At 38.5% G+C, this 72,089-nt stretch overlaps 1 protein-coding gene and 3 long non-coding RNA genes across 5 annotated transcripts; 2 read left to right on the forward strand and 2 right to left on the reverse strand.

The window, feature by feature from the left end:
- The first annotated feature begins 8,447 nt into the window (after positions 1-8,447).
- On the forward strand, positions 8,448-31,720 carry LOC109088062. The gene is made up of 7 exons (XM_042721448.1): positions 8,448-8,664; positions 9,763-9,876; positions 9,945-10,058; positions 10,861-10,873; positions 29,593-29,848; positions 30,335-30,544; positions 30,932-31,720. Exons 1-7 carry the CDS (start codon positions 8,448-8,450, stop codon positions 31,286-31,288), a joined length of 1,281 nt encoding a protein of 426 aa, XP_042577382.1. The 3' UTR covers positions 31,289-31,720.
- A 9,219-nt stretch (positions 31,721-40,939) lies between these two features.
- Positions 40,940-42,912, reverse strand: LOC109088058. Its single transcript, XR_002017484.2, has 3 exons — positions 42,706-42,912; positions 41,719-41,746; positions 40,940-41,493 (listed from the first exon to the last, which is right to left on the reverse strand). It is a non-coding gene; the product is annotated as an uncharacterized LOC109088058 (long non-coding RNA).
- A 3,153-nt stretch (positions 42,913-46,065) lies between these two features.
- On the reverse strand, positions 46,066-47,214 carry LOC109088059. Its single transcript, XR_006154401.1, has 3 exons — positions 46,530-47,214; positions 46,358-46,411; positions 46,066-46,282 (listed from the first exon to the last, which is right to left on the reverse strand). It is a non-coding gene; the product is annotated as an uncharacterized LOC109088059 (long non-coding RNA).
- An 8,150-nt stretch (positions 47,215-55,364) lies between these two features.
- LOC109088063 lies at positions 55,365-60,839 on the forward strand. 2 transcript variants are annotated; one of them, XR_006154305.1, is made up of 5 exons: positions 55,365-56,248; positions 56,367-56,456; positions 57,500-57,633; positions 58,386-58,475; positions 60,073-60,839. It is a non-coding gene; the product is annotated as an uncharacterized LOC109088063 (long non-coding RNA). The 2 variants fall into 2 exon arrangements; XR_002017486.2 differs by having other exon boundaries at positions 55,865-56,456.
- The last annotated feature ends 11,250 nt before the right edge of the window (positions 60,840-72,089 follow it).

Genomic DNA, 72,089 nt, shown 5'->3' on the forward strand with positions numbered 1-72,089 from the left:
GTTCAAAATTTGATCAGATGATCTTCAGACCGAGCCGGACAGAAATGACTGAACAGATTTTTGATTTACACTCCCGTTCCCGACATGTACCTCTCTGAAGTTGACTGTGCCTGTGCTAGTTGATTTGTGCTAGTTAGCTTAGCATACTAATTAGCTAACATGCTAACTAGCTAACATGCTACGTTTCTATTCATTCTAATGGGTGTCTTGAGCTATCTGGTTAACCTAGAGCAACGTTAGCAATTTTTAGCTTAGCATGCTAATCTGACTCAAATGCTAATTCAGGGTTTTGAGAGATCATTCTCGCACCTTAACCTCGCTTCTGCGGCTTGTCAAATGTGCGTCAACTAATGTGGCTCACTCTGCTAAGGCACTGGCTCCGAACCTGTGAGGTTGTGGGTTCGAATCCAGGGTGGTTCATGTTGCTTCTGTTCCAGTTGTTGGATTTTCTGTGTATGTTCGCATTAAATTAAAAACGTGCTTTTGGTCATTCTCATCTGAAATTCTGTTCGATTTCAAACTTCTCTACTTCTGAGCCGATCCGTTGTCCTGACGTGCCGTTTTTCTTCCTCCCGCTCCGCCCACGGCTACAGCCCTTCAGGGCTTGGCCCCGGTATCGCTGCTTGCAGCTATATTTGTTGTTTTCATTTTTGTGCCAAACGTTCACATTCATGCTGCTTCTTTTGGCCCAGAGACATTGCATTAGGTACACGACTTCAAACACAGCACATGGAGTAAATGTGTCAACTGCATCAGAATGTTATGATTGGCCCAGAGCTGTTGAATTTTGAATTTCAGTGGCTCTGGATTGTAATTGATGTCTTATGTCACCATGTTCTGAACTCGTACGTGCTTATACTGGTAATTTTCCTTCTGCGTTCACACACAGCAGAATTCCATCAATTTACTGGTAATGCTACAACTTCTCATACTTCTCATTAAATTGCCGGAACGAATTTACCGGTATTTTCGAAAAGGTCCTGTTCACACATGATCTGTTTGTGGCAATTTACTGGTAAATTTGTGGAAAAGACTGTATTTGTGAAAGGGAAATATCAGCTAGGGTCATATGGGTAACCAAAATGTTCACTTTGTTTAGTTTTTGAAGTGTCATCTTTGAACATCCCGTACACTTGCATTTAGAGTATGACCAAAACTCTATTTCATGGTATGAGCAGTTTTATTTCACTGTAGTGATATCAGGAAAATTGTCAAGAAGGCCTTATAATAAATAAACAAATATTTCTCAACCGTAAAGGACTTCACCTTATTTGATTACGTTTTTACTTGGAACTTGATAAATATAGCCCATGAAACATGAACTTACATTAACCTTAGCATAACAACAAATTTCACACTGGAGAAAAGTGTCACGTGTGCCATCGTGGAAAAAGTTTCAACTGAAAAGGAAACCTTAACAAGCACATGTGAATTCACACAAGAAAAACTTTATACATGCCTTCAGTGTGAAAAGAGTTTTGATCTACATTGACTGTTTCTAGCCCACATGAGAGTTCACAATGGAGAGAGTCCCTTCACCTTCCAACAGTGTGGAAAAAGTTTTACTAAAAAAACAAGCCGTAACTTTCACATGAAAAGATTACACAGCATATTTTCAAACTGATCTTGCTCAACACATGAGGATTCAACACATGTCATCAGTGTTGAAGAAGTTTCACAGGCAGGAATTGTGATGTGTAGGAAGCACAGAAGTGAAGACCAGGAGTCTGGTGTATATTCAGCAGGATTTTATTTTGAGAAGGTGCTGTTTGGCAATGTTAGAGTTGAGGTTAATCGATCTTTGACTCAATTATTAACAACATATTAGACATTGGTCTCAGGAATTTTACATAGTATGGACGAGTCCACATCATGTGTAACATTAAAGAGATAGTTGACCCAAAAATGAAAATTCTGTCATTAGTTACTCACCCTCATGTCATTCCAAATCCCTGAGACCTATGTTAGTCTTCAGACCACAATTGCGATATTTTTGATGAAATCCGAGAGCTTTCTGATTCTCTGTAGACAGCAATGCAACTGAAATATTGCCAGGCCCAGAAATGAAGTGAGGGCATCAGTAAAACAGTCCATGTGGCATCAGTGGTTCAACCTGTAAAGGAAACAGGTCAATTTAGCTCAAAGGGAATCATTTAAGATTTTAAAGGGAATTTGAACAGAATCACTGTTTTACGGCTGATCACTGAAACGGCCAGCGATTCACTGAACGAGCCGTATAACATCAAATCTGCAATGGATATTAATATCCAAAGTATAGTGAAAACATTATTAATGAGCACAGTAACAAAATCAGCAGTTTAAGACATTAACAAAACACAAGAGACTTCTCTTTTCAATATGAATAAGGCTTTATTAGATAAATCTTAGACATATAAACTAATCTAACACATAAGCACACGTACTCACACATTCACACAAGTTGCAGGAGGATAGAAAGTTAGGGAAGAATGAGTTTAAGAGAATGAAAAATGTGAAATCCCAAGTTTACAGCAATAAGTGAAATTGCATAGACATGAACAACCATCAATCACTTAATTAACCCTCGCATTGAGTTCCTCAATGAGGTTCAAATTATATTAGATACACCAGTACAGATGAGAGTCTGGAGGTAAAGTTACTTGCTTTGCCTGTGTAATGGGGGTTCCCTTTGTTGAATGGCTGGAAAGTAGCTAAAAGCAGTGACGTTGGCTGAAAGCTTTGAAACGGGCACAAGGTCAAAGCTAAAAAACTTAATCAGAAAATTTGATGGTAAAGTCCTGAACAGAAGTAAAGTTTAAACTAGGCCTTTTCTTCTCATCGTGCCACAGTAGCAAAGTGTTGCAGGCCGAAGCTTGACCAATTGAGACTAATTGTCTGTACAAGCAAAGGCTAAAAGCATGACTAAAAGCTTGTACTACTACCCATTCATAAAAGCATATGTGTATCTTATCAATCACGTGGTCCCGAATTTGCCTACCCCATCTAAATCAGGGTATAATTTCACGTGGTCCATTTTTCCTTGCAGGGGTATGATTTTGGACATTTGACAAATAACTGATGGTCAAAAACATTTCAAGCAAGAAGATTCGAACACACACATACTAAACATGAATATGAATACTTAAGCTATTCAATAGTTATTAAAAAGACATACACAATAAGTGATTAGAAACATGATAGTCTAACGTGTGGGTTTCATAAATGATATGGAGTTAAGCAACGGACTAATATTCCTTTAGAAGTCTTTTTGTGTTCATCTTGGTGCAAACTACATCTATAAACGACAGTTCCTGTGCCATTCTCTGACATAAGGATGTTCTGTGTGGAGACCAGAGGTTAAAAGGTCCCCTTAGGAATTTCAGTCTGGTTCTGCTAGGTGGGGGGGAAGTCAATCCAATGATCTTGTTAACTCTCATGGGTTTACATGTGATGGTCAGGCTGTGCATCTCTTTGACCATCAATCTTGATTACTTGCCCCAAATTTAAAAATCTCTTTTCAGAATTGAAATTGTCAATAATTGTTCTAATGGTGTTAATGTTGAAAGCTGTTTCTGTGAAAGAGTTGGTTGGTTAGTGGACTTGCTTCTGACTTGTTGCACTAGGAATTGATTTACAACATCCTGTTGCCTTTCTGAGGAATTCGGCTCCTCATGTTTCAACCATGGTCCTGGTCGAATCTTTAATTTGTCTGGTTCGGGTCTGATACGCTACAAACCATAATTTTACAAACCTACGAGAATACTTTGTGCGCCAAGAAAACAAAAAAATTATGACTTTATTCATAACTTTTCCTCTAAATCACATCATCTGTCATTATGGAGAGTTCCTAGGGTGGCACCACTACTCCAAAAGTGGTGGGGCAAAATTTCATACTATAAAATTTATATTGATATAGCTCAAATTGTATTAAATTTTAAACTTAATATTATGTGCCACAACATATGCAATGATAACATAAAATTAATTTCAAGAATATTTGCTTGATTTATTAAGCAGTAAAGAATCTCACTCCGGTTTCACAGACAAGACTTAAGCTAGTCCCAGACTAAAAAACTAACAACATAATATATAAAAGTTGCTTAAATATCTCAGTCACCTACAAAATATTTCAGTGTCATTGTTCTGTGTCGAGATGCACACCTGTAATGTTTTCTTCTAAGGCATTTTTGTAAAAGTTGCTTAAATATCTTAATTTAACTAAGGCCTAGTCCAGGCTTAAGCTAAGCCACGTTTGTGAAATTGGGCCTCAGTGTCTCAATGTTTGCTTTGTGCAGTACCAGGGGGGTAATCTAGAAAGCAGATTCTATGACATATCTGGGTATGTTTAAGGGTAAGTAAGTGGATAACCTCAACTTTAAGATACAAAAACAGAGGTAACTTTCAGGGTAATAACAAATAACAACTTGCTTTCTGAAGATAACCTGCTCCGGAGTAAGTTCTGTTTCAGGGTTAGCTTACTTCAGAGCTATCAGTGCATGTGTGCGTGACTTGTTAACAAGATCTTTTCTATAATGTATTTCTATAATAAAAATATATATCTGATATGACTTATTATATAACTAGCATCAAACAAACATTTTGGCTGCCGCTCCGTTCACCGATTTTTTATTTTGCATCTATTAATTATTTTATTTAATTTGCATCGAACAACATATTTTCCCCATATGCTGTTTTAACTTTTTTGCATCTCACGTTGCAATGAGGTGGAATTTGTTTATGTTCACTGGATTTTCTCTGTTACTGGTGTCGGCCTGGAGGCTTTCCCCATGTGCTGAGGATTTATGTTTTGCTGGGGTTTCTTCCACAGCAGACATGGCTTCGCTGAACATGCTTTTACGTTACACTGTGTATCAGCTTTTATCCCTAAAACGGAACTATCCTCTGTCTTGTAGTTGCCCTGGGTGGAGTGGAATTCCAGTGCGATGCTGCCTACTAACTTTTTAAATGCTGCATTATTTAATGCGTGATCTGTGAACAATGAAGCCCTGCTTCTGACAGGCATTATCTCAAACAATAAACTGAACTTATTGTTTCTTACTAAAACCTGGCACAAGAAGGATGATAGTCTTCTTTTTAATCTGCTAGCTCACTGGCAGAGGTGGGGGTATTATGGTACTTTACAATCTGCTACTCAAGGTATGCCCTGTGCCTGTTCCTCGCTTTACTACATTTGAATGTCTGGCTTTAAGTATATCTACTCTTCACGTATCTGTCATTGTTACAGTGTACAGATCTCCAAGACCTAACAGAATTTTTGTCTGAATTTGCTGATCTGCTGACAACATTGTGTTTTAAATACAGCAGAGTTTTAATCCTGGGGGATTTTAACATTCATGTTGATCAGGAAGCACATGTTATTGTCACAGCCACACCATCTACACTCCCTGAATCGGACACTTACGCCACGCCCACTCGTTCCCAATCACCAGAATTCTGAACACCTGTGCATCATCACCAGTGCCACACATATAAGCCCTCAGTCACCATCACTCATTGTCTGGTCTTGCACCGATCTCCCAACTTACCTGAACGCCCTTCGTAGTTGTGTTACCACTGTGTTGTCTACGTGTCAAGATTCACCTGTGTCTGTTCCCATCGTCTTCGTCGGAATCACCATCTGTATCACCATCACCTCAAAGGAAAGTTGTATTACCACTGTGTTGTCTACGTGTCAAGATTCACCTGTGTCTGAAACCTCTGAATATCATTAAACACTATTGCACTGAATCCTCTGTGTCCTCGTCTGTGTCTGACAGAAGACCAGACCTCATGCAGAGCTCTTCAGACACAGGCGAGGACCGCACCGCGGATCCCTTCACTGAACTGGTTCACGCTGTACGGTCCTCACTCATGCACCTTCCCTCACCGGCTGTCAACTGCTCATCGCCATCAAACACCGCTACAACTCCGGTCACTTCTTCAGTTGCCCCTGCGAGTCCCATGGCCACAACAAGCGACATACAGCGGCGCGGCGGAGGATTGCAGCGGGTTTCTGCTACAGTGTTCACTCTACCTGGAAATCCAACGCTCACTTATTCACCACCGAACGCAGCCGAGTTGCTTTTATCATCAATCTGCTCACAGGTAAAGCTCTCCAATGGGCTCAATCTCTCTGGGAAATCGAATTCCTCTGCTACTGGATCTGTTACTGATTTCTGTTCCCAGTTAAAATCCGTCTTCGGTCAGCAAGCGTCTGAATTATCTGTCCATGATCAACTGTTTACAATTCGCCAACAGAGAAATGAGTCCGTGAGTGATTATGCTGTTCGCTTCCGTACCCTCACTTACATCAGCGGTTGGAATGAAACGGCCTTAATTACCGCATATCGCCACGGTCTATGTGAAAAAATACAAAGTTTGATTGTTGTATATGAAGATTCACTGGGACTGGAGTGTCTAATCCAGAAATCCATCAGAGTCGCCCAGAGACTCACTGCATGTCAACAACTCACTCCCGCTGTACGTCCTCCGCCGGCCCGCTCTACCATCTGTCGCTCCTCCAGCACCTGAACCCATGCAAGTAGATTCACACCACCTATCTACATCAGAACGTCAGCGGAGGATTAACACCGGGCTGTGTCTCTACTTTGGGGGAGAGGGACACCTATTACCATCATGTCCCGTACGACCTCCACGCCCAGCGATGAGTACCATCCATCTACCACCTCAAACTGCTCAATTGACTCAAACCTGGGTTACTCTAAGACATCTCCACTCTTCTATTTCAGTACAAGCCCTCATCGACTCCGGTTCAGCAGGGAACTTCATCAACCAGCAAACATTAAACCGTCTAAGTGTCAAGCGTCATCGAAGCCCCGTCGAACTCAGAATAACAACCATACAAGAAAAGCCGCTGGGCCGAGGTCATGTCCGCTATTTCTCCCCCACAGTCATCCTCCGCGTGGGTCCCCTGCATGAGGAAGACATCACGTTCATGGTGCTGGAGGAATCAACCGCAGATATCATCCTGGGACGCCCATGGCTTAACCAACATCAACCACACATCCATTGGCCCACAGGTAAGATCCTGAAATGGGGAAAATCCTGTCATACTACCTGCATCACTCCACCCGTTAAAGTTCCCAAGGTCATTCCATCCATCAAGAAGTCATCCCTACCGGTCCAGTCCACATCAGTGGAAAGCCCCGAAACTAAGGTGGAACATACCATCCCTCCAGAATATCGGGCGTTCCAGGATGTGTTCAGCAAGCGGTTGGCAACGAAACTTCCACCTCATCGGCCATGGGACTGCGCTATCGACCTCCTGCCTGGAGCAACCCTCCCCAAGGGACGAGTCTATCCTCTGTCCATCCCGGAGCAGAAGGCCATGGAGGAGTACTTACAGGAAGCCCTCGCTCAAGGATTCATCCGACCATCTACTTCCCCTGCCGCTTCCAGCTTTTTATTCGTGGCCAAGAAGGACGGAGGCTTGAGGCCGTGTATAGATTATCGCCATCTCAACTCTCAAACCGTCAAATTCAGTTATCCTCTTCCCCTGGTCCCGGCTGCATTAGAACAACTACGCGGAGCAAAAATCTTTACAAAACTGGACTTGAGGAGCGCCTACAACTTGATCCGCATCCGGAAGGGGGACGAGTGGAAGACAGCTTTCATCACTCCTTCCGGGCACTATGAATACAGGGTCATGCCGTATGGGTTATCCAACAGTCCTTCCGTCTTTCAGAACTACATGAACGAAATCTTCCGAGAATACCTTAACCAGTTCGTAATTGTCTACATCGATGATATCCTCATTTACTCCACCTCCAAGGAAGAACACATCCAACACATCATACTTGTACTCCGAAAACTCCGGGAACACCATCTGTACCTCAAGTTAGAAAAATGCGAGTTCCACACGCCCTCAGTCCAGTTCCTGGGATACATCATCGGCCCACGTGGCGTGAAGATGGACCAGGGGAAGGTGGAAGCCATCACACACTGGCCCTAGCCTGGTTCCATTAAAGAACTCCAACGCTTCCTGGGCTTTGCCAAATTTTATAGGAGATTCATCAAGAACTACAGTTTCCTCAGCTCACCTCTAACCTCACTCCTCCGGAACCGGCCCAAGTCTCTGTCCTGGAACCCCATGGCCACTGAAGCTTTCCACCATCTCAAACAAGCCTTCAAGACCGCTCCGATCCTAGCTCATCCTGATCCCAACCGACAGTTCATAGTGGAAGTGGATGCCCCATCGACCGGGGTCGGAGCGGTACTTTCCCAGCGGCAGGGGGATCCTCCACGACTCCATCCATGTGCCTTCTTCTCGAAGAAGCTATCCCCGGCGGAGCAAAATTACGACATAGGTAACCGTGAACTACTGGCTATCAAGCTGGCTCTGGAAGTCATTGGCTGGAGGGATCCAAGGTCCCTTTCGAGGTAATCACTGACCACCGGAACCTGGAATACCTCCGTGAAGCTAAGAGACTGAATCATCGCCAAGCTAGATGGGCCTTATTCTTCACGAGATTGACTTTAAAGTCACGTATCGCCCTGGCTCCCAGAACAATAGAGCTGATGCCCTCTCCCGCCTTCATCAGGCAGACCCAGAACCAGAATCTCCCGAACCAATCCTCCCTCGAGCCATGATTTTAAGTCCCATTCAATGGGATCTTAATCGTCTGATTGAACAAGAAAACCTTCAACACCCTGCTCCGCCGGGAGGTCCAGAAGGGAAACTCTTCGTCCCTCCTCAACATCGGATTACCCTTCTGCACTTAGCTCATACCTCTCCGGGATCTGGACATCCAGGCAGGAGGCGGACCCTCTCGCTCCTGCAACAACGTTACTGGTGGCCCTCGATGAGTCAGGATACTTCCCGTTACCTCAAAGGATGCTCAGTCTGCGCCATAGCGAACACCCCTAGGAGGCTCCCGGAAGGTAAACTGGTGCCTCTGCCCATTCCTGAACGTCCATGGACCCATATAGGTGTGGATTTTATGACTGACCTCCCCCTTTCTCAAGGCAATACTTGTGTGCTGGTAGTAGTCGACAGGTTTTCGAAATCATGCAAACTCATACCTCTCAAAGGACTTCCCACAGCGTTTGAAGCGGCAGAGGCACTATTCCACAACGTGTTCCGTCACTTTGGCATCCCAGAAGACATCATCTCCGACAGGGGTCCCCAATTCATCTCCAGGGTCTGGTCAGCTTTCTTCCGCCTCCTAGGAGTATCCGTCAGCCTCTCTTCAGGATACCATCCACAGACCAACGGCCAGACTGAGCGAAAGATACAAGAGATCGGGAGGTTCCTGAGGGTCTACTGCCACCGTAATCAGGACTGTTGGAGCCAGTACCTACCCTGGGCAGAATATGCACAGAACTCCCTCCAGCAATCTACCACCGGGCTCACCCCCTTCCAATGTGTCCTCGGATACCAGCCTCCACTCTTCCCATGGTCGGGTGAGCCCTCGGAGGTCCCAACGGTAGATCACTGGTTCCGACAGAGCGAGAGGGTCTGGGACTCGGCTCACGTGCATCTCCAGCGGGCAGTTCGGAGGCATAAGGAGCAAGCGGACGCTCGTCGAAGACCTACGCCACAATACCAACCTGGACAGCTGGTCTGGCTCTCGACGAGGGACATCCGCCTCCGGCTGCCCTGCCGTAAGCTGAGTCCCCGATACATCGGACCATTCAAGATCGAACGGCAACTGAACGAAGTGACCTATAGACTCCAGCTGCCAGCACAGTACCGTATCTCACCTTAATTCCATGTTTCACTCCTCAAACCATTCACTGAACCTTTGTCTCCTCCATCCACAGAGCCTGGTGATGATGCCGTACCTCCTCCTCCCGCCATCGAAGAAGACAACAGCATCTTCCGGGTGAGAGCTATCCTCGACTCTCGACGACGGGGGCCCTCAACTGGAGTACCTTGTAGACTGGGAGAACTACGGCCCGGAGGAGCGTTGCTGGGTTAATCGTAACGACATCCTGGACCCCAGCCTTCTCACCGACTTTCACCGAGACCATCCAGACCGCCCCGCTCCCCCGTGGCCGTGGTAGACCCCGTCGTCGCTCAAGATCCCAGCCGTCAGGAGCCGCCCGTGGGGGAGGGGGTACTGTCACAGCCACACCATCCCACTCATTCCCAATCACCAGAATTCTGAACACCTGTGCATCATCACCAGTGCCACACATAAAGCCCTCAGTCACCATCACTCATTTTCTGGTCTTGCACCGATCTCCCAACTTACCTGAACGCCCTTCGTCGAACCTACCTGACCTGTTGAACCCTCTTCATCCTCTTCTGCCTACCTGTTCCCATTGTCTTCGTCGGAGTCACCATCTGTATCACCATCACCTCAAAGGAAAGTTGTATTACCACCGTGTTGTCTACGTGTCAAGATTCACCTGTGTCTGAAACCTCTGAATATCATTAAACACTATTGCACTGAATCCTCTGTGTCCTCGTCTGTGTCTGACAGTTATGGCAAAGGACTTTTTAATCTCTGCTGGACTGCTATAATTTGGCTCAGTTTGTTCACTTTCCTACTCACTCCAAAAGTCATACTCTGGACTTAGACATTGCAAATAATGACATTGTATCAAACATTTACATTGATGATGTTGGTCATTCAGACCATTCTACTGGCTTTTTTAAATTAGAAGGTATATGTTAGGGCTGGACGATTATGGCCTAAAATCAAAACCTCGATTAATTGAACATTAACTCGATTATGATTAATGAACGATTATTTTGTTTCTGTTTTTTTTGCCCTCATAGTTCACTGACAAGGTTTGTACTGTAAATATGATTGACTATTAAAGGTGGGATATTTTTTCCTGTTGAAAGAGCGATCTGACATCATAGCTCACTATCAGCAGTTATTTTATCTATGTTCGTAACATTTCTTACAGATTATTCCTCGGTGTAAGAGATAAATAAAGATCAGATAAAGATAAATTAGCACAGTACCAGTACGAGTGATTGTGTTTGTGAATTAGTCATACCGTCTCTATATTAATTGTGAAGCTGTGGGTTGTAAATAGCAGGGCTCTAGACTAACTTTTTTTCTTAGGTTTTTCTTAGGTCAAATTTTAGACCACATCGCATTTAACACTTCATTATTACAAGTTCACTTTTTTTTTTTTAATCGCTGTCCATATAGGCAATATTGACTTGTAGCCTAAATGATTAACTAACAATCTGGTCAACATAAAGTTCTTTATTTGAAGCACAATTCTACAAAAAAGGTAACTTACTGAAAAAGTGTTGGTGCTTAAAGTGCTTCACTGAGCTGAAATGTAAACTTAAAACATCTCAAGATAAATGAAATAAAAAGAAAAATCTAAATTAAGTGTTTTAAGGGCTTCAAACTGAACATCTCATGACTCAATGTCTTATGAACTATCCTCCATTGCAGTCACATGCCCCTCGGATGGCCAACTCCTGTAGTTTGGCCTTCCTGATCCTTGGCCTTGGCTAAACCAGCTGGCCACACTCTCTCTAGCATCAAAATCTTCCAGACTTGGCCCCTCTGCACTGATTCTGATCAGATCTTCCACTGTGTCTGAATGAAGGGATGCTCTAGTATACTACTGTCTCAGCTATTAAAATAGTTCAGTTTTGTATGTAATAATAAAAAAACGAAATAAAATATAATCACTTTGCTAAGTTAATTTAGAAAAATGTTAGGAAGAAATTTTTGTTTGTTAAATATAAGTTTTAGGTTTTTTTTTTTAAGTAACGACTAAGCGGCCAGCGTTAGACAGTGAGCCTGTGTTTAAACAAAATTTAGCCTTCTCAAACCATCACGACCTGCCTAAAATAAAATCTATAGATATCAAACAGTTTAAGCATATAACAATGTCATGTGCGCTATATCCAATAGTTTGTGCGGACATGGAGACGCCAGTGTGATCACTTGCATTTTTTCAGTGGATACGCCTTCATTTTTGCTCATAAAGGTAAGAGTAATGCATCATTCGTAACTGCAAAGGGTCTACTTTTATTTGTGTGCACTCACAATATCAACAAAACGTTGTGCTTTCTGTCGTGTCGTCTTTAACAGAAGTACAAAAAAACCCAACACTGGCTAAATGATAAATATATCTATATGCTAAATATATCTATAGAAAGCTTTAAATGACTACTTAACGAAATAAAACAATTCAAAAACAAAAACTCTTTCATTATAATCATAATCCGTAAAGATGCACTTCTCTCTAATGCTCGTCTGAGGAGATGGCGAGTCAGGCTCAGCAACTTCATCCTTGCGACACAGACTCAGAAAACACTAGTTTATAAGTAAATAATTCAAATATCTCCTTAGTATTTCCCTGTCACATTTATGTTAATTACTTTTGCCAGTGCTTTGTGGCAAGCTTAAGCTTATTGCGTGTATTTGAATGCAGAACTGTTCAGCTGAGCTGACAGCACACACCATACCGTTGCTGCAGGACACTAAACACCGTCCAGCCGCTCTTGACAGTCGCGGAAGCACGGTCTCGTGTTGTTTCCACCAGCGCAACAAACAGGTGCGAGGCCCAGCCCGCGTCTAAACTATGACGTGAAAATTGGCCCGAAGCCCGGCTCGAGGGCCGTAAAAAAGTCGGGGTCCGTCGGGGTCAGGCGGAAATGTAGAGCTCTAGTGTGTGTTGCCAATCGTCTAATCGCTTGAATGTCCAAACCATAAAACAAATACAACTGACAAAGTTTAGTGAAGACGCAAGGCTCACCGCTCGCGCGCCATCACTGTGTAGAACCGGTGTTCACCTCCGTGTTTTGCTTTTATGTCACTGACTGAACGGGGCAGAGTCATGTGGCTACACACGCAGTAGTATGCTTTTAAGGGGGAAGTATTAAAAGGATTAAAAAACCAAAATAACCGACATGGGAAAATTACGTCGGTTAGAGGTTCTTAATTTCAGTTTCGATTACTTTGATTAATTGTCCAGCCCTAGTATATGTTCTGGGAAGTCGTGGCCTAATGGTTAGAGAGTCGGACTCCCAATCGAAGGGTTGTGAGTTCGAGTCTCGGGCCGGCAGGAATTGTGGGTGGGGGGAGTGAATGTACAGCGCTCTCTCCACCCTCAATACCACGACTTAGGTGCCCTTGAGCAAGGCACTGAACCCCAACTGCTCCCCGGGCGCCGCAGCATAAATGGCTGCCACTGCTCCGGGTGTGTGTTCACAGTGTGTGTGTGTTCACTGCTCTGTGTGTGTGCACTTCGGATGGGTTAAATGCAGAGCACAAATTCTGAGTATGGGTCAAAATAATTCCATTAAGCTGAAATCACTCACTCTATTTTTTTTTATTTCTAGTATATGTTCTATTAGGCAGGAACCATGCACTGTCTCTTTCCATAAATGGAAATCAATTGACTATGCTGTTTTTGCTGAATCTATTACCTTTTCTTTTAGAAGGGTTATCTACAGCTCCCCTTGAGGATAACATTTTAATTTCAAATAAAACCCTCACTTCCAATTTGGACACTTTTGCTCCTCTAAAAACACGCACACATTTTTGGGTGTTGTTGCTTCTCAATTACACAATCATTTGACTGTTAACAACCATTTTGAGCCATACCAGTCTGGGTTTTGGAAACTGCACAGTACTGAGACAACCTTGGTCAAAGTTACTAATGACTTGATATTAGCATCTGACACTGGATCTGTGTCAATCCTTATCCTTCTGGATCTAAGTGCAGCTTTTGATACCACTGATCATAGGGTATTACTTAGTCGACTTGAATTGGTCTTTGGGGTAATGGAGATTGCTCTGGATTGGTTCAGATCCTATTTAACTGATCGTCATTTTGTATTTATGGATGGTCACAGGTCAGAGGTGACCAAAATACAGCCATCTCCATTCATGTCACCTATCCGCATTTGCACAAGTTCCCGTGATCGCAAATGCCTGGCTGGTCAGGTTTGGTGAGGCTTTCTCCAAACTGGACAAATAAAAAAAGAGACCATGATTAATGAAAGATGTTAACAAGAAATATGGCAATGATTCCTATTTCAAAGAGAGCCCCTGTGTTAATTTGAAAAAAGTAATTGTCTTCGTTAACGCGCTAATTTTGACACCACTAATATATTTATTCTAATATTTTATATATATGTAATTTATAAAATGTTATAAAAAATATATATATATATATATATATATATATATATATATATATATATATATATATATATATATATATACAAAATCTGCCACCGTCATAGCCCTAGTTCACACTGTCTTTATGAGAGGTAAAAATCTGCCACCGTCATAGCCCTATTTCACACTGTCTTTATGAGATTAAGTTGTGGATGTCTGAAAATGTATTGTGTTTGAGCAACCTCCTGCTCTTTCTCTTGAAGCCTACACGGAAGTGACTAAAACTGCAATTCATCGACTGGCCGCTAGAGGCCAGCTCCAAAAGGGACTCAGTCCCATAGACTCCTCATGTTAAAGAGCAGGTCATATGGGTTTTTGAAAAATCTCTCTTTTGCAGTTTATAACGTAGCTATCCTTAAATGAAAACAATCTGCAAAGTTGTTAATCAAAAAAGTGCATGATAAATAAAGATATTGTCTCTCAAAAGAGAGAGTCGGTTCTGAATCGCCGTAACGAGTCGTTATATTTTCGACTCTTTTGCCTGTTACCAGTGTACGTCACTGGGTAACACATTTGCATAATCCCCGCCTGCCCGCGAAATACGAACAGTCTGATCTGCCCACAAACACTTTTCCTATTAGTTCGTTTACATCATGTTGAGAAGACGCGGTGTTCAAGGACACCACAGAAATACAATTCGAGCCTTTTGTTGTGTGCTTGTCATTTTATCAAGAACTGCTTCTCTAATCTGGGCTTTTATCTTCGTTGGCTTCTAATCTTCTTAATTTGGACTAACAAGCTCTCTGAACCCACGACCTGTAAGTAGTACGATTGATACGTTAGGTGTACATTTTCAATTGAGTGCTCAAAATATAATTTTTTGTGCCAATATGTGATGTATACCTAGTGCAGCTTTAGGTTTCCAGGTAAAGCACAATATTACTGTCTTAATGAAGTAGTTCTAAAAATTTGCAGTGAACCTAAGAATATGCCGATTATTGTAGACTGACGTTGTTCTAATTACTTTGTTTAATAATAAAGAATGTAGTGTAGCACACAGACTTTATAATAATTGTGAAACTGCTGTTTATTGTGCTGCACTGGCAGTTACAGGGTTAATGCAGGAGAGATGAGTGATTTCGGCTGGTGCTCCTGTGATACAACTGTTCTGCGTTCTGATTAAAAGTTAAGACCAAGCGTCTTTTGTCTGACATTCTTCAAACATTACAGTAGACATATTTTAGTTTACAAACTGTATTGTTTAATCAGTTAGTCACGTTAGCACTCGGCTAACGTATCCACCTAGTGTTCACAGTTTAGCAGCTAAACTTTAGCTGTGGGCACGATTCGCTTGCATAAGTGTTTTTGTATTTTATGTCATTTATAAGAACGGATTGACTATATTATTGTTTTATGTAAAGGTGCTTTGTCAATGGTAGCACTGGCTAACTGGCTCAAGGACTCATCTCTGTGCCAATCACAACAGGTTTGGCCAGCTGACCAATCAGAGCAGAGTAAGCTTGAGGAAGGGAGGGGCTTGCTCCGAACTTGCTTGAAACGAATCATTTCCTAATCATTGGCAAATGACTCTAATATTAAATGTATATTCTGAGAAAATTACAATGTTTTCTGACCTTAGATGCATTCAAACCTGATGTAGGGGACACCAAATACCATATGACCTGCTCTTTAAAATGCCCAACTTTACAGCAGAATTTTTTTTTTGACAGTCTGGTACAAAAAGTGGTTTTGGTCTATATAGCTAATTTTGCCCTTCATGACAACTGTGAGGGGGTGAATTTTTTTAGAACCCATCAGTTTAAATTATATTAAGCCTTAAAGTTTTTTATAATTAAGGGTGTGGCAACTTGAGTGACAGGTGGATTACAGCTTCTGTCACCGTGGTCTAGCTAGGTGGGTGTGGTTTCAGCAACCAGCTCCCGCCTTTTTGCCCATTTTCGATTACCATGGAGTGACGCGCTGCCAAGATGGCGATGGCCCGCTCCGCCCAATTTGAGCTTTAAAAAAGCTCTTCAGGATTCTACGGGTGACATCACGGACACTATGTCCATGTTTTTATACAGTCTACGGTTTGAATAGTTCCAAAACGGAAGTTGTGCTTCTCGGCTCTCCCCATAAATTGCGTACTGCTTGATCTTTAACTTTGTTACTCCAGAGCAACACCATCAACAGACAAAGTAAATAAAAAATCTGGGCGTTATTTTTTATACCAGCTTGTCATTTGAGCCTTTCGTGAACACTGTTAAGACCTCGTACTTTCATCTCAGAAATATTGCACGGCTACGATCTTTGCCGTCTTTCTCTGTTGCTGAAAGGTTAATTAATTTGTTTGTTCTTTCTCGCCTCGACTATTGTAATGCCCTTCTTATTGGAGTCTCAAAATCGTGTATTAACAAACTTCAACATTTACAAAATTCAGCAGCCAGAATTCGTTCAGGGGCCAGGGTTGTTGATTATATACTGTATATTTGTCGCTTTCCACATGTCTCCCATTGAAAATGAACTAGACACTCGCAACTGCTGCATCCCGTGTGAAAGGGCCTTATGGGTGCTTTCACACTTGGTTCGCTTGCCAGGTCTGAACCTGACAGCGTTCACACAAACAAAACAAACCCAAATCTTAATCTAACCCAACCTTGCACCAAACCAAATATTCTAAAATCAAACCACCCTACAACGCAAAACTAAATAAAATAACATAACTCCTTAAAAATTTTTAAAATGTCCGTTTCTCTAGCACGGTATAAGGAGCATATGGAGTGATGTGGTGGGAGCACACACAGAACACCATTAAACACCATGATGGAAAATATTTACTACACCCGTGGTGTATAACACAGTGGGAGGATGAAATGAAGAAGTGACCTGCCATAACTTATGAGGACATTTTGAATTATTTCGTTTTGAGAGAAGAGTATTACTCCAGTTAGGACCCTAATGCTGTGTTCACACCAAACGCGAATAGAGCGTCTGGCATGAATGATTTCAATGTTAAGTCAATGTAAAGACGCGTTTACGCATGTCTGGAGGTTTCGCGGCGCAAATGAGGCGTTAAGCGCGGTGCGGAAGACGCGCATTCGCCTCATTTGCGCGAATGACGCGAATTGAGCATCTGGCGCGATACGCGTGAATGGTGCTTTTGTGCATTTATGTGTTTGAAGCGAATTCGCGTCTGCAGCCCGAGTTGAAAAATTTGAACTTTGGCGTCAATTCGCGCCGCGTTAACCAATCAGGAGCCTGCTCAGGAGTCACTCATTCAACATGGAGGAACAACTGATATTGTCAGTGAGCAGTCAACCGGAGCTATATGACACAAGTTCATATTTCTATAGAGACAGGAATAAAAAGGACCTCGCTTGGAAATGTGTGTTGTAAATACACATTTAACTTTTGAGTCACATACATGTTTATCGACCCGCGGCCTTCCCGCCGTTTTTTACAACTATTTTCCCCCTAATATAACTACTTTTCGCTAACAAGATAATGTGTTTATTCAGAGGACGTGTGCAGGAAAAAGTGAAGTCTCTAATCCAATAAAAAACATCAACCATCAAAAAAAAAAACAGCCTACCACCACCCCCCCCCACAACAAGAAGCGGATGATTTCGCCTCGGACGCGCATCAATTTCGCTTCAAACTCTTTCACTCTACGAACTTCAATCTCTATCCATACTCGCTAATAAATTCAAAAAATTCACGCGGCAAACTAGACGCGGTAGACGTGAATTTGACGCTCTATTCGCGTTTGGTGTGAACGCAGCATAAAGGTTCCAATCTGGGTTGTGCACTGTTCTCAGCAAATTCTTGATTTTAATTGCTATTAATATGAAAGCACTTTAAATAATTAAACTTGAAATTATTTTGATTGACAGCCCTATGAACAAATATTAAAAACATACTCTTTCTTTTTGCTGTGGTTCCATAACATGCTCAGACTCATAGATGGAGTGTTTGGAACAGACATGAAAAGCAGAAAGTTTCTCACATGAGAAAATTTCTGTTAGCTGTTATGCCTCTGGTTCTTTTTCTCGTTGGCAATGTAGCTAAACCACATTTTAAGAACTCCCTCTAAAAAAAACTATGAGAATAGCAAGGTAAGTTAACCCTTTTAAAATGGCTGTGGATGTGCTCCAGTTGAATTGTTAACAGTGGCGTCATGTATATTGCTTATCAATTTGAGCCTGAATGAGACTGAGAATATTATTGAAGCGGATTGGGCAGAACCTGTGCCAGCACGGCTCTTAATAGTATGTTGTTTATTGTCTCATACTTTTAGATACACTGTTTATTGGCAAGGTTTATCTGGGTTTGTAATGTAACGGACCTGAGAAGAAACTCGTTGTAGTCCCTTAACAGAAGTTTTTGTAGGCATTAAACTTCCAGAACTTTAAAAGACAGAATCTCCATTTGCATTAAACTTTCAGCGCTGCAACTTTGCAGATATTGATTTTGCTCAAACAGCAACATTACACACTAATGGTAAAAAAGTGAAAATGCTCTATAACAAAGGAATTGCTGATCTCTGGTGATTTGTTGATGATAAGGTGATGAGTAATAGCCATATCTAAACCACCCCCCACATGATTTTTTTTTTGTCAAAGAGACAGGTGTGGCTTGCGAGCCATAGCTTTCCGACCCCTGCCATACACTGTTGAGGTTTCTTTTTCCAGTTTCCTTGAAACCACCTGCTGGGTTTTTTTTTGCAGGTGTCCTCCTGCTCCACAAAATGTTTAAGCTGGTTCTTTAATGACTTAATTTTGTGTTTTTGTTTTATTACTTGCCATTTTAAAAGGATTGTTCACCCAAAAGTGAAAATTTGATGTTTATCTGCTTACTCCCAGGGCTTCCAAGATGTAGGTGACTTTGTTTATTCAGTAGAAAACAAATGAAGAATTTTAACTCAAACCGTTGCAGTCTGTCAGTCATATAATGCAGTCAATGGGCACTTATTTGACCTTTTCTGAGAGAGAGAAAAAAAAAAACCCTGCAGAGACAAATCCAAATTAAACCCTGCGGCTCATGTCAATACATTGATGTCCTAAAACATGAAATGATTGGCCTCACTCTATGTATAATCTCAATTAGTAGTGTCAATGGTCAGTTTGAGAGATAGGTGGTAATGCGCTTCTAAGTCTGCGATACACCTCAAAACAAGTAGAAGACGACGGCGCCTGCTGACAGAAGCTGTGTCCCAAACTGAAGTGTGTGGACTCTGGAGTGCGCATTTGAAGTGCGATTGCGTCCCAAAGTCAGAATGCTCCCTCCGAAGACCATCAAGTAATCATGCTTTAAGTATAATTTTATTCTGTTAATGCCCATTTGGATCGCACTTAGTTTGGAACCTCACCCGTAAGCGCATCAAATTGGAATAAAAAGCTCCAGAATGACTTTCTCTTGGGATTACTGGAATACACAAGCCTTTCCACCACGGCAAGGTGGCGATCCTTGGAAAGGACATTCACGCTCCTCTTATTCTTTATCTAACACACACATACATACCATCCCTATTTAACACATGCACACAAGAAATAGAAAATGTGAAGCTTTAATATATACAATGAATTTATTCGCATTTGTATTAGCATTATTTCTTAAAATCATGACATTATTTTACAGAACAGGCTAAATGAGATCTATGTAACTTTTGTGATGTATCTACTCTAAAACATTTTCTTACTTTGAAAATGCTAACAGAATTGTTTTTACATACTGGGGCAATGCAAAATATTCCATCATCATAAGACAACAGCTGCTGACCAAGATCTGGGGGCTGAAGACATGTATCCAAAGCAAGGCCTCTTGATTGCTCTTCTGCAGTATTCTCAGGGTCCTTACTTGAATTATTGTGTTGATTCTCATTGCTCTGTTCTTCAGTGTTCTCATTTTGGCTGCTGCTCTCAACATCCATTTCCTCATCAGAAGCACTGATGTCATTTGCGGACTGTTCATGCTCATTGAACGTTTCTTCTTCTGAGAGTGCTGTATTAATGATGATATCTTTATATTCTGAATGGATTACTTTTAGTTTTCTTAAAGCAGACAATACCTTACGCATGTTCAAAGTCTGGAACTGATAGTGACCTTAGTAGCACAGACGTCTTTTCAGTTTCACTGTAAGCAGCTGTGATTCACTTCTTGGTCTGGGTAAACTATTTACTGTTGTTTCTATGTCAGATGCAACAGAAATTACAGCACCTTTTATAGCTCTCTGTTGGCCTTTAGGAAGTGTTAAAATGTTCGCAAAGGGAATGTACTGTGCAATAACATGTCTTTCTAGAATATTCAAATCACACAGTTCTGGAGGAATGGGAGTGAAATGCAGCATGTTAACTACAGCAATATCTGGCATTAGACCTCTCAAAAGTGTTGTATAGCAGCTGTGACAGATCCATTCTGCTTTCATGTCCTCCAAGGCATATCGATCAGGGCAGTCAGAGCAGATGTGAACATAGTTTCCAGTCAAGCAAAGTGCAGCAACTGTTGGATTTTTGTTTATATTTATGTAGTCTCGTGTAGCCAGACCTTCAGACTGAAGGTCTGGAATTCATGGCAGGTTTCATTGGCCAAGGCCCACCCATGAGGCGTTTGACCGACATGTCAAACAACCAATCACAGTTCGTTTTGTTTATCGTCACGTTTCGAGGTGTGGAAAAGTCGCTACAATAACAGATCAGTGTGTAAAACTCTCGGACATATTTTAAAGGTTCTATGCCGCGAACTTTAAATATTTCACATACTTTTGAAAATCCAGCATTTAGTTGATCCTGATAAGCACTCGTTGTCACAGTTGTAAACACTAGGCTTTCTTGTTACGTGTGAGGGTTTGGCGCCACGGTATCTTTGTTTCCAGGTGGAACGTCAAAGAACCTGACACACATGTCTCGCGGAAATCCTGTAGAATTCAACCGATGAGGACTTCAACACTCCTGAAGTGTTTCCACTTTTTTGTGCCATATGCATCAGACGTTTAGCCAACGGTCCGTGGGCATGACGTCTGAGGCCGGGTTCACACCACAAGCTGCAGCAGAGCGGAAGCAGCACATTAGCAGCAGGTAGGCAGAGCAGAAGCAGCGCGCGGCTATTTTGCTTTCACACCGGCAGCGGAGGCAGCGCGCAACTGAACAGCGGATTTTGGACTGTCAATTGGTTCCAATTGAATCAATTTAGTTTTTTCTTGAAAAGAACAATAATTCTACAATTTCACATATTGGTTTTTTTGTAGCCAACACATGTTTTCTGCTGAACATTCCAATGTATTAGAGGAAAGTGGCAGGCTTTTGAGGTTATGGTGAACCTAGAACTGTAAGTACTAACATATTTTAACAAAAAAGACGCAGATCATAGATGTCTGTAGCTATGTGTGCTAGGCCTATATTAATATGTCTATGCTAATTGCCTATCTATATTGAGTTGTTTGCTTGTGTGCCAGCGAAAGCGTCAAAAACGCTATAAAATTACTTACCATCTGCACTAAGAGCCCATGCTTTTTCCTTCGCGTGCAAGTCTTTGTAAAGTACATTGTGTGGATCATAAAGAACTTGATATTTCTCAACTTCCACGATTAGACGAGTGTCGTCTATTATTGTCTTTCCAGGTGCACTCTGAAGACCACCGCCTGTGACACCACGTGCTGTTGTTTATGATTGTCAGCATGATGTCAGCACGACATCCATTCTTCTGCCAATATATAGGACTAGTTATAAGAATACGACTACTACTAATAATAATAAATAAATCTCTAAGGCTAAACTAAAAGTATAAATTATTTAAAGTTGTTTTTGTATTTCGGCCAAAAAATTTATTTTTGGATAGAACTGTAAGTACTTTGACAGATTTTGTAAAAAATAATAATAATAATAATAATAAATAGAAAAATATGTTAAATTAAATATCATACATTTTTAATGTCATTTGCTAAAAACACAGTAGATATAATTAATGCAAATTTTGGGGAAAATTACTTTTTCGTGTCAGTACATATGTATTTTGCCCATGATCATTGTCACTTTATCTTCTATACATATTTTTTTATATAAATTTTCTTTCCTGACATACTCCAGTTCTTGTTAAAACACCCTAGATGTGCTTATTTTGTGCATTTAGAGCACTTTTTGTGTGAAATCCTATTTATTTTGTCCATCAAAGGTGTACTTTCACTTTAACTGAGCGTCAGCAGTGCAGCAAAAATAGACCCAGCGCCGAAACGATCACGGCACTGCTGCTTCTGCTCTGCTCCTGCAACGCTCTGCCGCGCAGCCTCTGCGTGCGGTGTGAACGCTCTCATCTGTTAACATAGGCACCGAAAAAAATATGCGCTGCTTCTGCTCTGCTGCAGCTTGCGGTGTGAACCCGGCCTGAGGCTGAGACTAATATTTATGCGCTTGATTTTAAGAAAAGCGCTCTGGCACAGCATGTGCAGACATAAGTTGGCCCGTTTTATAACATCTTTGAAAATATTTAAGGCTATCTTCTACTATGTTCATCTTCTTGTTATGTTTCTCTCTGCCGGCGCATCAAATACATATTTTTTTTTTTTGTCTGTATCTCTTGTGCTACTTTGTAAGTACCCTTAAGAGAATATCTTTCTGACGAGCCCTAAAATGAGCATCACAGTGATAATGTGAGAAAAGTTCTTTTTTTCATAGAAGTTAGGATCACTTTTACATCGGTTTGTATAATGGTCCTTATTCCTTTGTCTATAAATTGGATCTTATAAAAATTTGTCAACAAGATTTTGCTTATGCTGTTTCTTATATGTAAGATTGTTCCAGTAATTTCGAATTGTCATTTTTTTTGTCTTTCCCTGAATTCTTCATAATTCCTGTAATTCTAAATGATATAATTATTTTGTCTGTCCCTGTATTGTTCATGATTCTTGTAAGTTTAAGTTTATTTTACTCTTTTTATTCCATCTGTACTGTTCATTATTTCTGTACTTGTGAATTGCATAATCCTTTTTTTCTCTCTCTATAGTCATTAATATTTTTATAGTTGTTTTTCATTGCTTGTGTTTATCTCTATAAGTCATATTATTCCAATAGTTGTTCTTCATGGCTTGGTTAAGTCTTTGTCTGTATTCAATACTTGTTTTATAATCATAGACATCAGGTACAGCCTGTTTTTTGTCATAAACACCTTGGCTCTGAACCATTTCTTTGTGCCAATTTATCTAGTAGGACTTTCGCTTTTGAGTCTTGTTCAGTTTTTCTGTCTGCTTGCCTGTGAATTGTGAATTCTGGTGATTTGGAGCTGACAGTGCAAATTGATCCTGTGACAGTATGTTATGAGAAAGTTCACTCAATGGTACATTTTCATATTTTTCTTGATTTTGAGCGACAGTAGTTTGAACTATCATTTTATTTTGATAAATCAAGTGGGCTTGTTCATCAGTTGATGTGGCTCTGTTAACAGCAGTCTCAGATAGTTGTTGAACTGGATCTTGGACTTGAACATACTGTTGTAGGACATCAGCAGATGTGGATTTTTCATTGTTTGACAGAGCTTTGTTCTCAAACGAGACGTTTGGTTGCACATCATGTGCAAGGTCACAGCAGTTGAGGGAGACTTCAGTACATACACAGCTTTCAGTCATCATGTTAATAAATGATACAGGCAGCAGCTCAAACTCTTCCTGGTCTCTCATATCAGAACATCTTTGAAACAATAAAAGCCTGTCCATAAGATCTGGTAATTGAAGAAATGTCAGGAATACCGCTGTACCTGTGCCTTCATCAACAGGTATTCCATATATTGATCTCCAGTGAGAGTCAAAATAACCAAATCTCCCTGATCTATCTCTGAATACAGTGGTACATGAGCCTCCACACAACAGCAAAGCATCACTCACATCAGCTCTGAGACACTGCAGAGTATTCTCAAGATTCTCATAGTTGCCTAGTGCAGGTGTATCTCTCAGAAATCCAAACCTCTGGTGGTGTTTCAGGATGTTGAAGCAGCGAGAGTTTGTCTCAATAGTGTTTGGTAGCTCGTCACGTCAATAAAAAATTACCCACAAATGTTCCTTTGGCAGACCTCGTTTGACACTAGTGTAAACTCGTCAAAATTAAAAAAAAATCATTACCCACATTAAGGAATTACACTGACGGCCTCTGGAGTACATACTACATGGCGATATTTCAGTACTGGAAATCAAGCATGCAGTTTGGACACTATATGGTGTCAATACTTGAAATAGGTCACAGATAATGCTTTTATGTAGAGAAAATAATATTTGCCAAGACAAATCAAAACTAAATGATTGTGTACTTTAAAAAAGTTGATCATCCTGCGTTTTGGCTAAGATTGCATTTGGGTCACCAGCAAGCAAAGCAGCAAGCAGTGCAGCAGTGTTTGGGGGTATTTTGCGTTTTGGCTAAGATTGCATTTGGGTCACCAGCAAGCGAAGCAGCAAGCAGTGCAGCAGTGTTTGGGGGTTTAGCAGCCAGCAGGTTGTTTTTTGGTTTGGAAGAGAAAGAATAGAATGGGCGAGAGGTAGAGATTTAAGCAAGATAAAAGTTTGAGTGAATAAATGGATATAAAGCTATGGATAGGACAGGACAGTAAAGGACACACACACACACACACACACACTGTTATGTCCAGAGCCGTAAGGTTTTGTTTGTGTGTGTTAAAGCTGTGCTGTTTCTCTCTCCATCCTTGTCTCTCTTCATAGGAGATATGGTTTCCACCTGGTTCAGCTAACTATGCCCTGCTGTGATTGATGGTGTTTGCAGCTTAAATACTCCCAGCATCCAGAGCCGTGTTGGTGGTGGCTTGACTGTGTGCGCAGAAGCTTTGAGGTCCCATCTTCAACCCCAGACATGATACTTTGTTGAAGCCAGTAGTTAACTGTGTATCTCTACCTCGTATTGTGTGTGCTACTTATTGAAGTAGTTTTCTCTTTTTAGTCTCTTTCTATTACACTTTATGATTGAGATTCAAAAGGCAGAAGTGAGTGTTATCTTTAATGGTATTTAATTTATTCATCTGTTTTTCTCTTGGTTTATTTGAAGTTTGTTAGTTAAACAGTTATTTCTTTATTTGTGGGGTTAGTAGGGAGGTGCATGCCATTTATTTTGAATTCAACCTTTTCTCCTGTTTATGTTGGTAAGGGAGTTAGCTTATTTTGCTGTACTTTTCTTTTCTTTTCTTTTAGTTTAAGTAGTTTGATTAATAAGGAGTAAGACTGATTGTGTTTGCTGTTTTGGCAATACCCCCTTCTGATTTTGATACCCCTCTTTTTCTTTTTTGCCTAATTTGTAAATAAAAACTACTTTCTTTAATGAGATAACTATGTGGTTATTGTGAAACGACTCTGGGTCTGGAGACGGTGGCTTCATGCTGTTGCACATTCATTTCACCACCATCCATTTTTGCGGTTTCATTCCTCCCCTAGACCAGTCAGGAAAGCTTAACAACTAGTGGTGGGCCGTTATCGGCGTTAACGTGAGACTCTTATCGTGCGATTAAATAAAATATCCCCGTTAATCTATTCTCAAATTTGGGTTGGGAGCTGGGTCTATACTACGCAAGCTATGATGACTTTCACCGTGATAGTTTAGCGCGGATGTATACCTAGACGAATTGCACTGTAGGGGGCGAGAACGAGTCTTCGAACCTGTGTGTATGCCTACTGTGAAATTACCAAGCTTCCCAAAAAAACCTTGACAAGACTCACGCCTGTTTCACACATACTCCGTCTGCAGTGCGTATGCAGTCTGTGCGCGTTACTTATGTGGTGCAGAAGCAGCACGGACTCATTGTGCTTTCACACAGGACGCGTTTGCATTCCGCTACTGATCCGCGGCTGTTTAGTCCACAAACACAACATTTGTTCATTATTCTAGATTTCAAACCATGTTAAAAAATAAATAAAATTGTGACTCATCACAGAACAGTAACAGTCTTTCATAATCATAGACATTAGTTTAAACTTAATAAATATAAACAACATATTCATGCATTTGACTTCTAGGTTTGTATAATAAGCTGTTCAAGCAAGCGGCAAAACATTTAAACACAACAATTAGCCTACTTTTCTTGTTGGGATATCGCAAATATTTAAAATTAAAGCACCGCTGACAGAAAACAGTGGACTCTCGTGCCTTTTGCATTTAAATCTTTATTACAAGCAATCGCACGGTTCATGAACTTTATTCTGCTTCCATAAAAGTGCATAGGCCTATATCATGTTGCCTCATTTATCTAAAGGTGCTCTTTTTCTTGTTTTAAACCTAGCCAAAACCCATGTGTTGCGTGTGAAAAACAGTAGGCTTTAATTAGTATACATTTATTGTGAAATTACTGCATTTCCATGTCAATCCATGTTAATTTTTACCGAGAACAATGCGCTGTCATTTTAATTCAGCGCATACAGCACAGCAAAAATAGACTCGGTACGTAAACGATCGCTGCACTGCTGCAGACGCACCGCTCCTGGAACCCACTGACGGACCGCAACCGCATGAACGCTGGAATCCGTTAACATGGGTGCGAAAAAAAAAAAAAAAATGCAACGCATACGCACTGCAGACGGAGTATGTTTGAAACAGGCGTAAGGTTGTTTGCACCTTGTGCAATGCGGAATTAGTTTACTGTAGGAGTTTGTCCAGTCTCAAGTACCACCTAAACGCAAAGCATCCCTTAGCTAATGCAGAAGATGCCGGGCCAAGCAATGTAGCGCAGGGGAAGAGTCGTCGTCAAGCTACTATGTTTGAGTGCAGCACAGCTCTATCAGTACTAACAAGTACATCTTATTGAACATAATTTGAATGCCTTCGGCAGAATTCAAATGAGCCATTTTAATCTAGATTAATTCCAAGTTTACAGTGAGATTAATCTAGATTAAAAAAAGTAATCTATGCCCACCACTAGAAACAACACAGAGACACACACACACAGAAAATAACAAGTTAATAACATTCTTTAAACAGGAATACAAAATTGCACTTTAAAAAAATGTCTAAGCAGTTAAATAAATTGTAATAATGAAACAATTCTAATATAATAATTTCTAAAATGGTTACATACTGTACCGAGGGGGACAATGTAATAACAAATAAATACAAAATGCATATGGCTGAATTAGATTTGTATGAAATTAACTGCATTTTTGGTTGATGATGCTATCCCAATAAATTCAAAAATAGTTCTTACATTGATGGAAATAAAGATGTCCAATCTACTGCAGGAAAAAAAGACAGCTTAAATGAACAGCTTGATTTGTGTGAGATGTGAACAAAACTGCTATGAAACCTTGTTTTTATTCAACACATTTACATGAACTTTCAAATGCCTCTCAAAATAAACTTGATAATTTTGACTAATAGCTAAATGTGTCATATCTCATATTAAATACATTAAAGGCTAAGAAAGCTATGTCTATGTAAAAGCTACAGAACATGTAGAATTGTGCATTTTAAAGTAAAGATATGTTTGATTAACATGTTGCACGAATGTTACTTGCATAGACAGCCAACGCAGCCTCAACCCTATAAATAAATGAAAAGAAATAAATAGCTACTAGGGCTGAGTATTGTTCAAAAAATTTCAATATCGATACCGGTTCCTGAACGATACTTTTTCCGATACCAATTTTATGAAATCAATTTTTACAATTCATATATCTTTTTGAAGGTCTTGTAATTTTTTTGAAAATTTGCTCATTGTGACTCATTTTGCCAGTACTAGTTTATATATATATATGTACCAGCTGTTTATTGATTCCAAATTATATATATATATATATATAGCTATATATATATATATATATATATAATGAGCTGTTTATTGATTCCAAATTTCATAACTTAATATGTCAATATCTGTATTTTATGCAGCTACAGTGATATGTGGGATTCATGACACCCGTAAGGTGGTCGCACAACGGACAAGAACTGGCGTGTCACGTCTTTTAAAATAATACGCATAACATAATTTCTATTATTGTACCCACACCGGCAGCGCCCAGCTACGTTGTGTTTTTCTTGTTGTATGCATAGTTATGGTTATATGGACGCGGAGTGGGGGTTCAATCTTCAACTGGCGCAGCCAGTGGAAGCGACAATCAGCAGCCAGTTGGGATCACGGCTATTTGGGCACTTTATTTGTAATAAGCCTCCATAAAAGGTCGACAAATTAAAAGACTAGACCCTTGAGAATATTTTAATAATCATAAAATAATATATTTTCTTGTAGAGAGAGTGGAAGAGAAGGCGTTAAACTCGGAGCGCTCTCGCGGCTGACTGAGTGGCCAGTGGAAGCGACAATCAGCTGCCAGTTGAGATCACGGCCATGTGGGCACTTTATTTGGGTTAAACCTCCCTAAAATATCAATCATGTAAAAGAACAGACCCATTACTGGCATACTGCCTGAAGGCACACTGCCAGTATGCCTTCAGCCGTTCCATAGTTTAATGTGAAGTAGAGGTGAATATTTAAGTCAAGTTCACGTAAAGTCTTCTCCCTGATGCTCTCATTCTTCATTCAGCAATCAAACTGCGTGTCGCGTTCGGTTACTACAGTCAAAACAATGGAACTCTCTTCAAGAGCGCACAATATCTGAGATTTAAAAACGTTAAAAGAAAAGGCTCAATAAAATATTGCACAGATATAATACACTACGCATGATATCTCTTCACTTTTTTATGCAGAGCGCTTCTGACTCCGTGTTGCTTCAAGCGCATCATTCTGCGCACGGGATGCGCATAAACGCTTTGCGCCACTCTGTATTGGAGCCATACCCTTTGGTATTATACTTTTGCGCAATGAAAGATTCTTTTTTGTTCTGTTCTATCATATGTTGCTGCCTTCATTACTATGGTATGCATTTAAAAGAAATGTATTTTAATTTTATAGTATACAAAAGTATGTATGTATGTATATATATATATAGGCTACTTGTTTTACATGAATGTATTTTACAACAATACAAAGAGCAATGTGTAACATTTTACCAGATTTAGTCCTACACTTTACTTCAATATTTTTAAAAAAAAAATAATCTTGATTCACCAATAATATACAATTACTGCTTAATCATGAACTAACCAAAATAAATTATTAATTGTACTAACCTAGTTTATAATATATATTTTTCGAAACAGAATAATATCATACATACTTTTCATTTGTTATTTTTCATTAAAATTAAGTTGTCTATATTTAGTAGTTTGTTTAACACACAGAAATAAAAATGAGTTGGCATTGGTTCTGAAAAAAAAAGTATGGTTGCATCCCTACTGACAGGTCACATGACCTACCACTGGCAGCTGCCAGAATCAGAGGGGGAGAGTTTACTGTCTTGATCATGTCTTGATGAGGTCACCCGATTGGACTGCTGCCAAGTTTACGCCCACTCACCCACTGACTCCCTCTCACCTAACCCACTGACTACTCTGCAGCAGCAAAAACAACCTATTTTCTGAGGTGAGTCATTTTCTTACTTTTCTACAAACAATGTTTAAAAGTTATTATAACTTTACAACTACAAAATAAATTCTTTATCTTATCTTTCGGTTAGAAATGGTAGTGACCCAGAGTTCGAAGAGGGGCAGTCATATGTGGTAAAGAACTTCACCCTCTCACACAAATACAGGCGGCCATGCTTGTTTGCCAATCAAGCAACAATTAAATTTAAAACAACTCCACTGGCCATAACGGAGGAGGCCAAGAAAGCAGCAAAAGAGGCTCTCTGTCCACCTTCCCCACTAAAGACTGGTGAAGATGACATTTTTGACAACGGGAGCTACCTGAGTCTCCAGGAGCAGATAGAAAAAGTGAGTGACTTTAAAAGCAGTTATCCTGATTTACTTAATATAAGCAACTATAAGCTATAAGGGGCATTTCCACTGGAGGAACATTTTCATAATTCCTTGAACTACTGTATTGGTGGACATACTAACTTTTTGGCATGTGTGCCCCACAGGAACTGGGAATGATTTCAGGTTCAGAATAGGGTCTAAACTTGCATGCCATAAACTTTTTCTATTTCAACTTATATGCTTACATTCCATCTCTGTAATCACGAAACCTAGTTCCTTTAACTACTCAGTGCAAAAGCCCCTATTGTACTTGTGTTTCTCAATCACGGTCCTGGAGTCTGCCAACATGCTTTTCTGACATACACAATTTAGGTGAATTTAGCTTGATTGGGCATACATTATAAGGAATACACTTAAAATATTCAGAGTTGAGGGATTCCTGGATCAGTACTGAGAAACAATCCTCACCTGTATTGTCCTCGCCTGTGTGTCATTTTCCAGGTTGAAGTGGCCAGGATGACCAGGTTACAGGTGCCCATCCTGGATCTGCGGATTAAATGCGGTTCCACAGTACAAGATATTTCACTGTGGAGAGAAGAGGCACTAAGTGAGCTGTATGTTGGGGACATGGTGGAGCTCACCCACCTAAAGGCCACAATAACACCAGATGGAAAGGGAAAATTTGCCTCTTCCAACTACACAACTGTCAAGGTACACATTATATGCTGCACAACATCATCCATAGGCCTGTTGCATAATCAATGTATCGACTTATTGAAGATAATTGATAAAGAAAATCTATTTATGACAGCATCCTCATTTTACAGCATTTTTACACAAGTGCTTAAAACTTTGAACAGTACTGTAGCTTTGCAGCTTGGTTTCTTGAAGCATCTTGAAAAACGTTGCCATAGTTCTTAAGGATTTAGTCTGTCTCAGTTTGTTCTGTTTCTTCATGTCATTCCAGACAGATTTAGAAATGTAAAAAGACATTTCCTACTGACACACTAAAGCAAAAGACAGGAATAATAACTGATTTTAAACGATTTTTAGATGGTGAAAATACCCTACAAGTGAGTTGTTTTTATTCTTTTCCAGATTATTGACTGGCAGATCCAGGAGGAAGAACTGGAGATAATTGGGGTGTCAGAAAAAAATGACAAACTAATCCTTCTTGACAGTAGGCTGGACAACTATGTTGTCCCAGCTCATTTCTATGCAGGCGACCTTGATGACCTAGTAAACCAGCTACCACTAAAAATGAAAGTTAGGGACATACAAAGACATGTTCTTGAAATAGAATGCCTGGATTCACCTAAAAGTAAGGGATCGCTGAATCTACTGCAGGATGGGACATCCTTAGATCCTGGTCAGAGTGGGGAATCACTAGATGGAGACATGGAATCCCTGGACGCAGCTGAGAGCATGGAATCACTTGATCCAATCGACTGTTGATCCAATCGAATGTTGAAGACACTGGTTAAAGGGATAGTTCACTGCATACCCCAAGGGCATCCAAGACGTAGGTGACTTTATTTAAACTGAGATTTTTAACTACTGAAGAAACAAAGTGACCTACATCTTGGATTTCCTGGGGGTAAGTATCAAATTTTCATTTTTGGATGAACTATCCCTTTAAGTTTGTTGTTTTTTACTGTTTACTGTTTTCTTTTTTTCTGTAATTTTAATCTAAATAACTTAAACTCACTAAATAATTAAATTCAACCTTCTTATATTTCTGTAAGTAATGTTCAATCATTTTGTTTATATTTTAAAATGTTTAATTTCTTATTTGTTGTTCTTAGTAACACTTTAATAATTTGCATGATTGCAGATTATTTATTAGTGTAATTCCCAGTTCTAAATAATAAATTCCTAATTGCATTGCACAATTACTGAGTCTGATCATTTCATACCTCCCCACCACATATACATTTATAGATAAACCCTTAATGCTGTAGAAACCTAAAGTATGATGAGTTAAAATAAAAAATAAAACACACACCAAAAAAAAAAAAAAAAGCTGTGGTCGATTCGATTTACCTTGGAAGCCATATTCAGACTCTGGGAAAACAACAACACACAAAAGTGCCCCGCTCCACAATAGAAAACAAAAAAAATGGCAATACGTTGTAATTGATGCAAACTGTATTTGAAGCATTGTCACTTTAAAAACGTGTATTCTATTTTGATCAGTTCTGTAGTGTTTATATCCTAACTATTTTGGTTGTATTCCAGTACTTCTGTGTTTAATTGAATGTCTGTAACAGAAATAATGATTCAAAATACTTCGTAAAGATGTTTCATGTACATAAACTGCTCTCTTAATAGACATATGAATTCTGTAATTTATGAACAATATCACGTGGGTGATTGAATCTGTTTGCGGTCTGGTTATTTATTTAAATTATCCAACAGTATAGTACAGTAAACATACAACATGACAATATATGGTTTCTCTGTGTTCTTCAAGCCATCTCTGGTATTTTCAAATAATAAAGCTTATTTATATTCCAAAGCTAATCAACATAGCTTTTATCAGCGTATAAAATATATTATCTTTGCCTCGTTCTGTGATGAAAACCTCAGGTCACCATGATTTTGCCAAGTAAGACATGTTCCATCTTTTGTTGATCTGGATCAACATTACTGTCCAAAAATATAGACTTAACCCAATCCCCACCCCTAAACCTAACCCTACCCATAATTTATTCCTAAAATCAGAGGGCAATGATAGCTGATTAACAAGGGTGTAGAAGCACCTAACCCTGATCGTAAGCCTAAAAATGACATTTCCTGAAAAGTTATCTCAATTCTGATTGGTTGATTGGTATGATGTTCCAGGATCAACAAGGATGATGATCCAGGAACATGTTGTACTCGGTCAAATCACGCTCACCAAAACCACACATCAGCTCACAAAATGAAGTTATTTCAAACGCTCGACTGATGTTGTGGAGTAGAATCATGTTATGAATTGTCCTCTTTTGTTGGACAATGCTTCTCTTAAGTTGTTTGGTGCATCTTGCTTTATAATTGCACGTTACAGCGCTTGCAGAGATCGAGCACCTTTTACTAATGCAACTTAACTTGTATACATTTAATTTAAATAAAATCAAACTGCCTAATATTTTGAGAACAAATTATAATAAAAATACATTAATAAAAGTACATTAATCTTCAGCATGAAACGGGCCACAAAATTAATGCAGACGCCTGTTGAATACCCAGAGCTATAGAGAACAGACGGCTCTGCATGGAACTCTGAATATCCTACCTCCGATAAGAAAAAAATGCATGCACCATAAATCCAGTCTTTCCCAACCAGGTCGCCTTGTAAAGTCCGTAATCCGTATAAAACAGGCCCCATGGTTTGGCACGCATGTGATTCGCGGATTAGTTGCAAAGTTTAAGATCACAGAGTGGAACTTTTTATCTTTTGCATGTGTTTCTAAATCTTACCATTTAATCAATTTTAAAGGTGGCACTTTTGCAGACCGATTACCAAGTAAGACGCCATAACACACATTGATGTAGGTCTTCAGATCAGGATGAGGAGTAAAAGCCTTGACCAAAGCTCTGAGCAAAGCCAGTGAAAAGTCATTTACAACCTCTTTTGGAGTTGGTGCACCTGCACGTATCCATTCTGTCAGCGTAAAAGTCAGCCAGTGAAATATGACAGCATTTGCACTACCTGAAAACATTAGCACTAATCACACACCATAATCTCCCATAAACTGCCACAACCAAAAGGGCCCCCTAAGCACAATTATATTGTTGTGCCCCTCTTCCTCAAATATGATATTCTATGAGCCACTATAGGGTGAAAATAGAATTAAAAAAGTAAATGAAATTAATTGTATTATTTACAAATTACAATTTTAGCTCTGACATTTATATGGCATAACTTTATTATGACACTTTATTTTATAGTCTCAAGCATCAGAAATCATGCAAAAGGGAAATTAAGCAGACTATGACCTGATTTTTGTAAGGGTTGTGAGCAAAGAAATTATAAAGGCTGTGTCATCTATAACAAAAAGGCCAAAAATGAAAGATAAAGTGAATATTTGAATTAAATGTTTGGTCAGTGCCTTTGGATTTGATCCTCCTGTAAGTGTAGCAGCAGCAATTACATGGCATTTGGCTCCCTTTGCAGGCATTTGTTATAACATGTACATAAATTGCACATCAAAACTCACAGGAATGTGGAAAGTGATAAACGTCTTTTTAAATGAATAATTTATTTTAATTTATTTTAATGTATTTTATATATATTTGTATAAGGTGTTGTAGCTGACACCTGAACACAGTTTTATGACTGCAAGTCTGAAATGCTACAGCGTTTGAGCCCATGTGAAAAAGTAGCATATTTGCTATGATTTACAGTTTATTTTAATAAATATAAAACATTCAATTCAATTGTGCGCTGACACCTGATAACAATTACAGTTGTTTTTTTGATGGACTGTAAGTCATTCTCCTCAAATCTGCCCAGTAACTGACAAATATAGGATCCAACGTCAAGCCAACTTTATGCCTAATTTATTTATTTATTTTTTACTTTCTTTAGTTTTCTTTTCTCTGCGCCGGATTGCTGATGTCCTTTACCCGGGCATAGATGTCCATCCATCAATTATGAACATTTAGCCGCAAACATGAGGTGCGAGCTGGCTCGGATGGGAGAATGGCGCATGTTTTTTTTTTTTTTTGAAAAATGGGATGGTGCATTTGGTGCCCTACGCAGACTGCGTGCCAAACATGCCTTTGCTCTACTCCAAACATACATAATAAGACATGTCCACATGGAGTCCAGTTTCCTCACTACTACCCATCAAAACACAGTGGGGTTAGTAGATGTCTTTGATAATGACTTGTACATATACATTTGTGTTTGAATCCAACAGTGACAGAAAAACTTGACCAGTCCAATGTCTATAATGCTACCACTGTGAGGTGCGCTGTATTTTAACATCGCAGTGGTCACCTAGTTCTCTCTTGCTTTGCTTTGCGCAGGGTGGCCAAATTAGGCAGATGGCTTGGCTCAGGATCTCCAAAATCCATCAGCTTTGTTGCCGCTGATGTCCTCCATACATGGAGTTCCATTCTACCCTCACACAGTTCTTTGGATATCTGCAAACGCAAGTTACCAGACATCGGACGCTTGGAACAACCAGTGTGCAAGGAGTCATCTGTGTTTTTAATAAAGCACCATTGGGCTATTCATTTCAGGCTCTCTGTTGCATTTTATGTGAATGTGGCCTTGACACTCCTTACACTTGCCTCTGATTTCTATATATTTCTCTGTGGCTGACGGATAGACCTTGGCTCTTTTAAAGGCAAATGTGCAGGGGCTTTTCACTTCTTGCCAAATGTGATGATTTATCACATGCATCCAGATGCCAGGCTTCAAAATGTGTATTCCCTTTTTTGTGTTTTAGAGAACTTGTTTTTGTATTGAACTCTTTCAGGCATACATTCAATCCATTTCTGAAATGGAACTTCACGATCAAAAGTCCAGCTATCTTTTGGTCTGGGGAAAAGGGTCCCTGGCTCAAAATCAGTGTCAAAAGTCAGTGTCACTACTGCCACTTGTTTCATTATCACTTTCATGAGTAAACCCTAAAGCAGACCAGATGTTGTGTCTGTTTAATTTAACATACAGTCGTGGCCAAAAATATTGGCCCCCTTGGTAAATATGATTGAAAAAGGCTGTGAAAATTCATCTGCATTGTTAATCCTTTTGGTCTTTTATTTAAAAAAAAATTCACAAAAATGTATCCTTTCATTGGATAATAAGAATTTAAAATGGAGGGGAAATATTATTATAAAATGAATGTTTTTCTCAAATACTCGTTGGTCACAATTATTGGCATCACTATAAATTCTTATAAGTAAAATATCTCTGAAGTATATTCCCATTCATATTCACAATTTTGAGCACTCCAGCATGATTATAAACATGAAATCATCCAGCTCTGGTTTCCTGTTTCACAGAAATATAAAGAGAAGTGAAAACAAAGCCCAAATTCCCTTAATCATCGATTACAATAAGAAAAACCAAAGAATACATTTCTGATGTGCAGCAAAAGATAACTGAGCTTCACAAATTAGTGAAGTGGCTTTAAGAAAAGAGCTAGAGGAGTGAAAATTACCATTTCCACCATCAGGGCAATAATTAAGAATTTCCAACCAACAGAAAATGTTACAAAACTGCCTGGAAGAGGATGTGTGTCTATATCATCCTAATGTGTGGTGAGAAGGAGAGTTTGAGTAGCTAAAGACTCTCCAAGGACCACAGCTGGAGAGTTGCAGAAAAAAAGTTGAGTCTCTGGTTCAGAAAAACTTTTAAAAAATTGTCAAACAGAACCTACATCAACATGAATTCAAAAACAAACTAAAGCATATTCAGTTATCAGCCATGAAACTTCAAATGGGACTGGCTTCTACGATCAGATGAAACTAAAAAAATTTGCTTTTTAGCAGCAAACACTCAAGATGGGTTTGGTAAACACAGAGAAAAAAAGTACCCCATGTGTACAATGAAATTAACTGCTGTATGTTTGATGTTGTGGGCCTATATTTTCTGCTGGAGGTCCTGGACAGCTTGTTTAGACACATGGCATCAGGATTCTATCAAATACCAACAAAGTAAACAAATCAGTAAGTGACTGGAGAAATTTAAATGGGCCATGTTTGGATCTTCTATGATCCAAATGAAACTCAAAAAAAACAACAAAATATGGGTCAGCTTTTTATAGCAGCAAAACACTGAAGAGAACATTGGAGCTGGGAATCTAAAGCTGGAGTGATTAAACTGGCAACCTCATGGAGAAGATTTTAGTGTTAAACTGGCAAAAAGTATTGAATAAAAGGGGGCCATTGAGTGTGGCCAATGTGTATTAGAAAAAAACATTTATTTCATAATGATATTTCCCCCCATTTTAAATTCTTATTATCCAATGAAAGGATACATTTTTGTGCATTTTTTAAATAAAAGACCAAAAGGTTTAACAATGCAGATGAATTTTCATAGCATTTTTTGATCATATTTACCAAGGGGGCCAATATTTTTGGCCACGACTGTAGGTGTATAGAGCCTTTGCGGTGATCTTGTTCTCTAGCTGCTCACTAAGCTCTGTCCAGATGTTCTGCTCAGGAGTAGATATGCTGCTCTTTTGTTGGTTTTGATTGATTCAATTGTCCTCATTTGTAAGTCACTTTGGATAAAAATGTCTGCTAAATGACTAAATTCAAATGTAAATGTTACATCTGCCAAGTTTTGCGACGTCATTTGCATTGTTTTATGGCATACTTAGTCCACTCCCTAATAAAGGACATTTACCTATTATTTTTAAAATATATTAATAAATGTATTGTAAAGACTTACCCATTTGACTGTATGCGATCGTATTATTGCTTCACATTCATGCTGTTATAAACTAGAGATAGAACCCACAGATTAGGCTATATGTTGTATTTAGTGCCAAATGCATGTGTGTGAAAATACCAATAGGACATTTAAAATACCCTAGTAACCGCAAAGCAACACCCTATCAATGGCCCAGGGTACCCTAGCAAACCACTCAAGCCAACTTAAAGTTCACCAGAGTACCCTAGCAACAACATAGAAACACCCTACCAACCATTCTTAGGACCTTAGCATCGATCTATCTTTAAGCTGCATAGCTCATGACTAACAAAAAAAAAACAAAACATAGATCACATCCAACACTCAAGCCAACTTAAAGTTTGTCTTGACTTTTTACAACCATTTAAAGCATAGCTTAGGTTTAACAGAAAAACAACATCAGTTTGAGCCCAGCCCTGCTTCCATGTGTTCTGGGGTCTTCAGGAAGTCAATCTCTTGGTGAATGGCCAGCACCTCCTCAGTGACACAGAGGACAATGCGGTGGCAGTGGAACGAGGCACATGTCAAACACTCTGGAGACCATCTGTATGATGTACCACTGGCAGACAGAAGAGAAACACCAGGGTCTGGATCGTGGCACACCATCCATGTTGCCCTTCACTTCTCAGAAAATCCAGCAGTACTGTCAGGGCCTAAAACCATTAAAAACCTGTCCAGCACTGGCACATTCAGCTTTATCCTGCAGTACAGGGGTCTGGTCTGATTTAGGGAAAGAAGGAAAAGAGAAATTGATTAGAGCTATGACAAACGTAATTAGCACAAGAAATATTGAGGTACTTTAGTTAACTACTTTTAGTACTAATACCACATTGGAATAAAACTACTAGTTATATTTAAAACCTTAGCTAAAGGGATAGTTCATCTGTAAGATGTAACAGAACAAAATGTTTAAAGAGAATAGAAAATAAAATCAAAGAGATCGATACCCACCCAGCAAAAACTTGTTGAAAAGACGTCACTGGCAGACGTCTAAACAACGTTAAAATTTAGTTGCAAGTTCAAAAGATGTCTTTTTCAGGTCGTCGAAAAGACGTCTATAAAAAGACATCCAAATTACGTCTAAATGTGGTTGTAAAGTTAAAGTTAAAAAGACATCTTTTCAGGCCTATTTTCAACTGTGAATTCATTAATTATATTTCATATTCATAATTACTGTCAAAATAAGACAATTCACAAAAGAGTATATTGACACATTTATTGACACATTAAATACATCTTTCATATGTAACATCTTAAAAAAAAAAAATATATATATATATATATATTAATCTATATTATATACATTCTGATCACCTCTTAAGCCTGCATTTGATATTGTGACAGTAATATTGTGAAATATAACTACAGAAATAATTGTCTTCTATGTGAATGCATTTTAAAATTTAATTTATCCCTGTGAACTGAATTTTCAGCATCATTACTCCAGTCTTCAGTGTCGCATAATCTTCAGAAATCATTCTAATATGCTGATTTGCTGCTCAAGAAACATTTCTGATTATTATCAATGTCAAAAACAGATGTGCTGCCCGATAATTTTGTGGAAACTATTACATTTCTCAGTATTCTTTGAATAGAACTGGCAAAAGTGCAGTATTTATTTGAAAGTTTTTTTTTTTCATTTTCTTTTTATCAATTTAAGTCTTTACTGTAACTTTTCATCAAATGAATCCATCTTTTGTTTAAACATAATTTTTCAAAACAATAAATCTTTAAAATATTGAAAATGAAAACAATGGCCAATTATAACCACATTAGAACATATTTCACCCAAAAATTAAAATTCTGTCATTAATTACTTACCCTCATGTTGCTCCAACCAGTGGTGTAGTCGGGGTCATAGGCAAGTATACACCGTAAGCTTACTTTTTTTCCCGGGCCATTTGCGTATTATGACTTCTAAGGATCAGTATTTGCGTATACCCTCAGTATACCCACTTGTTTTGTTGCTTCGCAAGTCCGTAATCTATTATCATGTAGGCTATAGTTTCCCCTTTAATGGTGTACTATACAGTTGTGTGAAACGCATGATTCTTTGTTGTAATTGGCATATTATCACTTCTGTCATTCTACCTTTCCCCGCCCATCATCGAATGAGTGTGCGTGTCATTTAGAGAACATTTATGGACCGGTGGACTGGTCGAGTTGTGAGCGGATCGCCGAAGTGAGGGAGACCTCCCCCACATTCGGCACTGTTTTTAAATTACACCAAACTGCAAAAAGCAAAAACTGCAAAAAGTGTGAAGTGGCGCTACGCAATGCCTCCGCACAGCGCTGCGTTTGCGCCACAATGTAAAGTGATAAATGAAAATAAAATTTACTTAACATCATGTCATTCCAAACCTGTATTTATTTATTTCTACTGTGGAACATAAAAAATAAGATAATTTGAGAAATTCAAGACATTTTTGTCCATACAGTAGAAGGTATAAGCAAAATGGTTTGGTAACATTCTACAAAATATCTTCTTTTGTGTTCCACAGAAGAAAGTAAGTCATACATGTTTGAGGGTGAGGAAAGGATGACAGAATCCATTAGAAGTAGGCCTAATATTTTCATCATTCTAGCTCAAAATCATTCCTCTGACAAAAATGCATGTGCTTTGAATTCCAGTAATATCTATCATTATTTGTTTCTGTCCTGTTTTATTTATTCATTTATTTACTCCAATTGAAGGCCCTATAACACAGCAGAACATTCATGAGAGAACTCAATTTAAATGTTAACTCTGGACATGTCCAGGCCCAATTTGAACCCCAGTCCAGCCTTGCCTACATGCTGCAAAATCCACTTGCAGGAAGTAGAAATCCCTTCCTAAATAATACAATCAGTGTATAAAAGCATAAAATAAAACATAAAACATCAAATTAAGATGAACATAAAAAAAACAAACAAAAAAAAAACATTAAATTAAGATGTATCTCTAAAGCACTTTTCACAATGAATATAATTCCAAAGACACATGTTAAAATTATAAAGAACTAATAATGCGTTGACAGATGGGCTGGAACAACCTGGAAGTCATGCTGTAGACTACTTGAAAAATAATCTGTTGATCAAATTTAGAGTATACTCTATTGATAATACTAAATTACTAATAAACCAAAAACATATTTTTTTTTTTGTGGTGGTGGTGAGACGGGGGTTGGGGAACGACTGGGTAATAGTAAACCACTTTTTTCTTTAGGACTACACCACAGATCACAACAAAACATTATCTAATGCAAATAAGAAATATACTTACTTAGCATAAAATATCTCCTCCACTAGCATTCTGTTTGTGAGGTAAACAAAGCTTATTTCTCTCAGCGCATCTTCTTCTGAGGTAAATACAAGATTTATTCCTCTCAGCTTCTTATTGCAAAAAGGAAAAGTATCCAAGATGAACATGTTGCTGCTTTGTTTATGTGGGCATTTACGTGTCACACGTCTCACATGGAGATTTGTATTATCAATAGCGCGAAAAGCATGTGTGAAAGTGACTCACTATACACTGGTGACTATTTCTGTCCTCATTGTACAACATCACTCCTGACATTAATGCGCAACAGTAAAACTGATATCTTTTTTTAATGCTATTTACAGAACATTATGATAAATACTTTGTTACATGTATGTGCAAGATTGCAAATGTTTACTAGATTAGACATTACCTGTCTAGTGATATATGGTTATGCTGAAATATAATATTGGTTTGTGTTTTAAAATCTATTACGTGTAATTTTGTAGCGAATTATCTCTTTAAGTTGTGAGCTTCAGAACTGCCTATAAGGGAACATAGTGAGCATCGATGTTTCCTGGTTTTCACAGCTTTTTAGGCAGCAAACATTTCGTTGCACTGTAAAAAAAAAATTGTGATTGAAACAGCCCTTAACCACTGACTACTGAGCAAGGGACCTGAGTGATACACAGCCAGAGTTTAGGTCCACATCTGATCACACTCACCTGTTTGTGACTTTATACTTAGTAAAACTGAAGACCTTGATTAATGTGTTCAGGTGTGCTGGACTAATCTGCATGTAACTCTGCATGGAAGTGGACCTTGAGAGACAATGTGAGATCTCCTGCAACATGTTCTGAACATGACCATTCAAAGAGGCAGGATTTCTTCTAGACTGATGACTTACAACACCGGTGTCCAGTCCTGAGCTGGAGAACCAACGTTCTGCAGAGTTTCTGGTGATCCTTGATCAGCTGCTCAGGTCTGCTTAATTAGGGTTGGAGCTAAACTCTGAAAAAAGAAAAGACAACCAATATTATGATGTTAAAAAGGTAAACAACATTAAAGTAAAAAAAAATGTATTCATAAATATGCACTACATCTTAAAATGCACAAAGATGAAGAAAAAAAAAAGCTATGTGTTTAATGAGAACTATCAACCCACTGAAAAATAAGAAGCAATATTAAGTCACAGATGCATTTTCATTTATTCTTATTGAAATAAGTTACAATTACCTTGTGGTTTATCGATGATTTTCAGTCTCTGAAATAGAAAAGATCTATCAGTGATAAATGGCATCATACATGCATCATTTGTAATGATATTTCATAAGCGTTCTAACACCATGTCTACACTGGACGGCACAACACAATACAGCAGAACCTATTCTATGCAGAAAAGAAAAACTATTTACAGAATATACAAAAAAAATAATAATAATAACAGAATTTAAATGTTTAGGTTTACTAATTTAGTAATGCTTTTAGTAAATTACAGTGTGGACATCAAAATAACTAACAAGCAAACAAACACACACGTACATACATACATATATACATACATTATATATATATATATATATATAGCAAAAGAAAATTACAGATGCATGCTGATATAGGCGAAATATATTGTGAAAGATATAAAGTTATTTAAAAGTTTTCTCAGATGTTTTAATTTTCTGTCAGCAGCTCCCTTCAGAAATTTGAAAATCAGGAACTTCTCCTGTGTCGTAGATGTTTTTTTTTTCTGACACTTCTGAAATCACAGAACAAGTGGTATCAATATGTGTTTACCATGAAAGATCAAAACCTGTTTTAAGTTTCAGACACTGATCATATATAGATCAGTGGTTTCAGACCATTTTCATGCTCTGTGTAAGTGACGTAACGTTATCCGATTAACTGTACAGTGCATACTTTTAGGTTAACATTAAATTAATTAGCTTACTTCCATTCACCCGCCGACAAATTACAAACAAAATCTCTCTCTCTCTCTATAAAGCGCTACACATAAGATGACATTAAAAGCCCAAACTTTAATAAACAAGAGCTCAAGTTACCTCTTGTAGTTAACATTACGGTTGAGATGCTAACGGACTTTTTCTGAAGACACTAAACCATTTCTATAAAGTAAATATTCAACGAAAGCGTGTCATTTACATGCAAGAAAGTGTCAGGAACAATTTTATGTACCATTTTTGTAATTTTAGAGACGAAACTTACCTGAAATTAGCGAAAACAACCATGAGACAGCGTTCAGCTGCTTGACAGTTGAGCTGCCGCCCCGTTTCCATGGTGACCTCCTCCGCTCCAGTTCAGCGCGCGCGCCCATTAAAACACGTAGAAGACACGCAGAATTTACGATAATATAATATAATCTTTAGAAATGGTAAACGTGGTAAATAACATTGAAAAAAATTAATATTCGTACACATATTTACACATGTATCATAAGGAACAATTTTAAGCTTTAATGTTTGATGTATTTTTTAAATATATTTTCAAAATATATTTCAATATATTTAACAGTGCTTCAGATATGTCAGATGTCTAATCTATTTCTTCACTAGCTACATTTATGTTAATAGCTATATATGTGGTCCAAAATAAACGTGCTTCTGGTAAATTTGGACTAAATTAGATGGACCAAAAGCCCAGGTTTCAACATCTATTTTTGGACTAAATTTGGACTAAATCAGATGGACCAAACAATGACCAATTTTCAACGTCGATTTTTGGGCTTCTTCAGAGATTCTGCTTGTTATTATCAGCTGCCTTCAATAATGCAAAATCAGCACACTGTAAAAAATAAATAGTTGAGAAAACATAAAAATATAAGGCAACTTGATGCAGTAAGACTCTTGAGTTGTCTCAATTATTTTTTAGTTCTTCTCAGTAATCCCAGCTAACAATTTTACATTCTCGGAACGTTCTAAGAACGTTAGTTTTTGGTTCCCAGAACGTTCCCTATTGGTTATCCAGGAAAGTTTTCTTAACGTAAATAGAACGTTCCCTTAAGGTTAGGGGAACGTTCCGGGAACCTACTCGGAACGTTCCCGCAACGTTCCCCTTAAGGTTAGGGGAACGTTCCCGCAACGTTCCCATAAAGTTCCCAGAACGTTCACCTAACCTAAGCACGTTTCAGAAACTTTACGAGAACATTTTCAGAATGTTCCCCTAACCTTAAGAAGGTTCCCAGAACGTTCTCCTAACCTCAACATTCTGATGTCTGTACATTTAATAATCAGTCAACAAGCCAATACTTCTACATAGTTTATTGTATACATATTGTATTGTTGTACAACAATAATATTGTTCTTATTGTACATAATCTTATGAACCATGAATTAAATGAAAAAAAATATATGACTTGCATTTAAAGAAACAATCTCAATCTCTGAAATGGGACATGAACATTTTATTTTAAACAACATCAAACTAAATTTATAAGTATGAAAATGTGTGTGGTGAACAAAACTGTGAAAATGTGTACGGTAAACATAAAACTGTGAAACTTCTCCAACATCTTCACTTCACCATCAGCTGCAAAACAAAAACAAAGGGAAAAAAAAGAGACAAAAAATATAGAAATAAAAAAAAAAAAAAAAAAAAAAAAAAAAAATTTTGACTAGTGCAGTTAAGGATTGTGTGCCGATGGCCGGTGAGTTAACAAAATTTTGCAGCCATAATTATATATACACTTTTTTACTGGCCAGGAATTTATTTATTTGCGAGGTAGTTACTACAACAATTACTAAACATTATATAATTCTTTTAACTAGCCCTAGTTTTACTTTGAGAAAAAAAAATAAATAAATAATAATAAAAATGATACTTCAATGAAACTACTGAAGTCACCTGCAAGCCTTAATATGTGAATTTATTACTACAATTAATTTGCCCTGCAATATTTTAATTGCACATTACCATATAAGTGATGCCCAGTGAAGATAATAAACTAGGATAATATAACTAAACTACTTTTTAAACTCATCTAGTAATTATACTTTCTAAGTTAAAACTAATATCAAAACTATTTTGCATGGGGTACATTGAATTATTGAAAATTAAAACAAAGCTGACACATTACATACCATTTTAAATGCCTGTGTGGGGCAAATTTTAGGACCATTGAAATGAGGTCTTCGATCTCACTGGCCTTTAGAGACTTGTACGCCTTCTGCATTGCCCCTAGATGTAGGAATAATATCATGTAAACATTGTAGCTATTTGAAGTATGGTATCATTTAAAATAATGTACATTGGGACAAGAACAATTTTCCAAAGTGCAAAAAAAATTGGCTATAAATATAGAAAATGACTGATAACTTGCCTCACGATCACGTTTCATATTTTCAGGTTTTGGAAGGGTAGTTTGCCTTCTTTCCCTTTAAGGCTGTAGGCACCCAAGACTTCATTTGATGCAACCTTGCGCAATATTTTGCGCAAGGTTGCACCTGGGTTTGCTCCTCCAAGGGACCGAAGGTAATTCGTCTGTTTAAAAGAAAGAAAGAGAGAAAGAAAGAAAGACTGTTATTTAGAGGAAAAAAGAATATAGCATCATGACATCAGATGAAATATTTTTGTTGTTATTTTAATGAAAGCATTCAAGCTGTGAATGATGTGTTGTTCCACATTAATATGTGAACACATTTTCTTCTGAAACCACTCTAATGGAATTATAGTTTTTGAATGAATAAAAGTAATGCAAACATGTGCATAGGGGGTGTAAACTTTTGAAAATGTGAATGTTGGACATTGTTCTTATTTTAAGATCTAATTTCATTTATTTTTTCCATTTACTCAGTTAGCCAGTAATCATAATAACCACTCAGTTAGCCAAAAATCAGATATGCAGAAGCTGTTGGAAAACCAAGAATGTGCAGGACACAGAGTGGGTAGTGGGTAGAAGAGTGGAAGAGTGGGCAGAACAGCATGAATAGCCTCAGTTTCGGAGTTTGTTAGTCTACCAAGAAAAAGCTTTATAGTAGTAAAAGTATCCTGCATTGTTAAGGTTTGCGTGCCGCCTGCTGTGTTGTTTGTGAAAGAATGCGGGAGAGTAGAATCACATTATAATTTGCTGTTACACGCTTCTGCTCTCCCGTGCACTTTCGGCCTCAAAACAGCATAAACGTCACTCAACCCCTTGAGCTTGATAAAGGAAAGAATACTGAGGGAAAACATATTACATTGCCCAAATAATGCAGGGAAAAAACTGATCTGCAAACAATTATAGGCTACCGCGGGAGAAATATTCAGCAGACACAGTTTGTGTTTGCTGGACAGGTGAGGCAGAGGATAGCACAAAATTATAAACCTTTAAATCGCATGAAATAGTGTGGCGCTACTACCGTTCCGCGTCTCTCAGAAATTAGGGCTTTGTTATTATGCAATATAATGAAGCGATAGAGATGGAAACGCCCCCTCTCTCTTCTTAAAAAGTTTTAAATTCAAAAAGTTTTTACCCCTTGGTATGTAAATGCCATCTATATGTTGTATCAAGGTCAATACCACACTCACCAACTCACAAACACCCTCTATAACACTCACAAAAAAACTCGTAATGGATTTGAGTGTCTTGCATAAGTATTACCATCTTGGCCCTTTTTTCTTTATTTTCCAAATCCCTGTCAAGGGTCTGCAGATCCTCCACTGTTTGGCATGGCCCATTCCAGGAATTCCCCATCTTCCTGTGTCGCGGTCACAGCTACTGCAGCCAGTAACTGCCTCTGCATGGCCAGAATGTCTTGCTGGTTCTCGACAATTTCTTGTAGTCTTTGCAAGACTTTTGTGCGATAGCCTGTGAAGCAATATTGCATAATGCTCTTTGAATGTGTAGTATTACTGTATTTTTAAAAATCAAAACTTGACTTACTTTTTGTTGCAGAGTCCGAACATTGGGGCTCTTCAACGAGGAGCTGCGAAGCAACTGTGGCATAAAACAAAATTTCACTCTAACTAGAATTATTAATAATTACAATAAATATAATATTCTGAATTTCAGAATATAATATTCTGAATTATAGAATAGAATTTTAGAAAAATACCTTCAAGAGGCCATGATATGCTTGACTCCTGCAGCAATTCATTTGCTGTATAAATATAAACAGAATAGGCAATTTCAAAACTAGTTTTCAAGGGCCACTCTTCTTCAGAGTTTAGCTCCAACCCTAATCTAGCACACCTGATTAAGCTAATCAATGTTGATTAATTGAATAATTTAATTATTGAAATTAATTGATAATAAAAGGAAGCTGAGTCGAATCAAAGTTGGAGCTAAACTCTGCAGAAAAACGGAAATCAAAAGCCACATTAACCCCCTGTTTCATAGACAAGGCTTAAGTCTAGTCCTAGACTAAAATGTAAATCTGAGCTATTTCAACTGAAAGAAACGTGCACTGACTGATCTTAAAACATGTCAGTGCATTTGTTTTGTCTTAAGATGCACACCAGTAATGTTTTTTTCTAAGGCATGTTTATAAAAATTACTATGAAAGAACTATGACCTAATCCTGGCTTAGGCTAAACCCTGTCTGTGAAACCAGGCCATAGATTCAGCATTAATGAATGAGTCGCAGGTTATAATTAAACATGAAAAAAAAAAAAAAAAAAAAAAACTTTCAGTGTTGAGAAAGATAACTGAAAATTCCTTCTTTCTTGCCAGCAGAGAGAGAGAGAGATATATCATTCATTCATTCATTTGGGAAGATGTGTTTGTCCATAAAAGCATACTTGTATATTATACAAACCCTTGTCCAGAGGATGAATACTGGAGAATGATGAATCTGTAAATACAAAATTGAATGGATGATAAATGGAGACATTGGTTAATAGTCATGTGGGCCATACTATAATTGTGGGTACATCTAATGTCTGTGAGATCATTTTGATTCTCATCATCAGCCTCAATGAATACTTTTCTAGAAAATTATATTTATATCAATCACATTTCTAAATGTGAAAAAAAGATGTTTACTGTCAAATTAGGAAAATACCCTTAAAAAATAAAGTCTCACATAATTTGCATTGCGTGATATGATGTTCTCAAGAAGCACATGGATGAAAAACTAGAAGTCATGTCCTCTCTCTTTTCCGAAATATTGCTTAAAATAGCAAATCTGTGTCAAGAGTGGATTAATTGACAGTGAGCTCTGTTACACAAGTATAATTACAGCAAATTTTTAACAAGAAAATTTGACTAAAACTTATGCTCCTGAAAATAAATGTACCATAAGCTTAGTAGCTCTAGGTGTATATGTAAAAACATAGTCAGTAACATAGTTGACCAGGAATATAAATTGTTATATGCATTTTGAAACACTCACTCACACTCACTTACTCCCTCCCTCTCTCACACTCTCTCACACTCAATCACTCCCTCCCTCTCTCACACTCACTCACTCACACTCTCACACTACTCCCCCTCACTCACATCCCTCCTCTCTCTCACTCACTCACTCACACTCACTCACTCCCTCCCTCTCCAAAACCAACCAAAACCACTTACTCCCTCCCTCACACTCTCTCATCTCACACCTCACACTCACTTACCCCTCCTCTCTCTCACACACTCACACACTCACTCCCTCCCTCCCTCTCTCTCACACTCACTCACTCACACTCACTCCCTCCCTCTCTCACACTCACTCACTCACACTCACTTACTCCCTCCCTCTCTCACACTCACACTCACTTACTCCCTCCCTCTCTCACACTCACTCACACTCACTTACTCCCTCCCTCTCTCACACTCACTCACTCACTCACTCACTCACTCACTCACTCACTCACTCACTCACACTCACTTACCCTCCCTCCCTCTCACACTCACTCACTCACTCACTTACTCCCTCCTCACTCTCTCACACTCTCTCACACTCACTCACTCCCTCCCTCTCTCTCTCACACACACACTCACTCACACTCACTCCCTCCCTCCCTCTCTCTCACACTCACTCACTCACTTACTCCCTCCCTCTCTCACACTCTCTCACTCACTCTCACCACTCACTTACTCCCTCCCTCTCTCTCACACTCACACACCCACACCCACTTACCCCCTCCCTCTCTCACAACACACCACCAACCCAAACTCACTTACTCCCTCCCTCTCTCTCACACTCACACTCACTTACTCCCTCCCTCCCTCTCTCTCCCTCTCTCACTCACCTTACTCCCTCCCTCTCTCTCACCTCACTCCACTCACTTACCCCTCCCTCACTCACTCTCTCCTCCCTCCTCCCTCTCACACACTCACTCACACTCACTCCCTCCCTCCCTCTCTCACACTCTCTCACACTCACTTACTCCCTCCCTTCCTCTCTCACACTCTCTCACACTCACTCACTCCCTCCCTCTCCTCTCTCACACACACTCACTCACTCTCTCTCCCACTCACTCACTCACACTCACTCTCTCTCTCTCTCTCTCTCACACTCACTCACACTCACTTACTCCCTCCCTCTCTCACACTCAATCACTCCCTCCCTCTCTCACACTCACTTACTCCCTCCCTCTCTCACACTCTCACACTCACTCACTCACTCACTTACTCCCCTCTCTCTCTCCTCCCCTCTCACTCACACTCACTTACTCCCTCCCTCTCTCTCACACTCACTCACTCACACTCACTTACTCCCTCCCTCTCTCTCACACTCACTTACTCCCTCCCTCTCTCACACTCACTCACACTCACTTACTCCCTCCCTCACACTCTCTCACTCACACTCACTTACTCCCTCCCTCTCTCTCACACACTCACTCACACTCACTTACTCCCTCCCTCTCTCTCACACACTCACTCACACTCACTTACTCCCTCCCTCCCTCTCTCTCACACACACACTCACACTCACTCACACTCACACCCTCCCTCCCTCTCTCTCACTCTCACACTCACTCACTCACTCACTCCCCTCTCCTCTCTCACACTCACTCACTCACCTCCCTCTCTCACACTCTCACACTCACTCCTCCTCTCTCTCACACTCACTCACTCACACTCACTTACTCACTCCCTCCCTCTCTCACACTCACTCACTCACTCACTCACACACTCACACACTCCCACTCACTCACTCACTCACTCACTCACAATATAAATATATAATATAAGCTTTGAGTTTGTGAAAAAAAATCAGAAAAATGTTTTTCTTTACATTGTCAAATGCCATATGTACCCCAAATTATAGAATGACTCTTGACCCATGTGTTAACAACTTACATTTTGGTGGATGAGGTTTTGACACATTTGTATTCTCCTTTGGTAAAACTCTGCCATCATCTGAAATGGAAACATGCTTCAAAATAGAGTTCACAAATTGTTATTTATAATTATGTTGGCTCTTCCTGCTTTTTTTGTTTGTTTTTGTTTTCAGTGGATATATACAAAATTCTTTAAAGTGATTTGAATGATTACCATCTGAGGTAGAATCAATTTCCGATACAAATCTTGGTGGCTTTTTATGTGCCCTCTTTTTGTTCACTCTGGAGCAGTCTTCTGTTTCAACATTCGAGGTCTCCACTACTCGCCGGCATTTCTGAAGACCTTTAGTGTAAGAGTCTGGAAAAATATGGTAAATATTAAATATTAGGGCTGGGTGATATATCTAACGATATGATCATGCGCATCTAGTCAGTAAATCTGGTTCCGTGATTACCGCTTAATCGCCATCACCTGCTTTTAAATGGAGTGGCATTTAATAGACAGAGCCGTAGATCACTGACAAGCTACGCAATATCGTGCTCATTATTGCAGATGAATCGCCTTCGATAATGAATGCGATATTGCGTAGCTTGTCAGTGATCTACGGCTCTGTCTATTAAATGCCGCTCCACTTTAAAGCAGGTGATGACGATTTAGCGGTAATCACGGAACCGGCTTTACTGACTAGATGCGCATGATCATATCGTTAGATGTATCGCCCAGCCCTATTAAATATTGAAAAATATAAGATAGTATAATAGTAGGTTCATTTAAATAATGTATAAACTACAGTACATTACCTGTTCTTAACCAAACTTTTTTTAATGGACATCGCCTCCACTTTGCTTTGTCTGGCAGAGAGCAGTTTTTTACAAGTTTCCTTGTGTTCGTAAATGTCCAGTAACAGAACATTCCCTGAAAACAAAAAGATTTACCATTCTTGAACTGATTTAGTGATGTAAATGAATGTGAAAACTTATTGAAAACAAAACAATACCTCTTTGGTTTCCTCCAACCATGACGTTGGAATTATTTCAACAGCACTATCCTCAGCAAATTCCACAACTGCAAAACTTTTTGCGTCCATCTGTTGAGAAAAATATACAAAAGGAAATATTTCCTAAAAGATAATTTACACAGTGTATTATATTTATTGAATAACTAATTGCTTATAATAACTGATTTTAATGACCTTCACTGTTTATCCTCCTTTGTTTCTCTGAATGTCCTTAAATGGTGAATTAACAGTAGATCTTAACATTAATGCATTGGCTGTGTGTGTGTGTGTTTGTGTGTGAGTGAGAGAGAGAGAGAGACAGTGTGAGTGAGTGAGTGAGTGAGTGAGAGAGAGAGAGTGAGAGAGAGATAAATAGATATTGACTAGGGCATTATCTGTGCACATGCAGGATTGCTAAGAAGATAGTCTCTTCACTTTTTTCCACCATTATAGCTTTTCTTGTCAGTTGCCGTTTTGGTATGAGCTTCATGACAGCATGCCTTGATTGCACTTTGAAGCATCCAAGTATTCTTGAGTCGCATGGATCTCTGAAAAGTGGTTCTGTTTTCTCAAAAAGCTTGCACAGCAGCATCTGGCAACCATCATCCGACTCTCTCTCTTCAATGGCCTCACAGCATTTACCTTCATCAAGTATGAAAGCATTATTAGGCCTTTTGAATTTGGGCTCAGAGACCTCCACAGACAATGGGGATTTTGACATCTCCTCTAGCCGTTTCACCACTTGAGTAAGTGGCTGCTTTCCTGACCTTACAAGTTGTTTCAGCTTCCCAAGATAATTTTCAAAAGGGAATGCACTGCAAGCATCAAGACTGCCAAAAGCCATTGCCTCCTCTGGTAAATGCACCATTGAATGTACATTGTACACCATGAAGTGGTCTCCATATAGTTCTCCTGCTTTTCCAACAAAGTATTTCATCAGCTCTTTGCTGTAGCTGATGTGTTCCACTGCAAGTGTAGGGCAAAGCAGAAGACCCAAGGCAACACTAAAGACCATGAAGTGATCATATAGCTGATCAGCCAGAATTCCTTTAAGCACGATCTTTCCTGTGTAAACAGCAAACTGCCGCAGTTCGGTTGCCTTCCACCTGTCAACGTCTTCCAGATTTCTAGGTTTCCGGGCAAAACAGCTGGGAATGACCTTTCGAAGTGACAGCAGCCTTTGGGTCACATTACTTATTTGCCCAGCAGACATTCTCACTTTCCTGTCTCCTCTAACCCACACTGTTATTAGTTTTTTCATTACTCCCAGGCAAGCTTGGTGCATGTAATCAATTGGGAATTGTTGTACCATGTCTAGTGGGAGGCTCAAAAATGGGGACACAGGAGTGTCCTCATTTTCTTGACGTCTAGTCATTTCAGCGCGAAATGAGTCATTGCTTCGTAAAGTGAGGTTATCAACCTCTGGGTAGGTCACGCGTCCAACCACCCATGTGCCCTTCTGTGTCCATTTATCACACCCATAGTACCCAGAATACTGTTTGATCATTTTTACCATGGCTCTTGCGGGTGCGTCACACACAACACATCTGATTTTTATTTCTTTTCCATCCAAACCATTGTCCAGAAGTTCCTGAATGTCCTTTATGGCTTCTTCAGTAAAATCCAAATTTGTTGGTTTGGTGGGACCGAGTGTCAGTGTGACAGGAAAGACACTGATGGGTGGCAGGTGAATGGCACAGAGGATGGGCCAAAGATAGGTTTTGCTGCTTTTAAAAATAGGCAGGCCATCTATATTAAATGATAGCTCCAATGTGCTAACTCCTTCTGTAATCTCTCTTGGATAGCGCTGCAGCTGCTCAAGAAGGCTCTCTCTTAAATTAAAATGGACACACTCCATTCCTGATTTTACCACTGATTTAATGAGTCTTGGAGTTTTCAGCAATGTCCTTGCTGTTGATGGAAGCTCTGGGTGTCCATTTTTTTTAAGTCCTTCAAGGAGATCATCTAGGGCATTATGCTTAATGAGGTGTTTTGTTGCCCATTCTTGTAAAAATGTTGAGAGTGAAGTTTGGGCCACTTTGTTTTCATCCCCAGTTTCTGAATTGCAGTTTTCCTCACTGGACACATCGGCCACACTGTCAGGTCCTGAACTGCAGCTCTCCCCACTGACCAAAATTTCTACACTTTCAGTAACACTTGAGATGTCTTCAGTGTAATTTTCTTCATTAATTCTTTCTTGAAGTGATACTGGATGAACTGATGACTCCTCTCCAATACACCTTTCATGCAGTGATCTCCGTGCATATTTCCACTGCCGTGTGTAGCGTTGCCTCTTGGTTTTTGAATCCATTCTAAATCCAAATTATTGGACAAGCATAAAATCTGGTACTGGCATATTTTGCAGTATTTCATTATATCTATTAGCAGCTAGTCTTCAGTCTTTTACATCAAAAATTGATTTCTTACAAGTTGAAATTTCCCATATCAGAAATACAATTCTTACTAGTAAAAACTTTTATTTTTGGTATCAGTAATCATGTGGTTACTAGTGCAAATGTTTAAACTTGATATCAAGAATTTAATTGCTAATGGTAGAAATGTTCATTTCTGATATCAATAATAATATAAAAAATATCATGAATCCGATTGTTGCTAATAAGAAAGCCATTTTTATATTTATATATGTGTGTGTAGTACTGTTTATTATGTATATATAAATACACACAAATACAGTATATATATATTTTGAAAATATCTTCATATATTTACATATCCATATAATTTATATTATATAAAAATATATTTAATATCTAGACCATTTCAAGGACATAAACAATAAACTCACTGGAATGCTACTGCGCATGTCTGGTGGTGCCATTTTTAAATCTCAGGTTTATCAAAACAAGCGCATACTAGGGCTGGGCGATATATCTAACGATATGATCATGCGCATCTAGTCAGTAAATATGGTTCCCTATATATTACCGCTAAATCGTCATCACCTGCTTTCAAATGGAGTGGCATTTAATAGACAGAGCCATAGATCACTGACAAGCTACGCAATATCGCATTCATTATCGAAGGCGATTCATCTGCGATAGTTGTGCATAATTATTAGGGACGTTTTCTTTTACAGATAAAATAAGCCAAAAAGAGAGGTAAAGAATCCTAAAAAATGACCCCCTCTTAATAAGAATCACAAACTGAAGTGTAGGAAAATACATGAAGACTTACTTTACAGGCTTTATAGACGGACAGATTGAGAGTGACTCTTAAAGGACCAGCACCACATCCTCTTGCAAGTTCATTTTTAGTCCATCTCTGCAAACGGACTTCAGGGTAGGAGATGGACTAAAAATGAACTCCCAAAACGTACTGCCAGATTCTGGAAGATGAATTCTTCAAACAGTGGTACAAGAGGATGTGGTTCTGGTCCGTCAAGAGTCACTCTCAATCTGTCTGTCTATAAAGCCTATAAAAACAGTCTTCATGTATTTAACTACACTTCAGCTTGTGATTCTAATTAACAGAGAACCATATTTTTAGGATTCTTTACCTGACCTAAGTCTCTGAGATCCTGACACCTTGCTCTTCTGGAGACTCCAGGGGTCCTGATGGTTTCACACTTAATTCTTCACCATATTTCTTTAACATGTGTCTTTTCTTCTCCACCTGCTTTTGTCTGACCCTGCTGACCCAACGAGCATTTCACTGTCCAATGGTCATGCTTTAACTGCAAATGCATCCTTCTCATGGGCATTTCATAATGTGTGACTTTTCAGTCTGAGTTAAATCTCTTTTTTGGCTTATTTGATCTGTAAAAGAAAACATGCCTAATAATTAAATGTCGAAATGTGTATATTGCTAGTTGCTTAGTATCCATCCTTCTTGCTTCACGTACTTCAGGGGCGTACTTCAGAAATCTAAACGCTTTGATTTCCGAGAGCAATTTAGTTTCGGGCCACTGAACAACATGCTCCTTATTCTAATTTTGACATTTTATTCGCATGAATAAAAAAATTAATCGCACAACTGCCATAAATAAAGCGCCTCCCGCCATTGTTTTGAATGTGTGCGCTGACTAACCGTCTGAGGGCCAAACACGTCACTTCCTTACATCTACAAATAGCCGTTGAAATGGTCTATAAACATAACAGTTTTCTTGAATATATGAATGCATGTTTATTTAAACCAACATTACTGAGAGCACCTTAACATGAAGATAAAGAATATTACTTACCCTGAATGTGGCAAGACAAAAATGTGAAGGAGGTGGGGAGACAGTGGAAGATGATGCAAAAACTATTACATGAAAAAAGAAATAATAATAATATATTACTCATAAACATTAAAGTACTCAACATTACAAATGTTGTATGCATGCTGCAATTTATGCTATCGTGAATATCAAAGGAGAAAAGACCAAATATGAGTGAGATGTCTGTACAAATTCAAATGTTTTCAGTTCCAACAGTGATTATTAATTAATTTAATGTTATGACGAAACTGCCAAATCAGAAATGCAGAATTCCATTCTATAAATTAATTAATTAATTAATAAAAAAAAATAAGAATTGTCCCTTTAATGACTTCATTAAGACATTACCAACATGCTGCATGATGTTGCCTTTGATTGATCTAAACCCAAATACTGAGAGGTATCTGATAGTCAGTCAAAATATATACTCACAAAGCAAAGCCAAAGACGCTCTCGTGGTGTGGCTCTTAAAAGAGCCTTTGGGGTGTATGTAGCTGCTGTTGACAAAAGAGGGAAAAGGGAGAAAGGACCAAATATGAGTAAAATATGTCTGTACAAATTCAAATGTTTTCAGTTCCATCAGTGATTATTGATTAATTAATATGTTATGACGAAACTGGCAAATCAGAGATGCAGAATTCCATTCTAGTCTATTAATTAATTTATTTAAATAAGTATCCTTTTAATGTCTTCATTAAGATTATAACTTGCCACATAAAGTTGCTTTAATTGATATATTGATCAATTAGCATGTTATGATGAATCTGGCAAATCAGTAGGTTGACTTACAACAATCAGATGGCAATCAACACTGAGAAAAAAGAGAGAGAAGAGAATAAATTATTTGCATGGTATAAATTCTCAAAGTTTCTCAAAGGCTCTGATGAATACATAATCCACATTAAGATGCATTTAGAATAATAACAACAATACTACTACTACTACTACTACTAATAATAATAATGATAACTATTATTGTTATTATTGTTATAGTTGAACAAAATGAGAGATGATCTATTTCATTATAGAGGGTTTATGAGTCTCTCTCTCTCTCTCTCTCTCTCGGTGCCAGCGTGTGTGAGAGAGAGAGTGAGAGGGAGCTCACGCGCTCGCAGTCAAACCTGTGACAACGCAATATTTTCCATACAAATTAAAGATATTATGAAGCATAGTTGTATAACTTATCTATTTTCAATGAACGTTATCATGACAGATAACTCAAACGAAAGAGCGTCTCTCAAACGGAGCGTATTGGCTCCATTAGCAATGAAGTCGTCACACCGATGTAACCAACGTCTTCTCACTGACGTCACTCACTTCTAAAACTTGTCTGCCGCCATCTTGAGTAAGTTACCTGATTCACGTCAGTCGCAAAGGAACTAAAGTTAGCTAGCTATGCCTTCAATATGTTGTGCGGTGGGGTGCAACAACAAAAAAGGAGACCCCAAAATATTCTTTTACAGGTTACCTCAGGACGAAAAAAGACGCCATCAAGAGGGCAGACTGGACACCAACAGCAAACACTCGTCTGTGCAGTGCTCATTTTTTCTGTGGTGAGTGGATGTAAATAACGTTATATTGTTAATGAGCTAACGCTCGCTGTCGCGACCAGATGATTTAGCTACCCCTTGTGCTGACATATGCTAGAAAACAGCCAGAAGTTATAGATAGCCTAGCTGCGGTTTAAAAGTTTTAAAGAACACTTAACTTACCTTTCTGTGGCAAGGGGGGCGTGATATAAATTTAGCGAAGTCTATGACGGGAGATAGGATCGGGAGACAGCTGTGGGTCAAGTGCAAATGACCAACACCTGTGTCTTGTTTCAGTGTGTGGAGAGACCGCGCATTAGGGACAGGGATCGCTGTCAGAATTTGAATTTAAACTTTGTTGCTGCTGCGCTGTTTCGCTGTGCGCGACTTTGTTTCGTTGTTTCTTTTCGCAAAGAGACGGAAAATCGTTGTTTGTGTGAGATGTGGTACATTTACTGGAAAAAAGTCCAGTTTGTGTGAGATGTGGTACATTTACTGGAAGAAAGTCCAGTTTTTATAATAATGTAATGAGTTTCATCAGTGAAAAAAACGGCTGTTATTTTAATAGAGAAAAACGAACTGTTCCCTCAGACCGTTTGCGATTATAATTACTTACTATAATTACATTTCATTACTTTCTTTCTTCATAGTTTTAAATGTAATTTACTTTGTTGTCGAACCATACTTTTAAAAAGTAATTTAACGAAATCGGTTAAGTAAAAAGTAATTCACCTCAGGAAAACACAGTTGCTGGGACGTCACTCAAAGGGTACGTTAGGCAGGTGCGCGCGGTGGGCACAGACCCCAGCTTATATAGGCCCGCTGCCCGGTTTCGCGGGCTTGGCACGCGATTAATAACTTAAATATTGAGAGGGGAAAAAAATCTTAAAAAAAAAAAAATATATGTACATTTATATAATGACACACTGCGTTACCTTGGCATTAAACGTCAAAAAAATTGTGGGGTTTTCTAATACTGCAGCGTTTGGTTTTACTATACTTTATTCAAAGCAATGGTGTTACCAAAAATATGTCATATACTTTTTTTTCCCTTATTTTTCTTGCAGGTTTGAGAGTCCCACTTTGTTAAATATAATTGAGCAACCATAGGTGGCGATAAGCACGCGAGCAGGCATTGAGGCAATGGATGAAGATGAGCCAGCTAGCTGCGCTGAACGTGATCATTGTTGATGGTTGAGAGGTAAGCCTCGAGTCCAAGTTCTTGTGTGGTCTTGAGCTATCAGCGTATAATTTAAAGGCTATTTTTAGACAAAGACAACATTGGAAGACAGAATAAAAACACAAAAATATATTTGTAAAAAAATATATTTAAACACTGAAAACGCTTAATCTCTGACATTCATGAAAAACATCAACAGTCAACAAGTAATCTTGGAGAAATTCTGAAAAATATGCTTTTTATTGTAGTTATATTTCAACACTACCTAAACAGTGATCATTTCTGATATAGGGAGAAACAATTACAGAAACAATTATTAATAAAATGTGAACAATCATGAGTAGTTTAAGCTTTACTTCGTTCAGTTTTACTACCTGCTTGAAATAATCCATAAGTTTAAACATGTCAGACAAGTTCCAGGTGCATCCATATGTTTATTAGCTGTGTAAATATATTTGTTGTTGAATGAAGCTGTTGGTTCAGTAAATTTTGGTTGTGCATTTATTTAAAATAACAGTCAATTGGGTGAAGTTATTGTTGCCATTGTGTCAAAAACTCATGTTTGCCCTGTTGTGGAACGTCATCAATTATGTTAAAATGTAAAATCAAGAATTTAGAAGTGCAAGGGCACCCAAAAACTCATGTTTGCCCTGTTGTGGAATTAAAGTAGCCTGCCTTCATTTTACCTGAAGATTAGTTCATGAAAAAATGGTTTATTATTTGAATGTATAAGTCTGTAAACATCATACCTGTTTTCCCATCTTCTTTTCTAGTGAGATGTGCTTTGGGAAACCATCATTCTCTTCAATGGCTTCACAAAATTCCGACTGAAAATTTACTGAACAAAGAGTGAAGTAGCAAAGGTCAGTAACCTTTCACCTGTCGGTGTCCTTTTAATAATAAATGCTTTTAGAAAAGTGTAACCTGGTTACACTTTATTTTGATAGTCCACTTTAGACTTTCTACTTATTATAAGTAACTTTGTAACTACTCAATAATTTGCAACTACATGTCTTCTAACTCTCAGAATAGATAGGGTAGGTTTAGGGTTAGTAGCATAAGTTGACATATACTTGCAAAGTTTATGATAGTCAGTATGTTGTGGACCCATAAAAATGAAGTGTTAGAAGATATTAAGTCTACTAATACTCTAATGACTGCTAGTTGACATGTACTTGCAAAGTTAATTACTGTTAGTAGAATGTCTAAAGTGGACTATTGAAATAAAGTGTTACCTACAACCTTAGTGAAACTAATTCTGTTGTTGTTTTTTTAAATGACAAAATATGCATAAAACTCATACCTTTAAAATGTATTGTTAACTTTAAATAAAAGTAAGATATATTTGACAATTGAAGCTGAATGAATTTAAAAGTAATGTGCTATATATATTAGATCAATATTTGTTTTCCTTAATTTTATTCAACACTAACTTTATTCTCCTCTGGATTATAAATAATTAATTCTGTATAAAATAATACTACCATTACAAAGTTTGAGTTTCTTTTTCAATCTATGTATTTTGTAACGTAAAAATAAGCAGATTAAACAGATACAGTCATGGTCAGGATTAATGGCACCCCTGGTAAATATGATCAAAACTGGCTGTAAAAAAGAAATCTACATTGTTTACCCTCCTTACCCTTTCATTAAAAAAATTGCCAAAAATCGAACCTTTCGTTGAAGTAAAATAATTAAAAGTGGGGAGAAATTAAATTATGAAATAAATGTCTTTCTCCAAAACACGTTGGCCACAATTATTGATTCCCTGCAGTATACTTGCTTGTTATAAATAAATACATACATTTACTTTCTTACATTGTAATGATGTATTTAACATAATTAAGAATGATCTTAAGATATTATATTGTATGCTATATGTGTTGTGAATACACCCATGTTAAACATTAAAACTGACTTCCATTGCAAATCATAGGAGCACATAAGCATAAAATATAATTACATTAATAAACCTGTACAAAGACCTCCAAAAAATACTGTGCTTCTGGATTTACACGTTGTGTGTGTGTGTATGTATGTATATATATTTATATATATATATATATATATATATATATAGCTTGCAGCTATATTAATAAGTTGATTTTAAAACCCTTAAGGCTGAAAGAGACAGAAGTAATACTTACCTGATTGAGTATCTAAACCGAGTGGCAAAAAAAACTGTGGTTTTGGTTAACTGTCTCATTTTATTTAACTTGATTTAGTTGTTTTTTTAATACCAGCAAAATACTAATGGGCGTATGGATAAAACAATAGATATATACCATTTATCAGTGATTGTTAACAAGATATGAATGTTTATATGAAAGATGGAGTGGTGACTTAACAAATGACCACTCCACCCCTTTGAGTCTAAAACATGATGCTATGGTTCCCAGTCTTTATTTGTATGATTTACACTGATAGATTAATGCAATTCCTTTATGATCTTTTGTGTAGGTAAGGTTTTAAACTTCAGTTCAGTGATACTGAACAATAACTCTTCTGTGGTGTACGAGGAGAGGATGTACAAACTGCAAGTAATGATGGCGAGCCAACCCAGACTGTGGCTTTCATCTTTGTTTCAACTGTTCCTGCAAAGGCGACCTGTTACACAGCGGATTCTCTGTAAACTGATACCAAACAGTTGGAGTATCCGGATCTGTTTTTAACTGAACAAGGCATCGATTTCTTCCATTCTTCTACCAATTTTTTTTTTTTCTGAATTGGAAATCTTTTTTCTTCAACATCTTCCTGAACTGAATTGAATTGTATTCCACGACAAGAACAGAAATTAAATGGAATTTAAGTACCACACATTATAATTGTATTTTCATTTCATGTACAGCATAAATTTTGTGTATTGCTTGTCTGTCTAACAGTAAAGTGCTGACTTTTTTTATTTGAAACTTTTTTTTATTTTAAAACTTCATGACAACCTAAATCTGTCCTAATAGCATCACTGTTGTGTTGGAGAACACACATTATAACTTCCTTCAACTGTCGGTCATAGCGGGCTTGTGGGCATCTTCTGAAAAAAAAAAAAAATCTTAGAGAAATGTTGCAAAAAAGTATCCCATATAATTTCATTCTAGAAAGGCATTTATATAATATAATTGTATGTAGTCTTACAATTGATTCCACTTATGTTACAGTTATCAGGTGATGGATTCAGCACTGTAAAATTGTCAAGAAGTATCTGCAAATAAATATTAAGCACATTGTGATTCTGTGCATGAGGATAAACCTTTGTGAGGTGATATGTTTTTACCATATGCTTGTAAATTCTGTTTAAAAATAAAAGTGGTAACAGAACAGGGGCCTGTACCATGATGGCAGATGAACAAAGTGACTTGTTTTGTCAGACATGTGTCACTTCTCTCATCTCCTTGCATCTGATTGGTCCAATTTCAGTTTGCGATCTCTAATTCAGAACATAACCTGCAGGTATAGCAATGAACGCAGCTAGCCAAGCCACTTTCATGGCACAGGTTTGCTGCAAACTAAACTGAAACTTACCTGGCTAGCCAGCTAAACCGGCTTCATGGTACAGGCCCCTGATTCAACTCTTAAAATGACTGGTAATTTGCTAAGACCTGATCGCAATGTTGGGGGCCTTCAAGGAAAATGGTAAGGCAACACTAAAACATTGTGAATGACCATCTTTTGTGTCTGATACACTATTTAAAAAAAGAAACACTAAAAACGACTTTTTTGTCAATGTCAAATGTAATATAACTATTCATTTTGAGATCTGCTAAAGAAAAAAAAAGTTTTTGAAAGCGTTCTTTGAAATAATCTATGTTTATTTAATTATAGTTCTTGTTTTTAAAAGTAAATAAAAAAGAAAACAGGCTGCACAAATATTTAATTAACTAAAAAAGACTTTGCCAAATCAATGAGCGCCCTCTACTGACTGATAATGGTCATGTAATTAAGCATTTGATCACTGCTGTTAAAGCACAAAACATGTGCAACCTTTCAATTGGTTTAAGAAAAATAGAACCAAAAAATAACTTACAGGGAACATTCCCAGAACGTTCTCCATAGGTTATAAAAATATAACCTAAAAATAACCTACAGGGAACTTTCCCAGAATGTTCTCCTTAGGTTATAAAATTAAACCTAAAAATAACCTACAGGGAACGTTCCTAGAACGTTCTTGTTTGGTTCCCAAAAAAATAACCAAATGGGAACCATACGGGAACGTTAGGGGAACGTTCTGTGTTTGCTGGGATAATACGTTTAGCCAACGTAAATTTGTTCGTTCATGCAATTTTGATTGTCGTATTTTGCGAATACATATATTCTTGTCACAGCAACTGAAACAACTATTACTGTTGTTGAGATAATTCAGAGTTGAGATAATTTTTCTGTTTCCTGTATGTAAAAAGTTGAATTGGTAAAATAAAGTGTCAGCACACTATCCTTTTTATAGTGATTTTACGTCTATTTACAAATGACAAACATGGACTTATTCCTTTATCAGTTTATTGCAGTTGTAAACACATGCACATTGTTAGAATTGCATTAAGAGTGTAGTGAAATGTTATAGAAATCTTAAAGGGATAGTCACCCAGAAATTAAAAAATTCTGTCAACATTTACTCACCCTCATGTTGTTCCAAACCTATGTGAGTTTCTTTCCTCTGCTGAACACAAATGACGATATTTTAAAGAATGTTGGTAACCAGACAGTTGACAGCCCCAATTGACTTACATAGTAGGAAAAAACAATACGGATGGAAGTCAAAAGCTACTGTCAACTATCTAGTTACCAACATTATTTAAAATATCTTAATTTGCGTTCAGCAGAGGAAAGAAAGTCATACAGTTTGGAACAACATGAGGGTGAGTAAATGATGACAGATTTTTCTCATTTCATTTCCTTTTACTATCCATTTAATGAACAATTTAAACTAAAATGTAGACATGGAAATACTTGTCCAAATTTGCTTAAAATGCCTTTAGAAAAAATCACAGGCAAACAAGTCAGTCAATGCCAGATCCATAAACATTACATCGCAGCATTTTTTTTTAGACTTAACAGTTTTAATATTTGAAGGATTACCAATAAGAGAGTGCAGTGTGTTTCATTGTAAAAGAGCTTGACATTCTTGTCTATCTAGAATTAAGAACGGCTACAACAAAAAAGTATCCACAACACTGCAAGGCACAGTTTCTAAATATGAACATCTTTGGAGTAAAACTGTCCATTTTAAACATTGTATAAAATTGTAACCAATAGAATGCTTGGAAGCTTAATCAACAGGCACAAATTATGCCTCACCAACATCCATTTGTTTAAGGTGCATCCACATTCAAGATTTGGTATTGTTTGTCTTAGTTGGAGACAAGATATGCCACCAGTGTTAAATTTTCAATTAAGGCAGTTTGTTTTTTAGAGAAAGCACACGTTGGGTGCATCCAGACCCAAGCTCCATGAACAAATTTTGAATGGCATCAAACGTGTACTTGAGGTTTTTCGGATAGGAGAAGTTTAGAGCATAGAGAAGGCCAAACAGGTATGCCAGAGCAGTAGAGGGATCCGGGACATCTTCTAGAACAACAACCTCCTCCAGTACAACAGCAATGTTCTGGATCATTGGTGATGTTGTTTGGGTGTTGTCTTCCATCACACAGAGAATGCCAACAGAGACCCCTTTTGTCCCATCTTCAGTTTCCTGTGACACAAACACAATAAAAATATAATTTAGTTTAAAATTCAAGTTGTTAGTTTTATAAAAAAAAAAAAAAAAAAGAAAAAAAAGCAAGTGGTATTTTAATGTTTTAAAAGTATGAACACACTATTTCCAAATCTGAAAACGGTTTAAACTAGGGGTGTCCAATCCTGCTCTATGGGTCACTGTGCTGCTGAGTTTAGCTTTAACTCCAATTAAACATATCTGAACCAGATAATCAAGATTACTAGAAACTTCCAGGTAGGTTGGCGCTACACTCTGCAGGATATTGACCCTACAGGAGCAGGTTTGGACATCCCTGCTTTAAATGTTTAGTCTACCCAAAAATGAAAATTCCATCATCATTTACTCACCCTCATGTCAATCCAAACCCGTAAGACTTATGTTCATCTTCAAAAAAGAAATGAAGATATTTTAAATGAAATCAGAGCTTTCTTTCCCTCCATTGACAGCCTATGCCACTACCACTTTCAAGCCCCAGAAAGGTAGTAAAGACATCATTAAAGTAACCCATGTGACTCCAGTGCTTTAACCTCAATTTGAAAAGCGATGTGAGTGCTCTGTGTGTAAAAAACAAAAATGACATCTGTGGTAAGGGGGACGTGGTTCAGCGGAGTCTGCAACTGGAGAACAAGTCAGGAGATGAGCGGTGAGTAACTGGGTCAAGTACAAAATGAGTAACACCGGTTTCTGATTGCAGTAATTGGCATGGAAAGATAGTATAAAACTACACTGTTTTATCTGAGATGAGAGAGATAGATCATGGCGAACTCACGTGTGTGTCTGTCTATCAGCTGGACCTGGAAAATACATAAAGCTGTGATCTTGCTCTCGTCTTTGATAGCCAGTGTGCTTTTAAACCACATACCATTTTATACCTTGCCACAAACGTCTCACGTCTCACAAAATATAAATCTCCAATGCACTTTCATAAGATAACCATGTCGCATGTGTGTTATGTTGACGTGAGAGCAGATGCAAGCTTCGTTTATTAAATTATACATTGATGTTGCATTAGGTCTTGGTTTGTTTTCTAAAATTGGTGCTTCCAGGATGGGTGAGAACACTGCTCTTGCATCAAATCAACACGCATACATCATGGTGCTCTCGTGAACGTGGTTTGCCAGATATATATTTTTTGTAATTAAAGACATTTTTATTTATTTATTTTTCACATAAAGCATTAGCGTAACTTCACAAAATTGACGTTAAACCACTGTAGTCACACGGACTACTTCAATGTTTTTACTACCTTTCTGGGCCTTGAAAGTGGTAGTTGCGTAGCTGTCTCTCAGATTTTATTACAAATATCTTAATTTGTGTTTTGAAGATCAACAAAAGTCTTGCATGTTTGGAATGACTTGACAGTGAGTAATTCATGACAGAACTTGCATTTATGGGTGAACTAACCCTTTTAGCCTTTTAAAGTGTTTGATACATACTTTACACTTCTTGAATAGCTCTGTTGGGTTCTCACAAAGAAACACAGGAAGGCCTTCCAAAAGCAGGAGTCCTCCTGTGATTCACTATGTCTGTCGTCTTGATAAACATACAAAAGAAACAACCAAATCGCCAAAGTATGAAAACTGTATTTATCATCAGCCAAAGTAATATAGATCAAACCATCAAAACCCTGAAATTGAACTTACCCTTTCATCAAGTCTTTCTAGGAGTGCATCCATGTCCTGTCCAAAAGCTCATTTTCTGGCTCTGTAAAGTTTCAGGAGCTTAGGTGTGTACATTTCAGTGGCTGTCATGAAGACTCGCAGAACTTCTTTGTTTGTGATTCGGAAAAATTCCTCACAAATCTGTTCATAAACAATTTAATTGTATTAATGAAACTGTTTAAAAACAATGAGTACACATTATTTACTGTGATCTGAACACCTATTAAGAAAGCAAAAAATAAAAGATTATATAATTACCTGTTCTTGATAAAAGAGTGCAGGCCACCTCTCCTGAACATCTACAATCATTGGTTGCTCTTGGACCACTTCTTTTCTCCTGAGGGAAAATGTTAGTTCCATTTTTTCACTTATGGCTGCTGTGTTCCTTCTTGTCTTTTTTGTTTCTTCCACCAATGAAAGTCTTTGCTCTTCAAGTGAAGTGTCAGTGTAGTTGCAAGGATGTTCTGGGATATGATTGACTTCTCCACGCTTTGCCTTCTTCTGGGTGAAAGGATTTCCATCATCTTTTCGCTTTCTGTTCACACTGTCTTCATTGCAGCCTGCCACTTGTAACTTTCCCTGATAATTGTTTAGTTTGTTTGTAGTGCTTTCTTTTGCTGTCACAAAATTCAATAACCAATCACTTCAAGAGATAGATAGATCTAGTGAGAAGGAAACCAGTATAAATTATAGAGATTGCATGCAAAATGTGCCAATAGGATTACCAGCACAAAACCAAAAGTAAAATAGAAAAAAAAAAACATGAAACAGTGGTTTACCTTGAATTTAGAACCACTAACTTGAATAATAACCTGTGGCAACAGTGTAAAATTAGCCCGGAGCCAGACCCACCTCTCCTGCATCGGCATTTGCACTTCACACATGTATGCTCATGGGCGTGAATTGGAATCACAAACTTGGCTGCATTCGAGTCTTCAAGGCATTTTGAGGACAAAAGATTAAGTTAGTAACTTTAACAAATGTTACAGTATCCAATCTAGCTGTCCTCTAGTAAAAACATAGGTTTATTGGTCATTATCCGTGGATCAGGCAGCCCTGGCTGGTGTGACTGAGTGGAGGCGGGGCTAATTTGCGTCTTCATACACTGAACAAAATTATAAACGCAACACTTTTGTTTTTGCCCCCATTTTTCATGAGCTGAACTCAAAGATCGAAGACTTTTTCCATGTACACAAAAGGCCTATTTGTCTCAAATATTGTTCACAAATCTGTCTAAATCTGTGTTAGCATTTCTCCTTTGGCAGGGTTAATCCATCCACCTCACAGGTGTGGCATATCAAGATGCTGATTAGACAGCATGATTATTGCACAGGTGTGCCTTAGGCTGGGAACAATAAAAGGCCATTTTAAAATGTGCAGTTTTATCACACAGCACAATGCCACAGATGTCGCAAGTTTTGAGGGCACCTGCAATTGGCATGCTGACTTGTGTGGGTAAGCGGTTTGCTGATGTCAACGTTGTGAATCGAGTGGCCCATGGTGGCGGTGGGGTTATGGTATGGGCAAGCATATGTTATGGACAACGAACACAGGTGCATTTTATTGATGGCATTTTGAATGCACAGAGATACCGTGACGAGATCCTGAGGCCCATTGTTGTGTCATTCATCCACGACCATCACCTCGTGTTGCAGCATGATAATGCACGGCCCCATGGTGCAAGGATCTGTACACAATTCCTGGAAGCTGAAAACATCCCAGTTCTTGCATGGCCAGCATATTCGCCGGACATCTCACCCATTGAGCATGTTTGGGATGCTCTGGATCGGCGTATATGACAGCGTGTTCCAGTTCATGCCAATATCCAGCAACTTCGCACAGCCATTGAAGAGGAGTGGACCAAAATTCCACAGGCCACAATCAACAACCTGTGTTGCACTGTGTGAGGCAAATGCTAGTCACACCAGATACTGACTGCTTTTCGGACACCCCCCTAATCCCTCCAACCCCCTCCCGGACCCCCAATACAGTAAAACTGCACATTTTAGAGTGGCCTTTGCACCTGTGCAATAATCATGCTTTGTAATCAGCATCTTGATAACCCACACCTGTGAGGTGGATGGATTATCTCGGCAAAGGAGATAATCTTAATCGTCTTACCTGGGCTAAGGAGGAGAAGATCTGAACTGTTGCCCAGTGGTTCAAAGTCCTCTTTTTCAGATGAGAGCAATTTTTGTATTTCATTTGGAAACCAAGGTCCTAGAGTCTGGAGGAAGGGTGGAGAAGCTCATAGCCCAAGTTGCTTGAGGTCCAGTGTTAAGTTTCCACAGTATGTGATGATTTGGGGTGCAATGTCATCTTCTGGTGTTGTTCCATTGTGTTTTTGGAAAACCAAAGTCACTGCACCTGTTTAGCAAGAAATTTTGGAGCACTTCATGCTTCCTTCTGCTGACCAGCTTTTGAAGATGCTGATTTCATTTTCCAGCAGGATTTGGCACCTGCCCACACTGCTAAAAGCACCAAAAGTTGGTTAAATGACCATGGTGTTGGTGTGCTTGACTGGCCAGCAAACTCACCAGACCTGAACCCCAGAGAGAATCTATGGTGTATTGTCAAGAGGAAAATGAGAAACAAGAGACCAAACAATGCAGATGTGCTGAAGGCCACTGTCAAAGAAACTTGGGCTTCCATACCACCTCAGCAGTGCCACAAACTGATCACCTCCATGCAACGCGGAATTGAGGCAGTAATTAAAGCAAAAGGAGCCCCTACCAAGTATTGCGTACATGTCCAGTAAATGAAAATACTTTCCAGAAGGCCAACAATTTACTAAAAATGTTTTTTTTTTGGTCTTATGACGCATTTTAATTTGTTGAGATAGTGAATTGGTGGGTTTTTGTTAAATGTGAGCCAAAATCACAATTAAAAGAACCAAAGATTAAACTACATCAGTCTGTGTGCATTGAATTTATTTAATACACAAGTTTCACAATTTGAGTTAAATTACTGAAATAAATGAACTTTTCCACGACATTGTAATTTATTGAGATGCACCTGTATAAATGGAATAATCAGAGAAAATGTAGATCATACAGTATATATAGATCATATATATGTAGATCATGTTTTGACCATTTTGTATCTGATCGGGACAAAGTAGTCAGTGAGAGAGATGCCTTTACGGACACAGAAACATCTCTAGCAGTGTTGTCAACTGCTTTCAACTGAAAGTAGCTAAAACTGGTAGCTAAATGTCACTAAATGAAAACACAATGACAAATACAAAGATCAATACATAACAAATACAAATAAGAGAACAATATGATATAACTTGTCCAAGAAGTTTTTTTTTTTTGTCCCTAAACATTTGAAAAAAGTCTCAAAATCTAGCTACAAAATAGCTAAATTAGCAACACTGATCTCTAGCTGTGACCGATAAACTGTCGATCTGAATAGGTGTGTGTGTGTGTGTGTGTGTGTGTGTGTGTGTGTGTGTACAGTCGTATATATATATATTTGTGTGTGTGTGTGTCTGTTTGTTCTGTTTATTGAATGCAATTTCAATTATTCATATATTTACAGGTGAAAGAATATGACATCTGAATGTATTTTGATTGAAAATGCACACTTGTTTTTTTGTCAAAAATGTTGTATTTCTGATGAAACCTGTCTGCATTCAAATGGTGATAAAACATGAACACATGAAAGCCGAGGCTCTGTACTTTATTTTGATATCTAATATGTTCTTATAGCAGAAAATATTCTGATGGCCTTCAAATTTAGGTGAAAATCATGGCGGGGAAAGAGATAATGCCGAATGTGAGTATAACAAAAATAGAGTTTTTGTTTGACCTTTATAAAGGGTTTATAAATGACTAATTCATTTACAAATGCATTATAAATCATTGATAAGGAGTTACAAATGAATGAATAAAAGGGTGATTTTGATACAATACATGCCAAATAGTGAGACATAATACGACCTATGAGAGAGTCTAGTATGAATGAGTTTGGTAGATGTATTACTGCTGAATCATGGAAGGATGTAAATGTAGTAACAGGTACTAACGAAAAAGCTAATGCCTTTTATAATACTATCTTGCCTGAAATTGACCGACGTTTCCCATGAAGACAGTAAAAATGTATCCCTTGGATAAACCATGGATCACTCCAAAGATCAAGTGTTTAATCTGCCTTAATCTGATAAGCCTTCAAGATCGGGAAATCAAGTGCTCTATCAAAGTTCTACAGGAATAACATTCAAAGGGAAATACATGTGGCATAAAAGGAAGTCTGACAGGGGTGGGAGAAAAAATAGATTCTCCGTTGCATCGTGATTCTCTCTTCCAATGATTCTGAATCGATTCTGAGCTTGTTTTTTTCCTCATACATGGCATGTGTGCACATTATACAATAAAGCTGCTGCGCTTATCTATAGTGTATGCGCTGTGAGACGCGTGCGCATTGCTGGACAGTGTGTGCTTCCACCTGCTGTTATTTCAGCGTTTTACTTTACAGTTGCTTTCATTTATGCCGTTTGGAATGCAGTACATATTAGATGCACGAAACTTGCGTACTGACAGACTTTCACGTACGCTTTATGTATTGTCCTGAAGCTCGCGGCTACAGTTAAATGCACTTGCATGTCCAAATACTTGTATACAAAATTGATGTAAACAGTTATGTTTTCAGAGCAAGACAAAACATTTGATATGTTGAATTAGATCTGTGCATTAGTGTGAATGCAGCCTAGTAAAGCTGACACTATCTATGATCCCACTGAATGGTATGTGTAAGTACAAATGTGTAACAGGACACTGGTAACAACACTAAAGTTGTGTTGGGAACTTTATGATGTTGACCCAAAATTATTTTAGAGGCTGTATCTTGGTCAAATTTTATCCAAGCGTTAGGGTTGGGTACCGAAAACCGAACCAAATCAGAACTCAGATTTCGGTGCCTCATTTCGGTGCCTCTTAAATAACTGAGCGATCAATTGAAATATTTGTCCTGGTTCTCCGAAATGTACGCAAGAAGCATGGGCGTCGCTGGCTTTTTAGCGGGGCTATAGCTCCATAAACTGCACACAACTTCGCGATCGCCTCAGAGTCAGTCCCCTTAAATTTCATATGAAAATGGCTGCAGACCTGTCTCCCCCCCGTCTTTCAGCGCGCTCTTCAATCCGCAGACCGTGGCCGAGCAGCACGAGCAGACTCAAACACAAACAGAAGACACAAGGTGTTTTTAAGGATAGATTGTTAGAATATCTGTATCTGTGCAGTTCTTTGTCATACAGTTTACAGAAGGTCACGAGGGAGCAATCGGTTTCCCATCTGTTGTCAAGTTTTCACTCCGTTCACCGCTCATCACACCACAGCTGTTCCCTCCAGCAACAATCTAGCCCTTAACACATTCTTTAATTATACTTATTTAAATATAATTAATTTAATTATACTTACTTTATACATACGCTACTGTGCAAGAGTCTTAGGCACGTTAGTATTTTCACACCAAAGAATGGTGTTCGGCCAGTTATTCGTATCTTTTGCTGTAGTGTGTCTGTTCGCTGTAGAGACATTAAAGCCCCTTTCACACTGCACGTAGGACCCGGAAAATTGCCGGAACATTGCCAGGTCGCCTTCTGTGTGAACGGAAACACGTCCCGGGCTTGATTCAGGGATTGAACCCGGGTTGGGGACCTAGTAACATTACCAGGTTCAGTCCCGGAACAGCGCTGGGTGAACAAAAGCCAGAACTAATGCCGTAACGGATGTGTCATAGTGATGACGTAGTTATCGTGCGACTCTTTGAGCAGGTGTTTTCAATAATACAACCCATTGCCTGAAGAGCTAGTCTGTGTTTTAAACACAGAGAGTGGTGTTCGTATACAAAAGAAACTAAAATAAAACAAACAGAAATGTGCACAAACTGGACAGCAGCAGAGACCACGGAGCTCCTCAGTATCCGCGCAGAAGCTGAGATCATTCGCCAGCTCAGTGGAACGGTACGTGATGCGGTTGTGTATGAGCAAATAAAAAAAAATGCAACAGTGTGGTTTCACAATAAACAGGCCTTTCTACGATTTATGCTACAGCACATTGAGAAAAAAATTTCACCAAGTGCTAGATCATAATGGAAAGATCGGCAGTGGAAGATTAAACTGGCCTTTCTACGATTTATGCTACAGCATATGGGGAACAAGCCACTCGGCTAACCCAGTAGCGTTACTGGGCAGTATGGCATCGTCTCCGTGTAGGAATGAGGAACATGAGACATCAGCAGAACTTGATAATTCTGCCGTCGTAACCACTTCTTCTTATACCTCGGTGTTCACAGTTGTGTCCAGCTCGGAGACCGTTGAAGAAATTTCCAGGGAAAGCAATTCAGGTGAGTTACATAACTATGCTATTGTGTACCTTGCTGGACAAATTGTACTTTGTCTGCCATGTATCACATGATTACTTTGCCATGTATCACATGATCTCCTCCACCACCCCCTGCTAAAAAAGCCAGAAAACATCAGTCCAGGACTGATGTAATTGTGAAAGAGGTGAAGGACCTCTTTTTTGAAATGGACCGAGACTTTGAGAAGAGGGAACGTGTCCGTTTGGCAGAGCAGAGGGAGTATGAAAACCGACTGAGGAGGGAAGCGAGTCAGGCAAGGGAGGAAGGCAATGCTGCGCGACGCGATACAAGCAATGCCAAAATCGTTTTTTGCGGGAACAAGTCGTATGCTACCCAGCAACGCGTTATTTTGAGGCTGAAATCATAAGTCGTTCAACAACAAAGCACATCATCGTGTTAAAAGAGTTAATTGTAATCGTAGTCATAATACAGATAAAGTAGGATCGTGTTAAAAGAGTTAATTGTTATTGTATAGCAATCACAGAAGAATTTATAGTACTGCAGTTATAGCATTTATATAAAAACTACATTTTTTTAGTACAAATTATAAAGTATTTATATTTGTGCTTAATTATATAATGGCACTCTATTGCTTGCCTAGTATAGATTATTTTCTAACTGTTTGAACACTTGGTTTGGTGTTTAGTGTTGTTTATACCGTGTTAAACTTTTTTTTATAATTGCTCTGGTTTATTGTAAATGTCAACACATTTTTGATGTCTTTCTTATGTGCATCTTACTAT

This window comes from Cyprinus carpio, chromosome B3 (genome assembly GCF_018340385.1).
Source record: "Cyprinus carpio isolate SPL01 chromosome B3, ASM1834038v1, whole genome shotgun sequence".
Taxonomy (NCBI): Eukaryota; Metazoa; Chordata; class Actinopteri; order Cypriniformes; family Cyprinidae; genus Cyprinus; species Cyprinus carpio.

Coding starts and splice junctions, on each gene's coding strand:
- LOC109088062 (XM_042721448.1), top strand. CDS start 8,448: ATGGGCCTTATTCTTCACGAGATTGACTTTAAAGTCACGTATCGCCCT. Junction 9,877..9,944: donor GCCCTCAACTGGAGTACCTT/GTAGACTGGGAG, acceptor CCTGGACCCCAG/CCTTCTCACCGACTTTCACC. Junction 29,849..30,334: donor TCCAGGAGCAGATAGAAAAA/GTGAGTGACTTT, acceptor GTCATTTTCCAG/GTTGAAGTGGCCAGGATGAC.